The 72089-nt window shown below is 44.8% G+C and overlaps 2 protein-coding genes across 2 annotated transcripts; both read right to left on the minus strand.

The window, feature by feature from the left end:
* Positions 1-1829: 1829 nt before the first annotated feature.
* LOC142659979 (uncharacterized) lies at positions 1830-5074 on the minus strand. Its single transcript, XM_075836626.1, has 2 exons — positions 4992-5074; positions 1830-2595 (listed from the first exon to the last, which is right to left on the minus strand). The coding sequence occupies exons 1-2, from the start codon at positions 5072-5074 to the stop codon at positions 1830-1832; spliced, it is 849 nt and encodes a 282-aa protein (XP_075692741.1).
* Positions 5075-10134: 5060 nt separating this feature from the next.
* LOC142659980 (uncharacterized) lies at positions 10135-41142 on the minus strand. Its single transcript, XM_075836627.1, has 2 exons — positions 41132-41142; positions 10135-10900 (listed from the first exon to the last, which is right to left on the minus strand). The coding sequence occupies exons 1-2, from the start codon at positions 41140-41142 to the stop codon at positions 10135-10137; spliced, it is 777 nt and encodes a 258-aa protein (XP_075692742.1).
* Between the last annotated feature and the right edge of the window lie 30947 nt (positions 41143-72089).

A 72089-nucleotide genomic window follows, 5' to 3' on the forward strand; every position in this document is an offset into this window, starting at 1 on the left:
AAAATAAAGGGATGTTTAAAAAACAATGCCAATCTAGAGTAGACATATGATGTTAATTAGCAACAATTTTGGGTGGTATTACTATCTGCCTTACAAGCAGATACATAAAAATGTAGAAAAATGCAACATTGCAATTTTTCGCAAAATTTTAGTGTTTTTCACAATTAAATACTTTATGTTACTGGCAAAATTTGCTCGATACATTAAGTCCAATGTGTCACGAGAAAACAATCTCAGAATCGTTTGGATAGGTAAAAGCATTCCGACGTTATTACCACATAAAGTGAAACATGTCAGATTTGAAAAAAATGGCTGTGTCCTGAAGGCCAAAACAGGCTGTGTCCTTAAGGGGTTAAGGTCTAAAATATGCTGGTCATTAAAGGGTTAATTATACTTATGAAGAGGTGAGGTACTCTACAGGTATGGAAGTTGGAGTTTAAACTCCAGTTGTTTGTAATTTTAAAGCTGTTTTTCTGTATTATTTCATAGAACATAATAAGATCTGTATAGCTTCAATGAAACATAACATTTATCACCTATCCTCAGGATAGGTAATAAATGTCTGATCGCTGCGTTCTTACCGCTGGTGCCCCCATCAATCACATGACTTGCCTAAGTAGAGTCGTGTGTTATTGAACCTTCACTTATCCCTTCTTTTTCCCCACCCCTACCTTTGAGAAAAAGACACGTGACAACCGAGGTTGGATGTGAAATGGCCACAGCAGCCGTTTATTAATTTTCACAGTTTTTTAAAATGCAATTTTGATCCGAAACATTCGGATAACTAATTAGGAATCCAACCAGAGAATTCCTCCTAATAATTCACATGACCCAACATGGGTCAGAATCATAAATAACAATTAACGTTAACATTAATCCGAGCAGGGGAAGTCCTTGAAGCGATTTTTTAGATATGCTTTTTACCTCGAGTTAGCCATCTGCAACACCACCAACACATTACCTCCAGCCGTAAACCAGCTCGGAAGCACCGCTCACCTCTGCAGATGGCTCCAACCACCAGAAGACCACTTCAAAGGGATAACACCCTATGAAGTCTTCAAACCATGTACCTTTTTTGGGGGACGCATATCCCCGATGCGACCCCCCCACCATTTCGTACTGACCGACCTCAAGGACTCCCCCCGCCACAACGAAACAGGCCTTGACCACCTTAAGCCTGTGAGTTCCGCCACACCACCACCGCCCTTTCAATTCCTTCTGCTATTGCCAGGCTCCACAGATCAATCCCAACCTCGGTCAGATGAACCCCATCACTCCTCCAGTAGTTCCCCACTCCTGACTCCAAATCCCTGTGCCGCACACAAATGCCCCCATTCTTGGCCACAAAACGGGACACCGCCCAATTTACTTTGATGCGAGCCTTATTGACCCTCTCCACTGACCTAGCCAGCCGCCAATGCTTCCTTGGAACAATGTCAGACCACACTATCACTAATGCGGGATAAGAAACCCACAAACACAACATATCATGTTTGATATCCCGCACCAACTCACGAAAGGGGCGAACCCCCAAATAATTTCCCCCGACGTGCAACACCAAGACTTCTGGAACCCTATCCAGCCGAGAGTATGTCTGAAATTCCGCTAACACCCTGCTCCACAACATACCTCTAAATCCCAGCCAATGCAAAACCGCGTCCTGCCGCGGAATGCGCAGCTGGCGACCGTCAGGGCAGACGTCTGCCCTCAAAGCCCCCCAATGCACGTAAGAGTGGCCCAACAACCACACAAGACACGGAAGCTGATCTGAAACGGAAAAGAAAGTTAAATACAAGCACACAAACTTTTTCACCCAATAACAACATGACTCATAACAAATGGGGGCGCACGTAGGACCTAAACCTGTTGGACTCCCAACGGCCAATGCGCCGCACCCCCTCGTCATCCAGCCCCCAGCGCCCCGCCTCGGTTGCTGCGCCAATCCTGAAGGAATGAGATGAGTAAGGGCCCGCCGCGACGGCGACCGCCGCCAAGCATTTTTTAAATACTGCGCCAAATTGATATCTGGACAAGAATGACCCATCCTCGTGACATAGCAACGGCAACTCGGGCGACCCCACCTGTGGTTTAAAAGCACGCATGCAAGCGACCGGACACATCGCCGATCCCGGGAGGGCAAACAAAACTATCCGCTTTCCTTTACCCAGTTGGTCAGTTTTTGACCGCCGCAACCATACCTCGAGTCTATCTTCATATAGACTCACCTCCTCCAGTCTCAACCCCCCTGCCCGCTTGGTACTAGGTGAAACCAACTCGCCAATTCTAAGTGCCCCAAAAAACGCTAAGGAAAATGCTAACTGAAATAACACAACCTCGGATGAAGAACGACAGACAGACACTAGCGATACGCCCAAAGAGATGAGGAGAGAAAACGATACGGGCCTTCTACAATCCGCTTCGACCCTACCTCGACGCAGACCCTTTAAAGCCTGTCCCACTAGAAATTCCTTAGACACATCCCGAAAGCCCCGCAACTTAAAACCAAAAGCCAACGCAGAAATGAAACGATTGACCTTTGCCAACGAAAACCCCGCCTCCCAGGCGTCCGCCAACCAGTACAAAAGTGCCACCAACCTGTCTTGATCCGTGCTGACGTTACCCAACTCTCTTACCCACTCATCCCACTGCTTCCAACAAGCAGAATAAGCACTCCATGTCGTACATGCCAATGACCTTTCCACCAATCGCTCTACGGGACCGAAACCAGATCCCAGAGATGTTCCGGAAAAACCAAACCGAGACGCTCCGCTCCCGGTGCCAATTGACGAAATCGATCCCACTGCGAGCGAGACAGAGCATCAGCGATACAATTCCGTACCCCCGGCACATGTACCGCCACCACCCACGCGTTCAAAGACAAACACACCAAAACTAAATGTCGCAACAACTGAACTACCGGAGGAGAGGATGCAGTGATGTTATTAATGGCCAGCACCACCCCCATGTTGTCGCAGTAAAAACGGACCTTCTTATCCCTGAGCCTGTCCCCCCAAATGGTTGCCGCCACCACGATAGGGAACAGCTCGAGCAGGGCCAGATTCCGTGTGAGTCCACTGGACACCCAGCTAGCCGGCCAGTTACCCGCACACCAAGGACCACCCCCGTACGCTCCAAAGCCACCTGCTCCAGCCGCATCTGTAAAAAAATTTAAGTCACTCGTATCCTGCGCTGGAGCCATCCATAGCGAGGGACCATTATACTGACCCAGAAAATCGTCCCAAACCTGCAGATCAGCCCGGTGCTCTTCTTTGAGCCGCACAAAGTGATGTGGCACACGAACCCCCGCCGTCGCAGCCGCCAAACGTCTACTAAAAACCCTCCCCATCGGCATAATCCGGCAAGCGAAATTCAACTTCCCCAGCAGCGACTGGAGATCGCGCAACGTAATTTTTCTCAACCTACAAGCCCGACGTACCTCCTGACTCAATGACCTTAGCTTATCCGCAGGAAGACGACACTCCATTGCCACCGAATCAATTTCAATTCCTAAAAATCAAATGGTAGATACCGGGCCCTCAGTCTTTTCTGGCGCCAAAGGGATCCCAAAATCCCTCGCAACCGTCTGCAATGAATGAAGCAAATTACCGCAAATAGGCAAACCCCCCGGGCCGACGCACAAAAAATCATCGAGGTAATGTATCAAAGAGTCGACCCCGGCTACTCCCTTCGTTACCCATTCCACGAAGCTACTAAATGCCTCGAAATACGCGCAAGAAAGGGAACACCCCATCGGCAGACACCTATCCACATAAAAAGCCCCTTTCCAAAAACAACCCAACAATCGTTGGCTCTCTGGATGAACTGGCAACAACCGGAAAGCCGCCTCTATGTCGGTTTTTGCTAACAGCGCGCCGGGCCCCGCCGCGCGAACTAGCCCCACCGCCTTGTCGAATGATGTATACACAACGGAGCACAACTCGTGATCAATCCCATCATTCACCGACGAACCCTTGGGAAACTATAAATGTTGAATTAAACGAAATTTTTTAGGCTCTCGCTTTGGCACAATACCCAATGGGGACACCACTAAATCCTTTATTGGCGGATCAACAAATGGCCCCGCCATGCGACCCAACGAAACTTCTTTAAACAGTTTTTCCGACACGACCTCGGCATGCAAGTAAGCCGACTTAAGATTGCGCCGCGTCACCGGAACCTCATACGGAGGTGGAGGAATAATGAAACCAACACAAAAACCTTCATAAATTAACTTGGCCGCAACCCTATCCGGATACTCATTTAAATACGGGACCATCCTTTCCACCCTCACCGGCGACAACCCCTTGACCAGCCGAGGAGGACTGGTTCCCTGACCGCTTCTTCCGCATACATTTTACAGCCCCGTGGGATGAACCATTACATTCTGAACACACGTGCTTGAACTTACACGTGGCCCCGAACTTACACTGGCAATCGTTAAATTGCCAGCAGAATCCCAGTTTTGCCCCTGAACCTTGCCCGGCCTGACTGGACTGACCTCCTTAGCCAACACTCCCGGGAAAGGACTCCTTCACCGGAGCCGTCACCCTCAACCAAAGCGCAATATCCTTCTGGTCCCACCGAATCGCCCGACGAACCGCCTTTCGCTGACGCAATTGCTCATCGTACCTAAACCATGCCTGCCCCCCGTATGCCCTATGAGCTTCCCCGATAGCATCAAAATAGCAAAATAACTCCGAGCAATTTTCTGGCGTCTTCTCTCCGATCACGCTGGCTAAAATGGCAAACGCCTGCGACCAATTGACGAACGTCTGCGGGATAAGCCTATACCGCCGACGTTCCTCCTCCTCCTTCTTACTCTCGTCCCGCTTGCCTTTATCCAAATTGAATTTAGCAAGTGGCAGAAGAGAAAAAATCTCCACATACTCGTCCCTCCAGATTCGCTCGCGGACCTCCTGTTTTAAGTGCGCCCCCAACGGACCTTCAAAGCAAACATACACCTCGCCACGAGCACGATCATCAAGACGCACCCTATCGCCGTCTTTTTGCTTCTCGGTCTGCACTGATACCGCGACCGCCTCTTTAGACGCCGCCAGCCCTTCCACAATCCCATGACGCGACTGTAACGATCCAACCTCACGGGGACCTTCCCAAACTACCGCCGGGGACACCGCCGTAACTACTGGCGCCAGCGCCCTATCTAGCCGCCCGTCCAGCTCCCGCAAGCAACTAAATCCGCTAAGCCAACGCCGTCCCGCCCGACCGCGCCGCTACCGGCAGCCGATGCCACGCTTGCTGCCCCCCCACCGACACCCGACATAAAAATCGCTGTATACGGCAAATAAGGAGTTACACACTCACCAGGCTGCACAGGCGCTGTGTACCCGTCAGCCGGACAATCCTGACCTCGCCGAAAATCTTCCAATTCGCCTTCTTCCAAATCCTCTCTCGCAGACGACTGGCCATCCCACCGACATCTCCTACACGGGGACAACGACGCGCTGACAGATGGGCCGGCCACCTGCCGCCCGACCGCGGGGACCCAGAATTCCGATCGGACCTGTTGCCTCATCGCCGCTGCAGATCTAAGCATCCTCCTCGACGGTCTCGAGGAAGCCTGCCCCCTGGCCGGAACATCACCATGCGGGGCAGCCGTAGACTGTTCTCCGGTTCTTGCATCCGATGGAGGAGGGTTGACAGGGAGCCCGGCCTGCGACCCCCTGTTTACTGCCGGACCTCGTCGCGGCAGGGGATTCCTGCCAGGACGCAGGGCCTGGGAAGAGGCGGCCCTCCCAGCTGCCTGGCCTGCAGCGTCTTTTGAAGGGCTCCCCTTGCGACGCCGTGTCCGCGGGACCACCTCCGGGCTGAGGCGTTCTGGAGGGCGGAACCGCCGGGAGTGACGGGGAGCCCTGGCCCGAGCCACCGTCGCCCCTGCCGACGCTCTCTGCCTCATGCGAGCAGGAGCGCGGGATGCTAAAATTATGTGTTTCTCCTCCCGCTGCTTCCGGCTCAATGCCGAAAACAGCGGGAAGACTGGTAACGTCCCCTAACTCCTCCCTACCTCTCTACTACCTCACCCTGCATCTCCCTCCTGTTTAACCCTTTCCCTACTAGGTCCTGTCATGGAGGCTTCCCTCTGAAGCCCTGGGTGCTCTCTTCTAGAACGTGGGTTTCCAAGTCCCCTGTGTGATTGGAGCAATACAGTAATGCACATGTGTGGCCACCTTTCTATTCACTGTCCATGAGACCGAGGGCGTTGGCAAAGTACAGCGCTTAGTTATCTGCACCGCTCTATTTACACAGGGGTCTCAGGGAGCCCTACTCTCGTGATCACTGGGAGGTGATATATGTTGTTTATGGGAAAATCCCTTAAATTAACTAGTATATAATTCTCCCTACTTGTTTAAATCTCTAGTGGCAATATGTGAATTTCAAGTGACTATAAACTTCTACTGATGAATTAGACTTACGAGAGGAGATGACAAAAAGGCCAGTTGTTATACTGTTAATAACTTTATATTTATCAAGATGTTTTATGAAAAAAATCTGCCATATGAAGTACAACTTAAGAACAGATAAAAAATAATTTTCTTCCATTAGATACGTGATACAACTATGCCTCATGCACACTGCAGAAATTTGTACATGGAGTCCCTGCAGCTCCTTACTACATAGCCATAGGCCAGTGTAAGAAATACAGACCTTAGAACAATGGAGCCTTATGGTGTGTGTTATATTTGATATACAGTGCCTTGCAAAAGTCTTTACCCCCTTGGTGTTTATCGTCTGTTTTTTTTGCATTACAACCTTGAATTAAAAGGGATTTTCTGGGGGTCTGTACATTTTGACACAAATAACAATTAAGACAACAAAACTTGACAAGAGAAATTTAAAGTGTAACTAAACCTTCAAGGAACTTCTGACATGTCATAGTCTGAGCACTGAGACCCCCACCGATCGCTAAAAGGAAGTGGCAGATGTGCTCGTGTGAGATTAATTCCTCAAGGGGTGTAGTTTTGTGAATCAAGTCACTTTTGGGGAGTTTCCAGTATACTGGTACCTTTAGGAGCTTTGCAAAAGTGACATGGTGTCAAGAAACCAATCCAGAAAAATCTGTGCTCCAAAAGCCAAATGGCGCTCCTTCTCTTCTGATCCTTGCCGTGTGCCCAAACAGCAGTTTATGACCACAAATGGAGTGTTGCCGTACTCCAGAGAAGTTAATGTTGGGGTTCTTTTATTCCTTTAATTGTTGAGAAAATGAAAAATTTTGAGATAAATCTACGTCTTATTAGAAAAAAAGGATTTTTTTTATCATCACTGCCCAATTCTAATAAAATCTATGAAACCCCTGTGGGTTCAAAGTGCTCACTACACCCCTAGATGGATTCTTCAAGGGGTGTAGTTTCCTAAATGGAGTAACTTTTTTTGGTGTTTTCACTGTTTTGGTCCCTTAGGGGCTTTGCAAATGTGACATGGCCTCCGCAAACCATTCCTGCTAAATTTGAGCTCCAAAAGCCAAATGGCGCTCTTTCCCTTCTAAGCCCCGTCGTGTGTCCAAACAGCAGTTTATGACCAAATGTGGGTTATTGGTTTACTAGGGAGAAATTGCTTTACAAATGTAGTGGTGCATTTTCTCCTTTAGTCCTTGTGGAAATTAGAAAAAATTAGCTAAACCTACATTTTCTTTCAAAGAATGTAGATTTTCATTTTCACGGCCTACTTCCATTAATTTCTGCAAAAAATCTGCGGGGTCAAAATGCTCACTATAGCCCTAGATAATTTCCTCAAGGGGTATAACTTCCAAAATGGGTAACTTTTGGGGGATTTCCACTGTTTTGGCACTGCAAGAGCCTTTCAAACCTGACATGGTGCCTAAAATATTTTCTAATAAAAAGGAGGCCCCAAAATCCTCTAGGTGCTCCTTTGCTTCTGAGGCCTGTGCTTCTGTCAAGAAGTGCACTAGGGCCACATGTGGGGTATTTCTAAATACTGCAGAATCTGGGCAATAGATATTGAGTTGTGTTTCTCTGATAAAACTTTCTGTGTTACAAAAAAAATAGATGAAAAATGAATTTCTGCAAAAAAAAAAGAAATTTGAACATTTCACATCTACTTTGCCTTAATTCCTGTGAAAAGTCTAAAGGGTTAAGAAACATTCTAAATGCTGTTTTGAATACTTTGAGGGGTAAAGTTTTTAAAATGGGGTGATTTATGGGGTTTCTAATATATAAGGTCCTAAAATCCGCTTCACAACTGAACTGGTCCCTGTAAAAATAGCCTTTTGAAATTTTCTTGAAAATGTGAGAAATTGCTGCTAAATTTCTAAGCCTTGTAACGTCCTAGAAAAATAAAGGGATGTTTAAAAAACAATGCCAATCTAGAGTAGACATATGATGTTAATTAGCAACAATTTTGGGTGGTATTACTATCTGCCTTACAAGCAGATACATAAAAATGTAGAAAAATGCAACATTGCAATTTTTCGCAAAATTTTAGTGTTTTTCACAATTAAATACTTTATGTTACTGGCAAAATTTGCTCGATACATTAAGTCCAATGTGTCACGAGAAAACAATCTCAGAATCGTTTGGATAGGTAAAAGCATTCCGACGTTATTACCACATAAAGTGAAACATGTCAGATTTGAAAAAAATGGCTGTGTCCTGAAGGCCAAAACAGGCTGTGTCCTTAAGGGGTTAAGGTCTAAAATATGCTGGTCATTAAAGGGTTAATTATACTTATGAAGAGGTGAGGTACTCTACAGGTATGGAAGTTGGAGTTTAAACTCCAGTTGTTTGTAATTTTAAAGCTGTTTTTCTGTATTATTTCATAGAACATAATAAGATCTGTATAGCTTCAATGAAACATAACATTTATCACCTATCCTCAGGATAGGTAATAAATGTCTGATCGCTGCGTTCTTACCGCTGGTGCCCCCATCAATCACATGACTTGCCTAAGTAGAGTCGTGTGTTATTGAACCTTCACTTATCCCTTCTTTTTCCCCACCCCTACCTTTGAGAAAAAGACACGTGACAACCGAGGTTGGATGTGAAATGGCCACAGCAGCCGTTTATTAATTTTCACAGTTTTTTAAAATGCAATTTTGATCCGAAACATTCGGATAACTAATTAGGAATCCAACCAGAGAATTCCTCCTAATAATTCACATGACCCAACATGGGTCAGAATCATAAATAACAATTAACGTTAACATTAATCCGAGCAGGGGAAGTCCTTGAAGCGATTTTTTAGATATGCTTTTTACCTCGAGTTAGCCATCTGCAACACCACCAACACATTACCTCCAGCCGTAAACCAGCTCGGAAGCACCGCTCACCTCTGCAGATGGCTCCAACCACCAGAAGACCACTTCAAAGGGATAACACCCTATGAAGTCTTCAAACCATGTACCTTTTTTGGGGGACGCATATCCCCGATGCGACCCCCCCACCATTTCGTACTGACCGACCTCAAGGACTCCCCCCGCCACAACGAAACAGGCCTTGACCACCTTAAGCCTGTGAGTTCCGCCACACCACCACCGCCCTTTCAATTCCTTCTGCTATTGCCAGGCTCCACAGATCAATCCCAACCTCGGTCAGATGAACCCCATCACTCCTCCAGTAGTTCCCCACTCCTGACTCCAAATCCCTGTGCCGCACACAAATGCCCCCATTCTTGGCCACAAAACGGGACACCGCCCAATTTACTTTGATGCGAGCCTTATTGACCCTCTCCACTGACCTAGCCAGCCGCCAATGCTTCCTTGGAACAATGTCAGACCACACTATCACTAATGCGGGATAAGAAACCCACAAACACAACATATCATGTTTGATATCCCGCACCAACTCACGAAAGGGGCGAACCCCCAAATAATTTCCCCCGACGTGCAACACCAAGACTTCTGGAACCCTATCCAGCCGAGAGTATGTCTGAAATTCCGCTAACACCCTGCTCCACAACATACCTCTAAATCCCAGCCAATGCAAAACCGCGTCCTGCCGCGGAATGCGCAGCTGGCGACCGTCAGGGCAGACGTCTGCCCTCAAAGCCCCCCAATGCACGTAAGAGTGGCCCAACAACCACACAAGACACGGAAGCTGATCTGAAACGGAAAAGAAAGTTAAATACAAGCACACAAACTTTTTCACCCAATAACAACATGACTCATAACAAATGGGGGCGCACGTAGGACCTAAACCTGTTGGACTCCCAACGGCCAATGCGCCGCACCCCCTCGTCATCCAGCCCCCAGCGCCCCGCCTCGGTTGCTGCGCCAATCCTGAAGGAATGAGATGAGTAAGGGCCCGCCGCGACGGCGACCGCCGCCAAGCATTTTTTAAATACTGCGCCAAATTGATATCTGGACAAGAATGACCCATCCTCGTGACATAGCAACGGCAACTCGGGCGACCCCACCTGTGGTTTAAAAGCACGCATGCAAGCGACCGGACACATCGCCGATCCCGGGAGGGCAAACAAAACTATCCGCTTTCCTTTACCCAGTTGGTCAGTTTTTGACCGCCGCAACCATACCTCGAGTCTATCTTCATATAGACTCACCTCCTCCAGTCTCAACCCCCCTGCCCGCTTGGTACTAGGTGAAACCAACTCGCCAATTCTAAGTGCCCCAAAAAACGCTAAGGAAAATGCTAACTGAAATAACACAACCTCGGATGAAGAACGACAGACAGACACTAGCGATACGCCCAAAGAGATGAGGAGAGAAAACGATACGGGCCTTCTACAATCCGCTTCGACCCTACCTCGACGCAGACCCTTTAAAGCCTGTCCCACTAGAAATTCCTTAGACACATCCCGAAAGCCCCGCAACTTAAAACCAAAAGCCAACGCAGAAATGAAACGATTGACCTTTGCCAACGAAAACCCCGCCTCCCAGGCGTCCGCCAACCAGTACAAAAGTGCCACCAACCTGTCTTGATCCGTGCTGACGTTACCCAACTCTCTTACCCACTCATCCCACTGCTTCCAACAAGCAGAATAAGCACTCCATGTCGTACATGCCAATGACCTTTCCACCAATCGCTCTACGGGACCGAAACCAGATCCCAGAGATGTTCCGGAAAAACCAAACCGAGACGCTCCGCTCCCGGTGCCAATTGACGAAATCGATCCCACTGCGAGCGAGACAGAGCATCAGCGATACAATTCCGTACCCCCGGCACATGTACCGCCACCACCCACGCGTTCAAAGACAAACACACCAAAACTAAATGTCGCAACAACTGAACTACCGGAGGAGAGGATGCAGTGATGTTATTAATGGCCAGCACCACCCCCATGTTGTCGCAGTAAAAACGGACCTTCTTATCCCTGAGCCTGTCCCCCCAAATGGTTGCCGCCACCACGATAGGGAACAGCTCGAGCAGGGCCAGATTCCGTGTGAGTCCACTGGACACCCAGCTAGCCGGCCAGTTACCCGCACACCAAGGACCACCCCCGTACGCTCCAAAGCCACCTGCTCCAGCCGCATCTGTAAAAAAATTTAAGTCACTCGTATCCTGCGCTGGAGCCATCCATAGCGAGGGACCATTATACTGACCCAGAAAATCGTCCCAAACCTGCAGATCAGCCCGGTGCTCTTCTTTGAGCCGCACAAAGTGATGTGGCACACGAACCCCCGCCGTCGCAGCCGCCAAACGTCTACTAAAAACCCTCCCCATCGGCATAATCCGGCAAGCGAAATTCAACTTCCCCAGCAGCGACTGGAGATCGCGCAACGTAATTTTTCTCAACCTACAAGCCCGACGTACCTCCTGACTCAATGACCTTAGCTTATCCGCAGGAAGACGACACTCCATTGCCACCGAATCAATTTCAATTCCTAAAAATCAAATGGTAGATACCGGGCCCTCAGTCTTTTCTGGCGCCAAAGGGATCCCAAAATCCCTCGCAACCGTCTGCAATGAATGAAGCAAATTACCGCAAATAGGCAAACCCCCCGGGCCGACGCACAAAAAATCATCGAGGTAATGTATCAAAGAGTCGACCCCGGCTACTCCCTTCGTTACCCATTCCACGAAGCTACTAAATGCCTCGAAATATGCGCAAGAAAGGGAACACCCCATCGGCAGACACCTATCCACATAAAAAGCCCCTTTCCAAAAACAACCCAACAATCGTTGGCTCTCTGGATGAACTGGCAACAACCGGAAAGCCGCCTCTATGTCGGTTTTTGCTAACAGCGCGCCGGGCCCCGCCGCGCGAACTAGCCCCACCGCCTTGTCGAATGATGTATACACAACGGAGCACAACTCGTGATCAATCCCATCATTCACCGACGAACCCTTGGGAAACTATAAATGTTGAATTAAACGAAATTTTTTAGGCTCTCGCTTTGGCACAATACCCAATGGGGACACCACTAAATCCTTTATTGGCGGATCAACAAATGGCCCCGCCATGCGACCCAACGAAACTTCTTTAAACAGTTTTTCCGACACGACCTCGGCATGCAAGTAAGCCGACTTAAGATTGCGCCGCGTCACCGGAACCTCATACGGAGGTGGAGGAATAATGAAACCAACACAAAAACCTTCATAAATTAACTTGGCCGCAACCCTATCCGGATACTCATTTAAATACGGGACCATCCTTTCCACCCTCACCGGCGACAACCCCTTGACCAGCCGAGGAGGACTGGTTCCCTGACCGCTTCTTCCGCATACATTTTACAGCCCCGTGGGATGAACCATTACATTCTGAACACACGTGCTTGAACTTACACGTGGCCCCGAACTTACACTGGCAATCGTTAAATTGCCAGCAGAATCCCAGTTTTGCCCCTGAACCTTGCCCGGCCTGACTGGACTGACCTCCTTAGCCAACACTCCCGGGAAAGGACTCCTTCACCGGAGCCGTCACCCTCAACCAAAGCGCAATATCCTTCTGGTCCCACCGAATCGCCCGACGAACCGCCTTTCGCTGACGCAATTGCTCATCGTACCTAAACCATGCCTGCCCCCCGTATGCCCTATGAGCTTCCCCGATAGCATCAAAATAGCAAAATAACTCCGAGCAATTTTCTGGCGTCTTCTCTCCGATCACGCTGGCTAAAATGGCAAACGCCTGCGACCAATTGACGAACGTCTGCGGGATAAGCCTATACCGCCGACGTTCCTCCTCCTCCTTCTTACTCTCGTCCCGCTTGCCTTTATCCAAATTGAATTTAGCAAGTGGCAGAAGAGAAAAAATCTCCACATACTCGTCCCTCCAGATTCGCTCGCGGACCTCCTGTTTTAAGTGCGCCCCCAACGGACCTTCAAAGCAAACATACACCTCGCCACGAGCACGATCATCAAGACGCACCCTATCGCCGTCTTTTTGCTTCTCGGTCTGCACTGATACCGCGACCGCCTCTTTAGACGCCGCCAGCCCTTCCACAATCCCATGACGCGACTGTAACGATCCAACCTCACGGGGACCTTCCCAAACTACCGCCGGGGACACCGCCGTAACTACTGGCGCCAGCGCCCTATCTAGCCGCCCGTCCAGCTCCCGCAAGCAACTAAATCCGCTAAGCCAACGCCGTCCCGCCCGACCGCGCCGCTACCGGCAGCCGATGCCACGCTTGCTGCCCCCCCACCGACACCCGACATAAAAATCGCTGTATACGGCAAATAAGGAGTTACACACTCACCAGGCTGCACAGGCGCTGTGTACCCGTCAGCCGGACAATCCTGACCTCGCCGAAAATCTTCCAATTCGCCTTCTTCCAAATCCTCTCTCGCAGACGACTGGCCATCCCACCGACATCTCCTACACGGGGACAACGACGCGCTGACAGATGGGCCGGCCACCTGCCGCCCGACCGCGGGGACCCAGAATTCCGATCGGACCTGTTGCCTCATCGCCGCTGCAGATCTAAGCATCCTCCTCGACGGTCTCGAGGAAGCCTGCCCCCTGGCCGGAACATCACCATGCGGGGCAGCCGTAGACTGTTCTCCGGTTCTTGCATCCGATGGAGGAGGGTTGACAGGGAGCCCGGCCTGCGACCCCCTGTTTACTGCCGGACCTCGTCGCGGCAGGGGATTCCTGCCAGGACGCAGGGCCTGGGAAGAGGCGGCCCTCCCAGCTGCCTGGCCTGCAGCGTCTTTTGAAGGGCTCCCCTTGCGACGCCGTGTCCGCGGGACCACCTCCGGGCTGAGGCGTTCTGGAGGGCGGAACCGCCGGGAGTGACGGGGAGCCCTGGCCCGAGCCACCGTCGCCCCTGCCGACGCTCTCTGCCTCATGCGAGCAGGAGCGCGGGATGCTAAAATTATGTGTTTCTCCTCCCGCTGCTTCCGGCTCAATGCCGAAAACAGCGGGAAGACTGGTAACGTCCCCTAACTCCTCCCTACCTCTCTACTACCTCACCCTGCATCTCCCTCCTGTTTAACCCTTTCCCTACTAGGTCCTGTCATGGAGGCTTCCCTCTGAAGCCCTGGGTGCTCTCTTCTAGAACGTGGGTTTCCAAGTCCCCTGTGTGATTGGAGCAATACAGTAATGCACATGTGTGGCCACCTTTCTATTCACTGTCCATGAGACCGAGGGCGTTGGCAAAGTACAGCGCTTAGTTATCTGCACCGCTCTATTTACACAGGGGTCTCAGGGAGCCCTACTCTCGTGATCACTGGGAGGTGATATATGTTGTTTATGGGAAAATCCCTTAAATTAACTAGTATATAATTCTCCCTACTTGTTTAAATCTCTAGTGGCAATATGTGAATTTCAAGTGACTATAAACTTCTACTGATGAATTAGACTTACGAGAGGAGATGACAAAAAGGCCAGTTGTTATACTGTTAATAACTTTATATTTATCAAGATGTTTTATGAAAAAAATCTGCCATATGAAGTACAACTTAAGAACAGATAAAAAATAATTTTCTTCCATTAGATACGTGATACAACTATGCCTCATGCACACTGCAGAAATTTGTACATGGAGTCCCTGCAGCTCCTTACTACATAGCCATAGGCCAGTGTAAGAAATACAGACCTTAGAACAATGGAGCCTTATGGTGTGTGTTATATTTGATATACAGTGCCTTGCAAAAGTCTTTACCCCCTTGGTGTTTATCGTCTGTTTTTTTTGCATTACAACCTTGAATTAAAAGGGATTTTCTGGGGGTCTGTACATTTTGACACAAATAACAATTAAGACAACAAAACTTGACAAGAGAAATTTAAAGTGTAACTAAACCTTCAAGGAACTTCTGACATGTCATAGTGACGTTTTTATCGGTGGGGGTCTGAGCACTGAGACCCCCACTGATCGCTAAAAGGTAGTGGCAGATGTGCTCGTGTGAGCGCTGAGCCACTTCGTTTCTGATCTGCTTTTCTTCGGAAAGCCGATGTAGCTGTGTACGGGCACATAGACTTTCTATTGAGTCCGTACATCGCTACATCGGCTTTCCGAGAAAAGCCGATCAGAAACTAAGTGGCTCAGTGCTCACCTGAGCGCTTCTGCATCTTCGTTCTAGCGATCGGTGGGGGTCTTAGTGCTTGGACCCCCACCAATAAAAACTTCTGATATGTCACTATGACATGACAGAAGTTTGTTGAAGGTTTAGTTACCCGTTAATGTGCATAAATATTCACCCCCGGGAAGTCAGTACTTTGTAAAGCTACCTTTTGCTGCAATTACAGATGCAAGTCTCTTGGGCTATGACTCTATTATCTCAGCACATCTACACGCTGGGATTTTTGTCTATTCTACAAGGAACAACTGCTTCCCATTCCCCCTATCCATCCTGCTTCCCATTCCCCCTATCCATCTTGCTTCCCATTCCCCCTGACCCCATTTGTAGAATGTATAATGTATGTTAAAATGTTTTTGGGTATTTTTTCGTTTTCACAGCTTTTTTGTTGCCGCGATTTTCGTAATCGCTGCAAAAATGGTGCAGTTTTGCCACGATTATATAAAAATCACGGCAAAATCGCCTGATTTGTGCCGCAATTACGAAAATTGCATAAAAAAAGGATACTAAACATGAAAGTGCTGTTAGGCTATATTCTCACAGTGCGGTCAAATTACGTTTTTTCCGCATTTTGCAAAAATTGTGGCAAAAAAATGGGATTTGACCGCACTGTGTAACTAGACTAAGGCCTTATTCAGACGGCCGCGTTCGCACCGTGACATACGGAGCGTGTATCAGCCGTATTTCCCAGTCTGACTATAATTTATGGAGCCGGACTCCTAGCATCAAAGTTATCAATGTTGCTGGGAGTGCTTGCCTCTCCGCGGGAATAGTGTCCCATACTGTAATGATGTTTTCAGTATGGGACCAGGGACAGTTTTCCCACGGGAAGGGAGGGACTCCTATGATTATAGATAACTGTGATGCTAGTGTGAAGGATGATTTATTTGCTTATATTCTCTGTATGAAATTACATTGTGAATTATCAAGCAGGATGCCGAATTACTAAGATATGTATTATGTGAAAGTGATGATAATGTTTAAATGATTTAGTTTCGTGCAGCAGCCATCTTGTCTGGAGTTCCCATCTTGGTTCTTTTGTAGTGAATAGGAAAGTCATTGTTCCTTTAATACAAGTAATGTTGATTTCGTATGTTCTATCTTTGACCTTGGTTCCCATGCGAAGATGGACAAGGAGTGAGATGGGAGGATGGCAAGTATGCGTGAGGGAAGGTCTCCCCCATCTCCACGAGAATATTCTGTCCAAGAGAGAGATAAGACACTTGTAAACCTGATGTGTGAAGAATTATAATGATGTATTTTATTGTATGCTTTTTACTGAATAACAAATATTGTTACATTGTCTCTGATTGGTTTACCTCAAGCCGACACCCCTTCTGAATTTCAGTTTAACAGTTTGAGTTTGGTAATAAATCCTTCAGAGGAGCATTTTGAACATTTCAGTGTGTCTGTGTGTTTTCTTCTCCTCTCTCGATATATATATCTGTGAAATATCCTAATTAGGATACTGACTAATGGAGTCTGTTGGGACTCGTATAAATTTCAGTCTAATATATTTTGAGCGATGGATTTCCACGACAGTAATGATGCCGAAACCCGGGAAGATTGCACGTCTGATAAGCTGTCACTGGAGAGGTCTGGCTTTTCATCTGTGAATTACAAAAAACCGCGGTAGGTAAGGAGCTTATACTTACACCATTCACACATGTATTGCGTAAGCCTTGGAATCTAGCTTACAGACGTCACTTCTTTATGGACGAGGCTCCTTAGTCAGTGGGTTGAAAGATGGATCCAAAAAGGTATGTTGAAGCTTTTTGTGTGATGAAGGATTGCAGGTGTGTACGTGATCTTAAACTGTTGATATGAAAGACATGAGAGAATTTTTGCCAGCAATTATATTGTTAACCAGGAAAATTATAAGACCTCCGCCTTTGGAATGCAGTAACGTAGCGCATGGCAGAGAGAAGTCGTAACTCACATGTGAAGTATTTGAAATGAAAAGATTGTAGTCTTGACTGTGAGGAAAAAAACAAAACTTCTGCTTGCTGCTTTGTTGTAGTGTAATTTGTTATTTAGTTGTCTAAAATTGTTGAGGATTAATAGTTGTTCTGTTACCCGTTTGTCTGGGATTATAGTTGGGAGATACTGACTGTTTGTAGGTTAGAGGACAGTTGGATAGTTGTGAGTAATATCATGTAGTACCACAGGGGCTTCAATGCTTAAGTCCTGATAATGTAGAATCCAGTGCAAGGAGAAGCAATTGTGTCTATATTGAATTTGCACTCAATACCATTACCCAGTGCAATAGGGAAAACTTTGAATACTGTATTAGAAAATCATTTATATTTTCCTGGCTCATTGCCAGACAGTGATATTGTGTGTAAGGGTCCATAAACCAGTTGTATGCATTGCCAGACTGGCATAAGGTGGGAATCAGTACAGACTGATTTCTAGCACATGATAATCCGGCATATACACTTTGATGTAAAATAACATCCAAGTAATTAAGTCTGTAGTAGTATAACATCAGACCGCTGGATTGAATACCGTTGTAATATAACATCCTGTATTCAATGAATGACCCTGACACTTATCCCAGGTGCCACCTGTGTCGTAGTAGTATTTACAGTGAAGAACATTGGTATTGGATCAGACCCATAGCCCGTAAAGAAATTATCACCAACATAGATAACAGCCCCCTAAACTACAACCCACAGAGTGAACGACTGAGCGGGGAGGATAATATATATATATATATGTTAGCAAATATAATTTGCATGTGAAACCATTGCAAAGTGCTAGAGGAAAGAGTTTGGGATATATGCTACATCATGGGCTGTATGAACTGAAAGACACACCCCGGCAGCAAGTGTTCTGCATAAGTGAAGTGTTACCAACTCCTGCTTGAATCAATGGAGGCTCATGAATGTCGATTGTGTTGAAGAATTTGCTCTTGTAATTGTTGATTGGAAGCATTTTGTCTGTTCTTGATGTTCAATCCAGTGAGGGATCAGAGGATCCTACTGCTAGAATGTCTGAAGGAACGACTTTTGATATCGTATTGGTAAGACAGTCTAGGAGATAGACTGGTCTGAGATATCTGTCGGCAAACGTGGCATAGCCTGTTTGCCTGGAGGTGGGGGATTTACCGGAAATCACCCTACTGCTCTCCGACCATGGGGTCAGGAGGAAGTTGGACAAAGATGCTTTGGGGCACTAGTCTCGGCCAACATTAGAATGAGCAAAAGGAGCTGGGGCTTTAATTATAAAGTATGTGAAGGCAAAATAACACACTGTAAAAAAAATTGTTGAAGAGGCTGGCAGCCGTAAGAAGGATGTTTGCATGTGATCAGGTGATTACAGGTAGTTACAAGTAAGATGATGTGAGGAAGAACAATTTAAATACAGGTGTAAAGTTTCATTGGAAGAGTGAAGAAAACGGAGCAGCCAGGTACATTGCAGTGACTAACGTGGGTCAAAACGGGGGGAGTGTAATGTGTAATGTGATGTGACATCTGTGTGATGTGTGATGTGTGCAATGTAACATGTGTGATGTGATGAGACATCTGTGTGATGTGTGTAATGTAACATGTCTGAAGTTTGAAACTAATGGCCACAATAAAAGCAGAACTATATTGTATGTTTCCTATTTTTAACAGCAGTAATGTCTAAAAATGTTAGTGTTTTGTGTATGGGGTTAAAATCAGTTCCACTTTTTTTAATTTTTTTTTATGCAACGTGTCTTATCTTCGCTCACGCGCACGCGCAGTCGTCTGTAACTACACCAAGCGAAAAAAATATTACAGCCGGCTGGATCTGTTTGTAAAAAGATAAAAGCTATACTGCAGATTAATGTGTTATAATGTGATAAGATTTAATGTTGGAATGTTTTGATGTTGATTCAAATGAATTAAAATACAGATATTGTGAGACACGGGATCTTGATGATGTATGTGCCCCCTCTGTTCCCTATTCTTATGTACAGCTTATTGGTTTGCAGTAATTAATATTACCAGATATTATTTTCTGTGTTATTGAATAACTAATTACATTTGTCTTGTTTTTGTTTTCACACATGAGGCGCGTGTTATGGTGCTGCCTAAATGTTATTTTTGAAAATGTGAGATGTTTTACAGGTAAATGGTTGCAGGTCATTTTAAAGATAACATTTATTTTTGTCAGGAGAAAGTAATCTTTTTTTTTTTTTTGTTCCAGGCTGTTGTGTATTACAGGGGGTTAAATTAGTGCCACCCCGATAGAGTGCCTAATCTCATTATGTTAATATGTCGTTTTGAACCCTGCTACATTACTCTCGCAGAGTCCAAATAGGAGGGAATGGTGAAGGTACTGGTCAGGTAGTTTTGTTTTGTGTTTTATTTTGTTTTGAATTAATGAATTTGGTTCTAGAAGATCTACAAAATGTGTATGAGCTTCAATGAGTAATCCAGATTAAATGTGTATGACAGTAACCTACATTTTGAGGTTTTTCTGTGTAGATGGTTCCAGATCCTTCCAGAACGGTGAATATGGCACTGGGTAAGCTGTGCTGTAGTCTCCACCCAATATGAGGTATTGTGTAAAAGACCATCCCCCTCCAGCAAATTTACACAGGAGGCAGAGGTGACGTCACTCACAGATGAGTCTTTACAGATTTAGATGGGGAGAAGGTAAAACAAAAAAATTGTTTGAATATTGTTTATATTTTGTTTGTTTTTGTATTAATCAGGTATTTACAGGACCTGGTGGGTGGGATTTACAAGTGTTCTGGATCATCAGATAAATGTGGAACAATAAAACTCCACCCTTTTGAAATGTTCTATCTATATGTGACATGGGTTTCCAATGTAAATTTGTAATGTAGACATACTTTATCATATACAGCATGTGTAGAACAGGATACGAGGCACAAGGTAAATTACCCAGAAACCACTCTCACCTTCTTGTTCATCTCAATTAGCGGAGCTGGAGGTGCTCGCTGAGGCTTGTAACCTAGCAGAAGGTAAGACGGCCGACATTTACACTGACTCTAGGTACGCTTTTGGCATCGCCCACAATTATGGGCCCATTGGTAGTAGGAACTTTATTGGATCATCGGGTAAGCCAATTGAGAGAGCAAGAGAAAACAGAACTGACAACAAGGGTATATGCAGCCAGGTATCAGTAAATTGGCTTGTCCCTGGATACAATAATGCCACCACTAGGTTTGTAGCAGCCGGCATGATGTGTGCACGGCATGACATAGGTAAAACAGCAAAGGTACCTGTGAAAAGTGCAGCCCGGCCAGATTAACAGTCCCAGCGACTGCAGAACATACAACTACCCGAGGTAGAAGTGTATGACAATGTGTTTGTGTGTGTAGACCTGTTCTCAGGGGGGCCTGAAGCCCGGCCTGTATTTTCCCCACTGCAGACGTTGTGTGTAAGTGACAGGGGAACAATGTTATCCCAAGTATTGACCTGATGTTTGTACAATAAGATATCAGCAGTTCTCCAGATGTTATCCCAAAGTTAGTTTGTTTAATAATTGTATTTAAGAAGTGTTGTGGGAATCTTAAATACTGAAGTTAAGTTTTATGTAAAGTTCTGGACTAGCCTTAGCATTGGACTATTAGAGTCATGCGTCAGATAAAAGGTACAGAAGTGGAATATTCCCATTTGAAAACATTTTTAGTTATTTGTTTTTTGTCGTTGTTATTGTGAAAGGAAAATTCTGTGCAGTGTGTGTGTGTGTGTGTGTGTGTGTGTGTGTGTGTGTGTGTATGTGTGTGTGTATATATATATAAAGAAGAAAAATGAGTTTGCATGTATCATTTCTAGTTATTGCTCAATGTGAACGTTTGATGTAAAGATGTTATTTGTTAATGTTTTTCTTCAAATTAATTATTTGATTAAGATCAATTAATGTTTATACAATGAAAAAGCTTGTTCTCCACAGGAAGAGTCCAATTGGGAGCGGAAGGCGTGAGAACCAGATTCTAACAGAATGTGGACGGATAAGGGAACGTTAACCGGTAACACCCAAGGCACTCTTGATGGCTTTTGCATTGATGGTGTATGACCTCACATATGCCCCAAGACTGCAAGGATCGATTTGGTAAGATCTAATTGGTATGTCCCAGGCTTTACAGCTGTTGCTGCTAAATTCTGTTAGAGCTGTTTGATTTGCCTACAGAACAGTCCTGGCAGACCGGTGCCAACCTTATCATACCCACCTCCCACAAAGAGAACAGACCTTGAGAGGCCTTCCCATGCAATACAAATTAGAGTAAGAAAAATTGTTTTGCGACATTTGTCAGATAAACATGTGGAATCTGTGTATATTTCGGTGACCTGGAGATGTTCCATGCAATCAGCTCAGATCAAGTTACAAATCCTGCTGGAAAGCATGACACCAAGTGCAAATGAAATGTACCCAATAATTACACATCTTCTAGGTGCCCTGTCCATTGGAACAGAGAAGTTTTTCTTATATAAAAGGTGTTTGTTTGATTTAGTTTAAGGGCCTGACATTGTTATTGTATGTACTTAGAACAACTTTTATAGTACGTAGATGTTATCACCAGATTAGTAACAATTGACAAGGGTTGGGGTTCCCCAGCAAGTGAACTAAAAGATTTTTAATACAATGAACTCCATTACTGAGGTGCGGCAGGCGCAGCCGGAGCCAGTACAACGCGTTTGTCATGAACTGACGGCAGTGTCACAATTCCAAGCAGCCGCCCAGACAAGTAACTTACCGGAGGAAGAAGACAGATTAGCGGAGGGTTTGGGGGTCATAATAACACTCCACTAATCCGCCTACGTGGGATCTCACACCAGGCTCACAGCATGAGGTGTAGTGTACAGCCCGGTGACATAAACTAAAAGAGACGGGGTCTGAAAGATGAGAAGGACCAAACCAAGTCCTGATGACATCAGCAAAGTTCCAAGTAAAGACCAAAGACCTGAGTGAATCCGTCAGCAGTATCAAGTGTTCTAATCAGAAGACAGGAGAAGAAGAGGACGATGATGTACATGACTTGTCAATACACTGGTGGGACCCCATACCCTAACCGGACATTGGTGATGGCATCATATTAGTTGTGGCCCTATTGATATATATTGTTTGAGTTTCATATTCATAATATATAATTTCTGTAATTTAATATGAGAAAAAGGGAGGTTTGTGAAGGATGATTTATTTGCTTATATTCTCTGTATGAAATTACATTGTGAATTATCAAGCAGGATGCCGAATTACTAAGATATGTATTATGTGAAAGTGATGATAATGTTTAAATGATTTAGTTTCGTGCAGCAGCCATCTTGTCTGGAGTTCCCATCTTGGTACTTTTGTAGTGAATAGGAAAGTCATTGTTCCTTTAATACAAGTAATGTTGATTTCGTATGTTTTATCTTTGACCTTGGTTCCCATGCGAAGATGGACAGGGAGTGAGATGGGAGGATGGCAAGTATGCGTGAGGGAAGGTCTCCCCCATCTCAACGAGAATATTCTGTCAAAGAGAGAGATAAGACACTTGTAAACCTGATGTGTGAAGAATTATAATGATGTATTTTATTGTATGCTTTTTACTGAATAACAAATATTGTTACATTGTCTCTGATTGGTTTACCTCAAGCCGACACCCCTTCTGAATTTCAGTTTAACAGTTTGAGTTTGGTAATAAATCCTTCAGAGGAGCATTTTGAACATTTCAGCGTGTCTGTGTTTTCTTCTCCTCTCTCGATATATATCGGTGAAATATCCTAATTAGGATACTGACTAATGGAGTCTGGCCTTGAGAGTCTGTTGGGACTCGTATAAGTTTCAGTCTAATATATTTTGAGCGATGGATTTCCACGACACTAGAAACCCGGCTCCCTGAACTGTGATGCTAGAAACCCGGCTCCCTGATGCACGGTCCGTATATCACAGACCGAACATGGATGTCTGAATAAGGCCACTTACTTGCCTCCTATTTTTGGTGCGGATTGCGCACTGAAAATTCACTACAAATTACAATATAAGCCCTTATTCACATGAACGTGTACTACGTCCGTGATACGCGTGTGAAAATCACGCACGTCGCACGGACCTATGTTAGGCTGTGAGGACGTTTAGACTGTCAGTGATTTACACGCAGCGTGTGTCCGCTGCGTAAAACTCACGACATGTCCTATACTTGCCCGTGTTTCACGCAGCACGCACCCATTGAAGTCAATGGGTACGTGAAAATCGCGCACAGCACACGGAAGCATTTCTGGGTGACGGGCGTGATTCGCGCTACAGTTGTTAAAGAAGTGAAGGGAAACATAAAAGCCCCTCCTCTACTGTGTCGTTACATCAAATCAGCGTATCATAATGATGTTGGCTGTGCGAAGATCACGCAGCCACGCACCATATACAGATGCCACACTGAACTTTTGCGTGCGCAAAACGCAGCATTTTTTGCTCACGAAAAATGGACACGTTCGTGTGAATAAGGCCTAAGGCGATATTCAGACCAACGTGTGTGAAATCTGAGGTGAAGAACGGCCGTTTTTCGTGGCCGATTTGCAGCCATGCGGGACCCGTTTTCACACATCCCTCATAGACTTGAGTCTATTGAGGGATCCATGAAAATGCACAAGAATAGGACATGTCCTATTTTTTTACAGGCCTTTCACACGGTCCGTTAGAACAACGACCATGTGAATAACCCCATCGAAATACATGCAGCCGTGTGACGGCCATTAAAAAAAACGTCCTTCACTCAGACAATTAACACGTTAGTCTGAATAAGCCCTAAAAACCTCATGCACGTGCAGCATTTCACCCCACAAATAATTTTTTTTCATACATGGTGCCATGAAAAACTACAACTTGTACCGCAAAAAACAAGCCCTCAAATAAAAAAAATTATAGCTTTTGGAAGGTGGAGAGGAAAAAACAAAAGTTAAAATCCGAAAAATGGCTGAGGAGGGAAGGGGTTAAATCAGCTGCATGCCTATTCGGATATGTCCACATGCTTAGCAAAAACAGTCTGAAAATACGGAGCTGTTTTCAAGGGAAAATAGCTCCTGATTTTCAGAAGTTTTTTAAGCAAACTCGTGTTTTTCGCGTTGTTTTTTACGGCTGTTTTTGGAGCTGTTTTTCTATAGAGTCACTGCACTTCTTTTTCGCGGCAGTTTTTTTTACACAGCCGTTTTTCAAAATGAAATCAATGGGCAGATGTTTGGAGGCGTTCTGCTTCTGATGTTTCGACGTTTACGGCCAGAAAAACGGCCGAAAATAGGCCGTGTGAACATACCCTAATGTTGCAGAATTGTAACGTATTTCATCCTTTCCAATGTAAAGGGTTAATTTGCTGTAAATCCTTAGCAAATTCTGTACCGCACACATTGAGGAATTTGGTGCACAAAATCTGCATCAAAACCGCAGGTAATTCCGCAGGTAAAATCTGCACCTAATAGTGCGTTTTTTGATAAGTTTTTAGGTGCGGTTTTTACATTTTGATGAGGAAATAGGTGCAGGTTTTATGCTGCAGATTTTTTTATTTTTTTTAAACTAGTCAGAAACAATTCGCAAGCGGAAACGCAAGATAAAGTGACATGTAGCATATTTTCAAATAGGCACCACAGGTCAATTTTTCTGCAGAAAATGTGACATGTAGATGAGATTTCTTGATCTCAATTACTTTGCTGCCACTGTATTACACTGCGGATTTGTTGCACGAAAATACCCGAGACAAATTTGCACGTAATATGTATCGTGTGCATTTGGCCTAACTCACCCTAAGGCCTTGTTCACACATGTTGGATTTGATACGGATTCCGATGACATGTCGATGATTCTGCATCACATGCATATGAGGTTTCTGCAACCCAGTTCACATGCTGTGAAAAATTTTCCACGTATATTTTTGTCCGAACCATGAAAAGAAATCCACCACAGCAATAAGTAGCATGCGACTTATATTACATGGAAAACCCGAGGATCAGCAGCTTTGAATGATAATGGGACTTAGGCCTTGTTCACACAGTATTTTGCAGGCAGAAAAATCTGCCTTGAAATTCCTTCAGGCTTTCTCTGCCTCCCATTGATGTCAATGGGAGGTCAGAGACGGAAATGCCTGAAGAAAGGACATGTCGCTTTTTTTAACACAAGCGTTTTTTACGCTCGCGGTAAAAAACGCCTTCGCCTCCCGTTGAAATCAATAGGAGGCGATTTCGGACGTTTTTTGCCGCAGTTTCCAACGCGGCTTCCGCTGAATAAAATGTGGCAAAAAACTCTGTGTGAACAGAGCCTTATTCTTGTGCGGATCCACTACACGATTGTGGCACATCTGCGCCAGGAATCAAAGGGAAAGACTCAGATTTTTGCTGTGGAAAAACACATTGAACTTTAATGGCAACATAACAATGGAGCATTAGTGCTCCTTACATCCTCACAAGTGCTTCCCCCTCCCTTAACCCCTTAATGACCGGGCCATTTTGCACGTTAATGACCAAGGATTATTTTTTGTTTTTCCACGGTCGCATTCCAAGAGTCGTAACTCTTTTTTTATTCCGTCGACATAGCTGTATAAGGGCTTGTTTTTTCCGGGACGAGTTGTATTTTGTAATTGTACAATTTTTAGATGCTTATAACATATTGATTAACTTTTATTAACTTTATTTTAGGAGAGAATTGAAAATAAGCAGCTATTCCAGCATTAATTTTCACGTTATAAATGTACGCCGTTTACTATGCAGCGTAAATAACATGTTAACTTTATTCTATGGGTCGGCACGATTACAGGGATACCAAATGTGTAAAGGTTTTATATGTTTTTTCTACGTTTGCACAATAAAAACCCTTTTAGAAAAAAATTACTTGTTTTTGCATCGCCGCATTCCAAGAGGCGTAATTTTTTTATTTTTCCGTCGATGTGGCCGTACGTGGGATTGATTTTTGCGGGACAATGTGTAGTTTTCATTAGTACTATTTTGGGGTACATAGGACTTATAGATGAACTTTTATTTTATTTTTTATGGGGGGAATGGGAGAAAAGAGAGAATTTTGCCGTTGTTTTTTGCGTTTTCTTTGGACGCCGTTCATCCGGCGGTTTAATTAATGTGTTCATTTTATTGGTCAAGTTGTTACGATCGCGGGGATACCATATATGTGTATGTGTGATTTGTTTTGACCGTTTTATTAAATAAAACCACTTTTTGGGGCAAAAAAGTAGTTTTATTTGACTTTGACTGTAATTTTTATTTATTTTTTTTTCACAAACTTTATTTAACGGTTTTACTTTTTTTTTTTTAGTCCCACCAGGGGACTTCACTATGCGATGTGCCGATCGCATATATAATGCTTTGGTATACTTCGTATACCAAAGCATTATTGCCTGTCAGTGTAAAACTGACAGGCAACCTGTTAGGTCATGCCTCTGGCATCGCCTAACAGGCAGATGCTGAAGACAGACCTGGGGGTCTTTGTTAGACCCCCGGCTGTCATGGAAACCCGACGGCGACCCGCGATTTGTTTGCGGGGGCGCCGATCGGGAGACAGAGGGAGTTCCCCCCTCTGTCAAACACATTAAATGCCGCTGTCACTATTGACAGCGGCATTTAATGGGTTAAACTGCCGGAATCGGCGCGCGCTTCGATTCCGGCAGTTGCAGCAGGAGCCAGGCTGTGTATAACAGCCGTGCTCCTGCCGCTGATCGCGTGGGTAAACTGTCAGTACCCGCACGATCACAGGACGGATATATCCGTCCTCCTGCGCGAACTAGCAGCTGCTGAGGACGGATATATCCGTCCTTCGGCGTTAAGGGGTTAAGGCCCCTTCACATCATGCTGTTGCCCTAAGTTTATCGTGTACGTCAGGAAATCTCCTACCTTACAATATAAACAACGTAGACGATAATTTACAAGGCTCCATTATCTCCTTTTTAGCCTCCGTCGGGCTGGTAGACGTCGGTTTACCTTATTTTTGAAGGATGAAATCGCGTAGTAGACTTTGCTATTCCGGAGTCCCCAGGCAGCATCAGGAGTGCTCTACCTGTGGACTTTGCCCCTGGGAAAGCTCCTGACATCACTGTCCATATATGTAATGTGACATCAGGGGATTCTCCAGAGCCAGAATCCCTGGCCAGAGTATTGCCGATGCTCCGGCCGTGTACTCAGGCTTTGCAAAGCTTCGGACGTCACTTTACGTATATGGACATCAGGAAAAGCGCCAGAGTCCCTGGGCAGAGCGCTAGTAGAAGGCTCCAGCCCTGTTCATGGACAGTGACTTCAGTAGTTTCCCCTGGGCCATTGCCACTATTTGCCATACTGTCGGATACGGTTTAGCTAAATAGATCAAAATCCCGAGCATTAACCGGTCACTGCCTCCTGCATGGTTTCCTCCAGTGTAATTGACATCAGCAACAAAATCAGTTAATGCATATAACGTACAAACGTGAGTGCCACAATTTCCGTTGCCCACCCCCGGTAATGGAGGGGGGGGGGACATGACATCTTGGCTGTATGGGGCCCAGAAATTCCTGATGGCGGCCCTGGCAATGCCTATAATGGAGAATAACTCCGGAATACAGTGCTCCATAGCGAATTCTATTATTTTTTTTATGAGGCCTCAGTCTGATATGTGCTTTTTACAAGTCAATGCATGTTACAAGTAAATTATATTCATTTTGTTAATACTTTTTCTGTGAAGTTTTTTATTTACCAAAGGAAAATTAATTCACTTGACAAGAACATATGCTTTGAATCCAGGAATTTCAGGGCCCCCCTACTGTGGCACCGCCTGTTAACGGTACTCCGTCCAGCACTATATCATGGTACCCAGGGCCGCCATCAGAGGGGGTATTAGGGGTACTGATGTGAGAGGCCCGGCCAAACCTAATTGAAAGGAGGGCCTGGCAAACTGCCGCGACTTGCCTTTGGTAGAAAAAAAACAGGCCCCTGCAATGGGGCCCGTTTTTTTCACAAAAAGAATGTCATGAGCTGCGGGCCCCCCTTTCAATTAGGTTTGGCCGGGCCTCTCACATCAGTACCCCTAATACCCCCCCTGATGGCGGCCCTGGGTAGCATGGGGTCGTCATGGGGGCCGTCAAACACCGCCGCCCGTGCGACCAATCACGCGCACCCGCAAACTCCCACGCATGCGCACCGGCGACCGCCTGGAACCGTGCACCGAATTTTTTGGCAGATTTTGACCTGCCCACACTATCTTGCCGCGTTTTTTGCCCGCGGCGATTGATGACAGCAGACAAAAAACGCAGGGAAAAATGCATTTTCTGCCTCCCATTGATTTTGATGGGAGGTCAGAGGCGGAACCGCGGCAAGAAAGGACGTGCTGCTTTTTCTTTTTTCCGCGACTGGCTCCCATTGATTTCAGATTAAATCAATGGGAGGCGGTTTTGGAAGTTTTTTGGTGCTGATTCTGATGCAGTGTCCGAGTCAATATCAAGGCCCAAAAACTCTGTGAACTGGGCCTTATTGTTAGGGCTTATTCAGACGAACGTGTAATACATCCGTGCAACGCCCGTGATTTTCACGCGCCTCGCACGGACCTATGTTACTCTATGGGGCCGTGCGGACTGTCAGTGATTTTCACGCAGCGTGTGTCCGCTGCGTAAAACTCACGACGTGTCCTATATTTGTGCATTGTTCGCGCATCACGCACCCATTGAAGTCAATGGGTGCGTGAAAATCACGCCCAGCACTTCCGCAGCCGTATAAACTATGAATGAAAACAGAAAAGCACCATGTGCTACAAACATACAAACAGAGTGTCATAATGATCACACCACAGCTTCTATTTCAGTCACCATTAGCGCAGTCGACTACGCTATTGATTCCGTCCGAAAACCAGCCGGAATGGTGACGAATGGAAACCATTAGCGATGTTTCCGTCACCATTGAGATCAATGGTGACTGAAACGGAAGCTGTTCTGTCACTTTCACTTTCCGTTGCGGGGTTCACCCGACGGAAACCTCAGACGGAACCCCGGAACGGAAGCGAACAGTGATGTGAACAGGCCCTAACACAAAAGTTTTGTATTTTTTTAAGCTGGTTCACAAAAAAAAAATAATTCCAAATTCTACTGGACCAATTGCCTATTTAGAGACCGGCAGCAGCTCCAGGAGCGACATCATAAGGGACACACTAGGCGGATATGCTGAGTAAAACTACACAGCTTATCTGCCTCGGAGTCGAAGGCGGGCCAGCAGGTAAGTAGACTGCGCCGCTGTCCAGTGTGGCTGTCCTTCCCCCTAGATCTTGTATTGCGGGCGCACCGCCTCCCTCTCGGCGGCGCGCGCTTGCGGTCGTTCGCGGCGGTGATGAGAGGGGGGCCCGCAGCTCACGGCGGTGTTTCACGAGAGGGGGGCCCCGCAGCTCACGACATTGTTTTGGTGAAAAAAACAGGCCCCATTGCAGGGGCCTGTTTTTTTCTACCAAAGGCAAGTCGCGGCAGTTCCCGGGCCCCCCTTTCAATTAAGTTTGGCCGGGCCCCCTACAGGAGTACCCCTAATACCCCCCTGATGGTGGCCCTGTTTGAATCTATGGATGTGGCACACAAGAGTTAAAGGACTGGACGATTATCGGGCAGACAAGCGTTCTAGGAACGCTTGTTGCCGATAATGGCTCAGTGTAAACAGTGGAACAATCAGCAGATGAACAAGCAAATGCTCAATCATCTGCTGGTCGTTTCGTATGAAAAAAGTGAAATATCACTGTTGTCTGCAGCACATCGCCTGGTGTAAACAGGGAGATGCGCTGCTGAGATGATAATAATGTATGGGGACGAGCGATCTGAGTAACGATCACTTGTCCCCATAAATAGCTCCTTGTGACAGGAGCAAACGTTGATCGGCGCTCGCTGCACCGTCCGCTTATCGGTCGGTGTAAAAGGGCCTTTATTCACAATCTTCAAGGATAAGTACACTGGCGTAGCTATAGGGGTCGCAGCGGTCGCATTTGCGACCGGGCCCCGAAGCCAGGGGGGCCCACGGCCCCCCGCACCACATCAATAAAAAGTTACTATAGTAACTCGGGGCGCGGGCCCCTGTTACTATAGTAACAAACTGTACTTACCTTCCTGGTTCCGGATCGCAGCGGAGGTCCTGACGTCAAGCGCTGTGCGCAGCGCATGACGTCACAGCGCTATGCGCCGCGCACAGCATCGAGAGGGCAGAACTACCGCCGCGTCTGAAGAGGAAGGTAAGATTAGCCCTGAGTGGCGGTGTCCGACTCCCGGGACCCGCCAATCAGCTGTTTTGAAGGGGCCGCAGCACTAGTACGAGAGCTGCTCCCCTTCTTTCCGGTCACACTGTGAATCGGTGTCAGCGATTCGCAGTGTGAGCGAGTAATGAAATGAAGGGGGAAGCAGCTCTCATACAGCTGATTTGCGGGTCCCGGGAGATACATCAGCTATTGATGGCCTATCCTGAGGACAGGCCATCAATGTTTAGGGACTGCACAACCCCTAAACCTACGATGTAGCAGGCTTAGGGGGCCCATGAGACAGGATCACAGATTATGTGATCCTGTCTGCTGGGCCCTGTATCTAAGCCAATCACATGGTAGGCTTAGATACATGACCCATGCGTGATCCTGTCTGCTGGGCCCTGTATCTAAGCCAATCACATGGTAGGCTTAGATACATGGCCCATGCGTGATCCTGTCTGCTGGGCCCTGTATCTAAGCCAATCACATGGTAGGCATAGATACATGGCCCATGCGTGATCCTGTCTGCTGGGCCCTGTATCTAAGCCAATCACATGGTAGGCTTAGATACATGGCCCATGCGTGATCCTGTCTGCTGGGCCCTGTATCTAAGCCAATGACATGGTAGGCTTAGATACATGGCCCATGCGTGATCCTGTCTGCTGGGCCCTGTATATAAGCCTACCACACTGTAGGTTTAGACACAGGACCCCAGCAAACAGTAATCTTATACTGTATAAGATTACTGTCTGTTGGACCCTGTATCTAAGCCTACCTTGTGGTAGGCTTAGATACAGGGTCCCACAGACAGTATCACACATAGGCCCTGTATCTAAGCGTAACACATGTGTTACTAATTGTTTTTTTTTGTGTGTTTTCTTACAGGTTCGGTCGTTGGACTACGGCGAATTCCAGGACTACTTCGATGACGGCTTTTTTTTTATTATCAATAAAATTCTTAATGAGGGTTGTGTGTGGGTTTTTTTTTTTATTTCAATAAAATATTTTTTCTATGTCTATTTTTTTTTAAACTATATTACTACCGCCTTAGTAATGGCCGCCGGCTGATTGACAGCATCCATTGCTAAGGAGGGGCTTAGTGTTAGCCGATGCAGAGGTGAACCCACCGCCACCAGGGGTGCAGGGAAGAGCCGGGTACCATCCAGTACTTGACCATCTGTAGTGATGGTCGGCCACTGGGGCGGCCGCAGGCTGGTAGTATCAGGAGGGGAAAGGCCAGATACAGTGGCCCTTCCCCCCTGGTAATGCTAGCCTGCTGCTGCTTTATTGTATCTGGCTGGTTATGAAAAATGGGGGGGACCCCACGTCATTGGAAAGAAGGATGTCGGGTCCCCCCCGGGGGGGCAATTTTCATAACCAGCCAGATACAACACAGCAGCAGGCAGCATTACCAGGGTGGTAGGTGCCACTGGTTTTGGCCTTCCCCAGCCTAATACTACCAGCCTGCGGCCACCCCGATGCCTGACCGTCACTGCAGATGGTCGTGTACTGGTTCGTACCCGGCTCTTCCCAGCACCCCTGGTGGCGGTGGGTACTGGGGTAATAATGGGGGTTAGTGTTGGCCTCTGCACCTGCTAACATTAAGCCCCGCCTTAGTAATGGAGGTTGTCAATCAGCCAGCAGCCATTGCTAAGGCGGTGATAATAAAGTTTAAAAAGATACAAGCACATAGAAAAAATATTTTATTGAAATAAAAAAACACAACCCTCATTAACCATTTTATTGAGAATAAAAAAAACGCTGTCATTGAAGTTCTCGTATACGAAGTCCAACAGCCGAACCTGTAAAAAAACACAAACACACAAAAATAATCAGTAATACATAAAGAAGCAAAATTATTATTCTTACCTATCCTGGGTCCAACGCTGGAGCCGCAATGTCAGCGAGCTGAGCCCTGTATCTAATCCTATCATGTGTGATACTGTCTGCTAAGCCCTGTATCTAATCCTATCATGTGTGATACTGTCTGCTCACCCACTATCATGTGTGATACTGTCTGCTGAGCCAATGTATCTAATCCTATCCATAGTTCATAGGGTCGTAGTGCTATAGATATGCTATGCTGTCTCCTATACACACATTTTTTTGGGGGCGGACACATATGTATTGGGGCTATTTCCCCTGACATTTTAAGCCCTGAGGGTATGTTCACACGGCAGCGTCCGTTACGGCTGAAATTACAGGGCTGTTTTCAGGAGAACACAGCACCGTAATTTCAGCCGTAAAGGTATGTGCAGGCGTCTTTTGCTGCGTCCATTACGGACGTAATTGGAGCTGTTTTTCCACGGATTCAATGGAAAACGGCTCAATTTACGTCTGAAGAAGTGACAGGCACTTCTGTGACGCAGGCGTCTTTTTTACGCCCCGCCTTTTGACAGCGGCGCGTAAAAAAAATGACCGTCGGCACAGAACATCGTAAGACCCATTCTAATGAATGGGCAGATGTTTGCCGATGCTTTTGAGCCGCATTTTCGGACGTAATTCAATGCTAAAACGCGCGAATTACGTCCATAAATAGGGTGTGTAAACCCAGCCTTAGTGACGCCCCGGCTGCTAGTGCTGCATTGTTGGGTCACTTAGGAGCTGAAAGCTGCGGACCGTCGGCCATGAGGAGTTTGCGGGGGGGGGGGGCCCAATAAGAACTTTTGCATCGGGGCCCATGAGCCTTTAGCTACGCCCCTGGATAAGTAGGAGGAGCAACTTCATAGTAACAAGTCTTAAGCTGCTTATCTTGTTTGTATGAATGCTGAAGAACAATATAGACTTCCATGAAATTGCTTTTCTCCAAGCTTTATAAGTTAAACCTAAATATTTCTGGCAGCGTCTTAACAGCTCTCATCTCTCTTTGCTGTTTGGAAAACTCAGCCAAAACAATGGGACAATCAAGGTTTTTTCGAAAAGTGAACAGTTTTCATTACAAAGACTTTGAAACTAAAACAAAAATAAATGTCAAAAACAAAACTTAGGCTCTAGCGTGTGCCAATGTAGTGCTACATGATCTGTAGAGGTGTGGCTATCACAACACAAACTGCTACTATCAGCAGGAATTTGATAAGTGAATCTCAAGTCATGTTCATGGCAAATACATAATGCGTGATATTGATAGGTTGATGTCTGTCCTGGGGAAAATATGAGAACAGCACAAAATCCCGCTGGGGCTATAAATATTGCCTCATCAAGTTTCCTACTAGGATTCCCCAAGTGCCACACTAAACATCATGTTCCTTTCCAAGACAATAAATCTGTCTACATGACAAAGTTTAGGTTCTTCTCCAAAATCAGTACTATAACATTAGTTGACTGCCACATAAACAAATCATAAATTGTTGCAGTAAGCAGACAGGGGGCTAAATACACGCATTGTAAATGGAGTACTGTGGATTGATAATACCTATGCTAGAGGTTGTCTTTATTTCACATACCTCACAAAAGAGGATTGTGAGAAAAGTAAAATGTAATAAATGGTGAGGGGCTATGTTTTCAAATTTGACCACAAAAAAATTACTTTTTTTCTCTTTTGTCAATAAGGCCTCATGCAGCCTTTATGGCGACCAGGGCCAGCGTTAGGGGGGACAATTGACTGGACAATTGCCCCTGGCCCCCATCCCTAAAGGGGCCCCTCCTTTAGCAGTGCGGTTCAGCTGCCCACCCGTGAAAGCAAGCGGGCGGGTAGCTGAAAAGCACAGTCAGGTTAAGAGTCTCTGCCAAAATATCAGCAGGAAGACCGGAGGCCACAGAACATGACATAAAGCAGCTGCTCCCGCCCAGCAGAGAAGATCCCGCCCAGCAGTCAGGATGTCTCCTGAGAATTAAACATTACCGGGTGCCTGGAGTCCGATCATCAGCAGGCGTCAGTTATTCCCTGGCTCCTTAGAGACTGCAGAGGGCTGTGACCATTACTACAGGGCTCTTACAGTAAGTGCCCCCCACACTCATGTTTATATGACTTTACATTTTTTTCCCGATTTTGTTGCTTTTTGTGCAATACCGCGCCATTTTTGCCACAATTTTTTTAATCGTAGTATAAATGGAGCCGCACAATTTTTACAGCGGTTACAAAAGTTGTGGCAATAATTGCGTTTTATTGCCACTATTTTTAAAATTTCTACACAAAACGCAATCCAATGCCAAAGCCACTGACAGGCTTAACATTTGGGGGACAATTAGGATATGTTCACACAGGGCGGATACTTACCCTCTAACGTCCTGCAGCGCGGCCTCCTGGAATAACGTTTTATCCCATTGCTGCAGCCTGTGATTGGCTGCAGCGGTCACATGGACTGAAACATCATCCCAGGAGGCCGGCCTGGACGAAGAAGCACAGAATTCATCTTCTGTTTGTTTGCGGGATTTCCCTATTGAATTCAATGGGGAAAACCTGCAACAAACAAGCAGCGATTACACAAATACAATTGACATGCTGCAGATTAAAAACCGCACCGCAGGTCCTTTTCTGAGCTTTTTTTCCCACTTATTATTTATTCAGCGTGTGGATGAGATTTATTTATATCTCATCCTCTCTGCTGCTACTGTATTATGCTGCAGAATTTCTGCAACTAAATCTATTGCGCAAAATCCGCAGTATTTACGCTACGTGTGAACTTACCCTAAGGCCGGTTTCACACGAGCGCGTGCGTTTTACGAGAAAGGTCCATAAATGCTGCGTGTGTCAGCAGCATATGATGCGTGGCTGCGTGATTTTCGCGCAGCTGTCATCAGTATGACACTCTGTATGTTTGTAAACAGAAAAGCACGTGGTGCTTTTCTGTTTTCATTCATAGTTTTGACTACTGTAGCGCATCACGCGCGGCACACGGAAGTGCGTCCGTGTGCCGTGCGCGGTTTTCACGCACCGATTGACTTCAATGGGTGTGTGATGCGCAAAAAACGGGCAAATATAGGACATGTCGTGAGTTTTACGCAGCAGACATATGCTGCGTGAAAATCACTGACAGTCTGAACGGCCCCATTGACTTACATAGGCCTGTGCGACGCGCGTGAAAATCACGCTCGTAGCACGGACGTATTATACATTCGTCTGAATAAGCCCTAACTGTAGGTTGAAAATTCAGTACCTTTGCTCATTTATTTCCTTACATGACTTGCAACAAATCGTGAAACAAAATGACTGGAAACATATCGTAGGGCCATTTTCACATGCTGGCGATTCTTTGAGGATTTGGGTGTCGATTTCGTGCCTAATTCCAAACAGAATCCACCAACATTCCACCAGCAATGCAGTATTTTTTTTTACCTTATTCACAGCCTCAGGACAAAAGCCAAAAAAACGCAGTTTAAGGCCTGTTCACATTATGTTTAAGTGTATGTGCACACGAGAAGTGGCTTTTACGTCTGAAAAGACAGACTATTTTCAGGAGAAAACAGCTACGTCGTTTCAGACGTAAAAGCTCCTCCTCGCATTTTGCGAGGCGTCTTTGACGCCTGTAATCTTGAGCTGCTCTTCATGAACTTCAATGAAGAACGGCTCAAATTACGTTGCAAAGAAGTGTCCTGCACTTCTTTGCCGAGGCAGTCATTTTACGCGTCATCGTTTGACAGCTGTCAAACGACGACGCGTAAATGACAGGTCGTCTGCACAGTACGTCGGCAAACCCATTCAAATGAATGGGCAGATGTTTGCTGACGTATTGTAGCCCTATTTTCAGGCGTAAAACGAGGCATAATACGCCTCGTTTACGTCTGAAAATAGGTCGTGTGAACCCAGCCTTACTTCCATTTGGTCTTACCAATGGTATTTTTTTGTTTCCGTTTGCCTCTATTCCACTAGGTTTCTGTTTTTTTGACAGACACACTAGCGTAGTGTGCTGTGCTATTTTTTCCATTGAATTTATTAGGGAAAACCGGTAACAAATAAGAAGCATTTACGTTGATACAATTGACATCCTGCGGAATAGAATTCTGCAGTGCAGGTCAATTTCTAAACGCTTTTTTCCCACTTATCATTTACGCAGCGTGTAGATGAGATTTGTTTTATCTCATCCACTTTGCTGCAGCATTTACGCAAGATGTGAACTGACCCTCTACATTGCACTTGCAACAAATCTGTGGCAAAGTTTGCATGGTGTGACACAGACATATTTTGGCAGGGATTTTTTAGTGGATTTACAACATACTCACAGCATAATCCACTGCCCATGACCCCTGCACCATGTCTGTCAGCAGTTACTGTAGTAACTGGGACCTATGTAGTTTCCAATAGGTGAAACTACACGAGCCACTGTTACTACAGTAAGGGTATGTTCACACGATGAGAGGCATTTACGTGTGAAAAGACAGACTGTTAACAGCTGCCTCGTTTCACACGTAAATGCTCCTCCTCGCATTTTGCGAGCCGTCTGAGATGCTCGTAAATCTTGAGCTGTGCTTCATTGAGTCCATTTACGCGTCGTCGTTTGACAGCTGTCAAACGACGACGCGTAAATTACAGGTCGTCTGCACAATACGTCGGCAAACCCATTCAAATGATTGGGCAGATGTTTGCCAACGTATTGTAGCCCTATTTTCAGGCGTAAAACGAGGCATTATACGCCTCGTTTACGCCTGAAAATAGGTCGTGTGAACCCAGCCTAACTCCTCCATATAATTACCGTCCTCGCTCCTAAATCGGGACCTCTTCGGCTCAAGGCACAGTGCTGGGTCCTGACACCGTTCAGTGTCATTAAATTGTATACTTGGCGCACATAACGTCCTATAGCTGTACGGTGTCAGAAGCCATCACTGCGCCGGAGCTAAAGAGGATCCTACAGGAGCGAGGAGGGTAAGTATATGGATACCATCTGATGAGGCACTGTAGCTAAGCCTCTTGTGTCATACTGTCTGCTGAGCCACTGTATCTAAGCCTCTTATGTGATACTATATACTGAGCCACTATATCTAAGCCTCTCAAGTAACACTGTCTGCTGAGTCGCTGTATGTAATCCTATCATGTGTAATACTGCCTGCTAAACCGCTGTATCCAATCCTATCATATTTATAGTGCTGCCTGAACCGCTGTACCTGATTCTATTCTGTGGCGTTGCTGGGTTTTTTTTGGGGGGGAGGGGGGCACAAAGCATATGTCTTGGGGCTTGTGCCCCTGATCTCTTAAGACCCTAGCATTGTCTCTAGCTGCTAGTGCTGTACTGATTAGTCACAGTAGAGACCCTGAGACGTAGCTTAAAGAGGCTCTGTCACCAGATTTTTCCAACCCCTATCTCCTATTGCAGCAGATCGGCGCTGCAATGTAGATAAGAGTAACGTTTTGTTTTTTTGTTTTTTTAAAAACGAGCATTTTTGGCCAAGTTATGACCATTTTTATATTTATGCAAATGAGGCTTTCTTAAGTACAACTGGGCGTGTTTGAAGTTATGTACAAGTGGGCGTGTATTGTGTATGTACATCTGGGCGTTTTTACTTCTTTTACTAGCTGGGCGTTGTGAATAGAAATGTATGATGCTGACGAATCAGCATCATCCACTTCTCTTCGTTAACACCCAGCTTCTGGCAGTGCACAGACACACAGCGTGCTCTCGAGAGATCACACTGTGATGTCACTTCCTGCCCCAGGTCCTGCATCGTGTCGGACGAGCGAGGACACATCGGCACCAGACGACAGAGGCTACATTGACTTACCTGCAAACGCCGATGCTGCTGCAGAATCAACTGTAGCCTCTGTCGGCTGGTGCCGATGTGTGCTCGCTCGTCCGACACGATGCAGGACCTGGGGCAGGAAGTGACGTCACAGCGTGATCTCTCGAGAACACGCTGTGTGTCTGTGCACTGCCAGAAGCTGGGTGTTAACGAAGAGAAGTGGATGATGCTGATTCGTCAGCATCATAGACTTCTATTCACAACGCCCAGCTAGTAAAAGAAGTAAAAACGCCCAGATGTACATACACAATACACGCCCACTTGTACTTAACTTTAAACACGCCCAGTTGTACTTAAGAAAGCCTCATTTGCATAAATATAAAAATGGTCATAACTTGGCCAAAAATGCTCGTTTTTGAAAAAAACAAAAACGTTACTCTTATCTACATTACATAGTTACATAGTTACATAGTTACATAGTTAGTACGGCTGAAAAAAGACACATGTCCATCAAGTTCAACCAAGGGACGGGAAAAGGGAAGGAAAAATTTCTACACATAGGAGCTAATATTTTTTTGTTCTAGGAAATTATCTAACCCTTTTTTAAAGCTATCTACTGTCCCTGCTGTGACCAGCTCCTGCGGTAGGCTATTCCATAGATTCACAGTTCTCACGGTAAAGAAGCCTTGTCGCCTCTGCAGGTTGAACCTTTTTTTCTCCAGACGGAGGGAGTGCCCCCTTGTTTTTTTAGGGGGTTTTACAAGGAACAGGATTTCACCATATTTTTTGTATGTGCCATTAATATATTTATATAAGTTAATCATGTCCCCCCTAGTCGTCTTTTTTCAAGGCTAAATAGGTTTAATTCTTTCAATCTTTCCTCATAACTTAAATTCTCCATGCCCCTAATTAGCTTCGTTGCTCTTCTTTGTATATTTTCCAACTCCAGGGCATCCTTTCTATGAACTGGAGCCCAGAACTGAACTGCATATTCTAGATGAGGCCTCACTAATGCTTGTAAAGTGGCAATATTACATCCCTGTCCCGTGAGTCCATGCCTCTTTTAATACACGACAATATCCTGCTGCAATAGGAGATAGGGGTTGGAAAATCTGGTGACAGAGCCTCTTTAAGATAACCAGCTGGCCTATGCCATGAAAAGAAGTAGTTCATCAGTATATGTGGGGGTTTGACATCCGGACCCTGCACTGATCAGCTGCTCTGACTGACTCCGGTCACAGGATAATGGTCAAGCTGCAGTATTCACGTGAATAGGAGCAGATTTGCAGTTCTGCAGCACGTCCGCTATGCAATGTACGTAGCCATCTGCTCCATACACAGCATAACATTCGGTGCCCGGGGGCAGCCGGAACAGCTGATCAGTGTGGGGTCCGGGTGTCGGACCCCCACAGTCATATATTGATGACCTATCCTGCGGATAGGTCATCAGCTAACTGTGCCCAGACAACCCCTTTAAATACTTATGGCCTGGCTGCAGCGGTTGTCTGGTCTGTGTTTTTTTTGTTTTTTTTTTAATTCTCTGTTCTGACATATATTATCTGTGGTCTGAATGTATATTGCTGCAATAATACTATGCAGCCAGAGTAAAGTAATGGAAGAGAAGAGGTTGGTGTTCTGTAGACCAGTGAGTGTGAATAGGGAAACCTGATTTAACCCTTCCCACCACAGCCATTTTTTGGATTTTCATTTTGTTTTTTCCTCCCCACCTTCCAAAAGCTATAATTTTTTAAATTTTTCCATCAATATAGCCGTATGAGGTCTTGTTTTTTGTGGGCCGAGTTGTACATTTTCATGGCACCATTTATTGTACCATATAATGTACTTGGAACCTAGAAAAAAAATATTTTGTGTGGTGAAATGTGAAAAAAACAGTGAATCCTCCATTTTTTGGGGGGGATTTGTTTTACGGCATTCAGTGAGCGGTAAAAATTACATGTTAACTTTATTCTGTGGGTCAATATGGTTACAGCGATATCAAATTTATATTTGTTTTAATTTACCGAATTGACTGAATGTTACTGTTGTTGGTATATTATTTTAAAATTTGTGGCGCCTCTTGTGATTTTGCCCAGGGCTACACTTTGCCTAAAACAGGCCCTGATGGCGACACACCGTGTATTATGAAGCCATAGGTACTCGGGGTGCCACTGTATGGTGTCTACATACAGCAACATATTTTCCACTAGAAACAATGCATTTAGGGGAAAATATCTCTTTAATAACTAAAAATCTCCTTATGACATTGGAGTCACACAAAGGTACAGTATGGGACTATAGATTTCTATGATTGCCGTATTTCAGTTCTGTGCAGGGCTTTGTGCAAGGGCCCTAATTAACAATTAATGGTTAAGTGTTTGCAGCTGGGAAAAATCTTTTGTTTTATATAGAAAAATAAAACGAGAATATTGTCCTGGTTCTTATCATCAAAATTGCCTGCATCCTTAAAAAGAATGTCTCCTATATTTGATTTCCGTTTAATTAGATATAAATCTGTAGCAGAGAAATAGTTTTTAGAATTTTTTATATTGTAGCTATTTATTTTTTATTTTTAAAAAAACTCCCCTGGGGGCGCACATTTCCTTCCTATTTAGCCTGTATAAACAGTGAAGAAAGAGCTATACAGTGTAGTAGCAGCGCCGATCCAGAAGAAGTGGGTCCCAAAGTCCTTAGGAGGGAAACCGGTGCGGGTTAAGGCTACTTTGAAAACCGATGAAAATTGGAATCTAGTAAGGGGTTAACCATCTATATGTGACAAGAACTGGGATCCTGAGGAATAGACACATAGGTAGTCGGATACTGATTCTACTGGGCAGGCAGGCCCGGGTACAGGCTGCAACGAAACCCAACAACCCTTGCCAAATATATCTGTTTTAGATCTGCGGATGCGGAACTGAACGCCCTGAACTTACCAGCGCGACATCGTCGAATAATAAACTCCCAGGGCGAGAAATGCGCTCATAGGGATTAAATCGGAAATGCGCAAAGCTCCGAAAAAGGCAAAAACAAACAGGGAGACTTCAAACGGGGAAGAACACACATCCGGGAGAACCTGCAATAGTTTAAGGAGGACAGGATAGGAAACTTGTCATCTAGCTTTGCGCCTGACCGCGGATTTCTTCCACCACTTTAACGCCTGCACTATGAAAAAGGATTTTGTGACATCGGGCCACCTGCGCAACTTAAAGAAAAAGGCCAAACCCGCGAGACGATGCTGAGCACACAAACCAGACACACCCCGGGACTGCAAAAGGGATAGGTATTCCAAAACATAAGAGAGGAAGGGGTGTTCATCAGGTACTATCCCCCACCACTTCCAGCCACTCGTTCCACACTTTAACGTATGCCGCCCAGGTGGACGAGGCAAGGGAGGACCTCACGAGAGGACCAGCTGAGATCCTGCATCCTCCACAAAGCATCCAGGCAGCTGGCCCCTCCCATATTCGCTTGTGGGCAAAGCGACCAAAATACCTGCCAATTAAAGCGTGAAAGCATCAGCTACTTTATTTTGAACACCGAGAATGTGGCAAGCTCTCAAATGAATGTTATGCTGGAGGCATCTCAACACCAGGCGTCTGATCAGGATGACTACTGGCACTGAAGAAGAAGTTAAATAGTTAACTGCATGCACGACACTGGAATTATCAGACCAAAACACTACTGATGAATTAGATATTACCTCCCCCCACAGTTCGATGGCAACTATGATGGGGAACAATTCAAGGAGTGTCAAGTTGCTGCACCAACCCTGCAGGTGCCACAAGTCTGACCAAGGGGCCGCGCACCATGAGGAGCCCAGTACGGCTCCAAAGCCTGCACTGCCGGATGCGTCCCTAAACAACCGAATCTCGTGGTTGCAGACCGGGATGCCCTCCAACATGTACGCCCATTGTAATCAGCAATGAACGTCAACCAAACCTGAAGGTCGATCTATTGCTATTTTTTGGAGGTTATGGCCGATGACAAACTCGAACACAGTTTTAGCACTTTATCAGCCTGTAAGCGAAAAACCATTTCTGTCTAATCTGTTTTGATGCCCAGGAAGGGCAATACTGTCGTGGGGCCCTGGCTTTTGTCCGCAGAAAGGGCGTCGCCAAAACTGGCGGCTAACAACCTAAACAAATCGAGTAAAAATTGTCAACGTTCAGAAGACGTAGGGCCGACGAAAAGAAAATCGTCCAAATAGTGCCATGTAGAGGAATAATCAGATTTTTTTCCCTTAAAACTCACTCAAGAAATTAAAGACCTCGAAGTAAAAACACAAAATGGAATACCCCATAGGAAGACACATGTCGTAATAAAATTGCCCACTGAACTGGGAACCAATTAGGTGGAAGCAGTCGGAGTGAACAGGCAAGTGGAAGGCGGATTCAACATCTGATTTTGCAATAGTGGCACCGCGACCCGCCCGGCAACCAAATTGAGCGCTTTATTGAATAAAACATACAAAACAACCGGCAGGTCTTTGCCTATGCCGTTGTTGACGGAACAGCCTCTAGGGAATGACAGGTGGTGGATCAAACAAAACTTGCCCGCTCTTTTTTGGGGACTACTCCGAGAGGGGAAACGTAGAGATTGGGGAACGGTAAATGCAAAAAGGGGCCAGCCATGCGGACAAGCTCCAATTCTTTGTTTAACATCTCCGCGACTATAGACGGGAATTCCTTGGCTGATTTTAAATTGCCCGAAAAGGATGGGTTATAAACGAAGGGGATAAAGAACCCAAATGAAAAGGGGAGGTCTCATGCCAGATCCCGGTGGATGCAGCATGGGGGCGGAAGTGCGGTGTCCCAATCGCTGCTATGTTCCCAGCAGCATGCGCTCTAAAAGCTTGTGAAAGGGGAGCTCCCTGTGGAAGGTCCACAGTGGTGGCAGCGGTGAGCGCCACATGTATAGTGGCTTGGACGGCAGTGCTCCTTGTGGCCGCTGGGCGAGGTCTCGCGAGACCCAGGCCGGTTGGAGACCATATGCCTGGTGAAGAAGGAATAAAATCTTCATTAGGTAGCTGCGACGGGGCCGAAGGCTGGGATGCGGTCTGTGCATGCACCCCACGTCTGGCCAATGCGGAGCGAGCTCTCATCGCTACCGAGGGTGACAGACATGCTGGCGGCCTGGAGCGACGGGACGACCGCCGAGTACGGAGGGTGGTGGTCAATGAGGATGCCGGCGCTACAGTCTCATTGAGAAGAGACTGCAGCCAGACGGAGCCCTCGTCTTGGAGGTGGAGATGAATAATCTTCTCAAGCTCTTGCCGCTTCATTGTCATAAACAGGTAAGTATAACTCACGTAAATGTCTCTTGTACAAGTAACGGCTAAAAGAGGAAGGTGTCTTCCCAGGCATTCCTTATAAACCCATAAAGGGAGGAGAAGAAAAACCACCCATGCTCACCTAAACACACCCTGATAGAGGAAGGCCTGAGGCTGCCATAGGCATGTATGGTGAAATTGTACAGGGAATTCCAACTGGCCAACTAGCTAGAATAACCCCTTACATGCCTCCCAATCTCTGGCTAATTCGCCTGAGGGCCACCAAAGATGAGATTCTAATCTTTCATATGAAACCAAGATCGCAGTTCTAGCTGTGAAAGTACCGGAGATATCACCAGTTGAAAACAGTCGGGAATGGAAGCTGTGTATTGTATGATCACACTTTGTTGCTGGTGTCACGAAGGGTCTGTGGACACACTGGGCCGTATCGCCTTGGCGGTAAGGCAGCTGGCCAACAGGGAGCAGGTCAATGTCTATAGTTCGTATAGGTACCTGTGGCAGCTCGGACAGCAGCAGGGCAGGCTCGGCTGGGACTAGGCAGCAGGTAGACGTCAGTCGAGATGCAGCAGGTCAGACATGGCATACAGCACGACACGACTTTGGCACAGCACAGTGTTAGACCAGGATAGTATGGAATGCAGCGTACAGGAACAGGAAAACACTAGGAGGACATCACATAGACATACTTAGGAAACATCAACAACGCTCAGGCATGGAAACAGGGGACTGGAGCCCTCTTATAGTCTAGGGTACTCACGGGTTCAAATTCATCAGAAGTCCGGTGCGCGCGCTCCCCCTTTAACAGCGGGCAAGAGCGCGCACCCTACGGGATCTGGCTGAGGTGAGTGGATGCGAGCGCTGGCGTCTCCTGAGTAGGAGGCTGGGGCCAGCGCTCGCCGACTCATGGCTGTGGCTGTCAGGAGGAGATTGGAGCTGACGGCTCGCAGCCACGGACATTACAGAATCCCCCCTCTTGCGCTCCCTCATCTTGGGACCAGAGCGAGAGAGAAACTTTTTCAGAGGAGTAGGGGCATTGAGGTTTTCCTCTAACTCCCAGCACCTCTCTTCAGGGCCAAACCCCCTCCAATCCACCAAATAAAAAGTTTTTCCTCTCACTTTCTTGGTGTCCAAGATTTCCTTAACCTCAAAGGTGTCCGAAGGGCCGCTGGAGGCAACCGCAGGGCTAGGAGTCTTGGTATAGCGGTTCAAAACCACCGGTTTCAGGAGGGAGACATGGAAGGAATTGGGGATCCTGAGGGTATGACGCAGCTGAAGCTTGTAGGCAACAGGGTTGATCTGCTGCAGGATCCCGAATGGTCCGAGGAACGTGGGAGAAAACGTGGGAGAAAACGACGGCACCCTTAGTCGGATATTCCTAGAAGACAGCCAGACCTTTGTGCCAGGACAAAACTGAGGATGTTCTCTTCTCCTTGTGTCAGCCTTCCGTTTCATGCGGTTGACTGCCATTAGGTTGGAGGATCGAGTCTGCTGCCAGATCTGCAGGAAGTCTCTAAAAGCGAAGTCAGCTGCTGGTACCTCAGAAGTATCGAGCACCGGGAGAGGAATTTGTGGGTACTGGCCATAGATAATGAAGAACGGTATATTCCTTGTAAAATCGCTGGTGTGATTATTGTAGGAGAATTCAGTCCATGGCAGCAACTGCACCCAGTCATCATGCTGCTTGGTGATGAAGTGGCGTAAATAGTTCTCCAAGATCTGATTGATCCTCTCGACCTGACCATTGGACTGAGGATGGTAGGCTGAGGAAAATCCAACTTCACACTGAGGAGTCTTCAGAGGGCGCTCCAGAACTTTGAGGTGAACTGAACCCCCCGATCAAACACCATATGCTGCGGCAAGCCGTGCAGGCGGAAGATGTGTTGGATGAACAGCTTGGCCAGCTGAGGAGCAGAAGGAAGACCGGTCAGAGGAACGAAGTGGGCCACAACCCAGACAGCACTGCATCCAGCAGAGAGAGGCAGGTCCATATTAAAGTCCATAGCTACAGTATATGCTGCCAGGGAGCATTGGGCACAGGCAATGGCTGGAGCAGACCAGCAGGTCTGGAGTGAGTGGCCTTGTTGGTTGCACATACAGAACAGGAAGACACGTAGTCCATAATGTCCTTGGGCATCGTGGGCCACCAGAAATGACGAGCAATCAGATCCCGGGTCTTACGGACCCCCGCGTGACCTGTCAGTCTAGAGGAGTATCCCCAGCGAAGGATTCTTCCACAATCGGCCAGGCGCACAAAAGTCCTCCCCGGAGGGATGTCTTTAACTTGCAAGGGGTTGACAGAGACAATGCAAGAAGGATCAATAATGTTCTGTGGAATCTCCATGGTGTCTTCCGTCTCGAAAGACCTGGACAAGGCATCGGCCCTCACATTCTTGTCGGCCGGGCGATAATGGAGCTCAAACTGGAACCTGGTAAAGAGCAGTGACCATCTGGCCTGACAAGGGTTCAGCCGTTGGGCTGTCTGGAGGTAGGTCAGATTCTTGTGGTCTGTAAAAATTAGTATCGGATGAGCTGTGCCCTGTAGTAGATGTCTCCACTCTTCCAGAGCCAATTTGATGGCCAGTAACTCCCGATCCCCAATCGAGTAGTTGCGTTCTGCGGAAGAGAAGAGATTAGAGAAAAATCCACATACCCTTGACTTTCCCTTGAAACCTCTGGAACAGGAGTGCACCAGCACCAACAGAGGATGTTTCCACCTCCAACAAGAACTGCAGAGAGACATCCGGATGATGGAGGATAGATGCTGATGGGAAGGCACTCTTCAGGATATTGAATGTGGACTCTGCCTCGGGAGTCCACACCTTAGCGTTCATACCCTTCTTAGTGAGGTTAGAGATGGTAGAAATCAGTGAGGAGAAGTTTGGAATAAATTGCCTGTACAAATTGGCGAATCCCAAAAAGCGCTGTATGGCCCTCAAGCCTTGAGGGCGTGGCCATTCCAGGACAGACTTTACCTTCTCAGGATCCATCTCGAGACCTTGATTCGAGACGATGTAGACCAGGAAGGGTAGAGCATCTCTGTCAAACACGCACTTCTCCAACTTGGCGTACAGACAATTCTCCCTTAACCGTAGCAGAACTTGACATGTCTCTGATGCGTCATAGGATCTGGAGAAAAAAATCAAGATGTCATCAAGGTAGACTACTACACAAACATAGAGGAGGTCACAGAAAATGTCATTAACAAACTCCTGGAAGACCACAGGAGCATTACACAGGCCGAAGGGCATTACTAGATACTCATAGTGTCCATCACGGGTGTTAAATGCAGTCTTCCATTCATCACCCTGGCGAATCCGGACTAGGTTGTAAGCCCCACGCAGGTCTAGTTTAGAAAAATTCTTGGGACCACGTATACGCGCAAACAGTTCAGAGATCAGTGGCAATGGATATTTACTCTTCACCGTGATCTGGTTGAGAAGAGATGAAGACAAAGAAGAACCCGACTCCTGCCGGTGAAGAAGACTTTCGTATGAAGCCTCTCTCCAAGTTTTCTTTCCCATAGGCGGACATGGACAGAGTCTCTGGCAAGGAGAGAGGATATACCCTACCACGGGGAAGGGATGCACCAGGAATCGGTTCAACAGGACAGTCATACGCCCGATGGGGAGGCAATGTCTCCACCTACCTCTTGCTGAAGACGTCCGAAAATGCAGCATTATGACTTGGCAATCCTGCCAATGACCGAGGCAGAGAAGGCTGAACCGAACAAATCCGCACCAGGCAACGACTTTGACACTCAGGGCCCCACTTTAGAACCTCTCCAGAATTCCAGTACAGGACTGGAATATGCAGTCGGAGCCAAGGCAGGCCCAGCAACACAGAGTTAACAGTTTTGGATAGAACATAGAACGATAGAAGTTCAGAGTGAAGAGCCCCTACTTGGAGCCTCAGCGGCTTGGTCACAGCTATAACTGGGTCTGGCAGAGGTAGTCCATTTACTGAAGCAACTGTAAACGGGCTCTCCAGAGGGGTGGTGGGTATTTGCAGAAGGTCCACCAGGTCTCTACGGATGAAATTAGCAGCGGATCCAGAGTCCAGATACGCAGAGACCTGATGATTTCTCTCACCGGACACTATGGTCACAGGTATGGACAATTTAGACGGAAGTCCATTCTTATCCAAGGCTGTCACTCCTAGCAACCCTAGGCTCTGGGATCTTTGGGGACACAGGCGCACAAGATGGCCACCGAGGCCGCAATAAAGACAGAGTCCTGAAGTGCGTCTGCGTTGTCTCTCCTGGGTGGATAACTTACACTGGTCCTTCATCACAGACTCCTTAGGAGGATCGACATCTGAGGACAGCACAAGGTTGCTGCAAAGTAGGAGCAAGGCTGGGAAGGACTCCCTCCCTTCGAACCTCTTGGTGGTGTTCTCGGATCCGTATATCAATCCGGGCGGACAGAAGGATGAGGTCATCCAGGGCAGGTGGCAGATCCCGAGCGGCAAGTTCGTCCTTAATTTTAGAAGCCAGTCCATGCCAGAATGCAGCCACCAGGGCCTCATTGTTCCATAACAGCTCTCCCGCCAGGGTGCGGAAGTGGATAACGTACTCACTCACTGAGGTGTCTCCTTGGCGTAGGTTATTCAAAGAAGCCGCTGCAGATGAGACCCAACCAGGCTCCTCAAACACCATACGAAAAGACCGGAGGTAGGCTTGGAAGTCACGGCTCTCTGGTCCCTGTCTCTCCCAGATAAGGTTCGCCCTTGCAAGAGCTTTGCCAGTGAGGAGAGAGATGATGAAAGCGACCCTTGCGCCATCAGACGAAAATGTCCTATTATACAGGCTAAAGTCGATCTGGCACTGATTCATAAATCCACGACAAGTATTTACTTCTCCATCATAGCGGTCAGGAAGTGGCAAAGAAACACGCGGATCAACACTGCCAAGAGGTGTAGTCTGAGGAGCAACACTGCCAGGAGGTGTAGTAGGAGGAACGGAAGCTTGTGACTCCTGCCGACGTGCAAGAATGTTCAACGCTTGGAGGAGAGGTCTAGCATATCCGCCCACATTTCTTGAGACGTCGTCATAGTCTTGAATCAACCAGCGGGGTCTATGGCCTGAGCGTACTGTCACGAAGGGTCTGTGGACCCACTAAGCCATACCACCTTGGTGGTAAGGAAGCTGGCCAACAGGGAGCAGGTCAATGTCTATAGTTCGTATAGGTACCTGTGGCAGCTCGGACAGCAGCAGGGCAGGCTTGGCAGGGACTAGGCACCATGTATACGTCATACGAGATGAAGCAGGTCAGATACAGCACGACACGACTTTGGCACAGCACAGTGCTAGCCCAGGATAGTATGGAATGCAGGGAACAGGAAAACACTAGGAGGACATCACATAGACAAACTTAGGAAACATCAACAACGCTCAGGCATAGAAGCAGGGAACTGGAGCCCTCTTGTAGTCCAGGGTACTCACGGGTTCAAGTTCATCAGAAGTCCGATGCGCGCGCTGCCCCTTGAAGAGCGGGCACGAGCGCGCACCCTACGATATCCGGCTGAGGTGAGTGGACACGAGCGCTGGCGTCTCCTGAGGAGAAGGCTGGGGCTCGCGCTCGCTGACTCGTGGCTGCGGCTGTCAGGAGGAGTTTGGAGCTGACGGCCCGCAGCCACGGACATTACAGCTGGGCAGGGAAGGGGGAGAAGCTGTATGATGAATGGACAGTCTCATACAGAAAATATTATACCGCCCAGAGTGAAAAGAAAAAGTCACCTCCTATTTGGCAAGTATAGCCAAATTAGCATATTTAGAACAATGCTCATAACTTTGCAAACGATAAAAGTTTTGGAAAACAAATTACAGTGCAGTTATATGCATCATTATGGCTATTAGATTAGTTAGACGTTAGGGAATTACCGTATTTTTCGGACTATAAGATGCACCTAGGTTTTAGACAACAGAAAATAGGAAAAAATTTCATATTTTACTACTTTTACAAAGAAAAACCTATTGGTTAAAAAAAAATATTTGTTCGGTTCCACCACATTCTGAGAGACATAACTTTTATATTTTTTCATCGTTTGAGCAGTGTGAGGACTTATTTTTTGCGGGACGAGCTGTAGTTTTTATTAGCACCATCTTTTGCTACATATGATTTTTTTATTATTACTTTTCATTTAATTTTTTTTTGCGCTATGGTGACCAAAAAACAAAGATTCTGGGGTTATAATTTATTTATTTTTTACGCCGTTCACCGTGCTAGTCAAATAATTCTATATTGTAAAAGTTTCGGACTTTTACGGATACAGAGATACCAATTTTTTTATTTTTTTTATTTAAACATTGTGCTTGGGGAAAAATGGGAAGAGGTTTTTTTTTTTAACTTTTAACCCCTTCCCTCTTTAGCCACTTTTGACCTTCCTAACAGAGCCTCATTTTTCAAATCTGACATGTTTCACTTTATGTGGCAATAACGTCGGAATGCTTTCACCTATACAAGCGATTATGAGTTTGTTTTCTCGTGACACATTGGACTTTATGTTACTGGCAAAATTTGCTCGATATGTTCAGTATTTAATTGTTAAAAACAGCAAATTTTATCGAAAAATTTCAAAAGTTAGTATTTTTCTCAATTTAAATGTATCTGCTTGTAAGACAGGAAGTTATACCACATAAAATTGTTGCTAATTATCATCCCCCATATGTCTACTTTAGTTTGGCATTGTTTTTTGAACATCCTTTTATTTTTCTAGGATGTTACAAGGCTTAGAACTTTAGCAGCAATTTCTCACATTTTCAAGAAAATTTCAAAAGGCTATTTTTACAGGGGCCAGTTCAGTTGTGAAGTGGCTTTGAGGGCATAAGGGTATGTGCACACGATAACGGCAAATACGTTGGAAATTACGGAGCTGTTTTCAGGAGAATTGCTCGTACTCGCGTTTTGCGGGGCGTCTTTTGCGGATGTAATTTGGAGCTGTTCTTCATTGTAGTCAATGAAAAACGGCTCCAAATACGTCCCAAGATGTGTCGTGCACTTCTTTTGGTGAGGCAGTATTTTTACGCGCCGTCTTTTGACAGCGACGCGTAAAATGACAGGTCGTCGGCACAGTACATATCGTAAAGCCCATTGAAAGATGTTTGCCGACGTATTGGGGCCAATTTTTCAGATGTAATTCAAGTCGTAAAACGCCACCATTACGTCTGAAAATAGATCGTGTGAACCCAGCCTTATATATTAGAAACCCCCAATAAGTCATCCCATTTTAAAAACTGCATCTCTCAAAGTATTGAAAACAGCATTTAGAAAGTTTCTTAACCCTTTAGATGTTTCACAGGAATTAAAGCAATGTAGAGGTGAAATGTAAAAATTTCGTGGTTTTTTTGCAGAAATTCATATTTAATCCATTGTTTTTGTAACACAGAAAGTTTTAACAGAAAAATGCAATACAATATTTATTGCCCAGGTTCTGCAGTTTTTAGAAATATCCCACATGTGGCCCTAGTGTGCTACTGGACTGAAGCACAGGCCTCAGAAGCAAAGGAGCACCTAGTGGATTTTGGGGCCTTATTTTTATTAGAATATATTTTAGGCACCATGTCAGGTTTGAAGGGCTCTTGCGGTGCCAAAACAGTGGAAATCCACCAAAAGTGACCCCAAACTACACACCTCAAGGAAATTATCTAGGGGTGTAGTGAGCATTTTGACCCCACAGGTTTTTTACAGAAATTATTGGAAGTAGGCAAAGAAAGAAAATGTAGGTTTAGCGATTTTTTTTTTCTCATTTCCACAAGGACTAAAGGAGAAAAAGCACTGCAAAATATGTAAAGCAATTTCTCCCGAGTAAAAAAATACCCCACATGTGGTCATAAACGACTGTTTGGACACACGGCAGGGCTTAGAAGTGAAAGAGCGCTATTTGGCTTTTGGAGCTCAAATTTAGCAGGAATGGTTTGCGGAGGCCATGTCACATTTGCAAAGCCCCTGAGGGGAAAAAACAGTGGAAACCCTCCACAAGTGACCCCATTTTGGAAAATACACCCATCGAGGAAATGATATAGGTGTATAGTGAGCATTTTGACCCCACAGGTTTTTTTTCTGAAATTATTGGAATTGGTCAGTGAAAATTAAAATCACATTTTTTTTTTAAAGAAAATGTAGATTTAGCTATTTTTTTCCTATTTCCACAAAGACTAAAGGAGAAAAAGCACGCAAAATTTGTAAAGGAGTTTCTCCCGTGTAAAACAATACCCCACATGTGGTCATAAATGGCTTTTTGGACACACGGCAGGGCTTAGAAGGGATGGAGCGCCATTTGGCTTTTGGAGTTCACATTTAGCAGGAATGGTTTGCGGAGGCCATGTCACATTCACAAAGCCCCTGAAGGGACAAAACAGTGGAAACCCCCACAAGTGACCCTATTTTGGAAACCACACCCATTGAGGAAATTATCTAAGAGTATAGTGAGCATTTTGACTCCCACAGGTTTTTTGCAGAAATTATTGGAAGTAGGCCCTGAAAGTAAAAATCTACATATTTTCAAAGAAATTTTTTCTAATTTCCACAAGGACTTAAGGAGAAAAAGCACCATCAAATTTGTAAAGCAATTTCTCCCGAGTAAAACAATACCCCACATGTGGTAATAACCAGCTGTTTGGACACACGGCAGGGCTTAGAAGGGAAAGAGTGCTATTTGGCTTTTGGAGATCACATTTAGCAGGAATGGTTTGCGGAGGCCATGTCACATTTACAGAGCCTCTGAGGGGACAAAAGAATGAAAACGCCCAAAAAGTGACTCCATTTAGGAAACTACACGTCTTGAGGAATTCATCTAGGGGTGTAGTAAGCATTTTGACCCCACAGATGTTTCATAGAATTTATTAGAATTGGGCAGTGAAAATAAAAACAATCCTTTTTCTTCAATAAGACGTAACTTTAGCTCCAAATTTTTCATTTTCTCAACAAATAAAGGAAAGAAAGAACCCAACATTTGTAATCATGTGTTGGGCAGGGGTTAAATAAGAAGCTGTAAGGGGGCCCGGCGCTGCCGTGTCCCTTGACTGACGACTATAATACGCAGGGACTTTTTAGCAATATTTATTCTTGCTAAAAAGAAGCGTCTTATAGTCCGAAAAATATGGTAATAAAGTAGTGACAGATCCTCTAACTAACAGTGTGTTGCTATATTGCTTTATCTAAGCCTTCAGCTGTACAATAGAGATGTAATAAAAGAGGCTCTGTCACCAGATTATCAAATCTCTATCTCCTATCGAATGTGACCGGCGCTGCAATGTAGATAACAGCAAAGTTTTTTATTTTTAAAAAACGATAATTTTCGCCCAAGTTATGAGCAATTTTATATTTATGCAAATGAGCTTTTCAATGGACAACTGGGCGTGTTTTATCGTTTTACCAACTGGGCGTGTATTGTGTTTTTACCAACTGGGTGTTGTGAATAGAAGTGTATGACACTGACAAATCAGGATTAAACACTTCTCATCTTTCCCACCCAGCTTCTTTCACTGCAGACACACAGCGTGACATCACCCACAGGTCCTTCAACCTTGGCGTCGGACAGAGAAGATACATGGGCTCCAGCCGTCCGAGAGGGTAATATGCTCGACTCTAGGGAGTTTACTATGCTTACCTGCACACGGTGATGCTGCTGCAGATTCAACTGTACTCTCTCGGACGCCTGGAGCCGATGTGTCTTCTCTCTCCACAGGTCCTTCAACTGACTGATTCAATACCGTAGTTGACTACGGTATTGATTCTGTCAAAATGATGGAACCCTTGCACAACTGAGACAAACGGAAACCATTTGCACTGAATCCGTCACTATTAAAATCACTACGTTATTGATTCCGTCAAAACTATGGAACCCTTTACACAACTGAGACAAACTGTGTAAAGGGAAGTGTCCCCTTTCAATTGAGATGGAGGGGGGGTATGTGTAGTGTTTATGTATGTGTATATGTATTTGTATTTATGTGTATATATATATATATATATATTTATATATATATAAATATCTTGATGTCCCTTGAGCCCCTTGATGTCCCTTGAGCCAGGACAATTAGTCATTGTCCTGATTTGATTAGCAGAGAGTGAGATGGGGGATGCCGCCTTTGATCTCCTGTCTCCACACTCTGCAGGGGGCCAGAGAGGTAATTGGGGATGTATCTTGTGAAACACTCATGTACCACAGGACATCCCCACGATAGAGATAAGAAAATTTGCATGCTGGAATCGCAGGTGATAGTTTTGAGAATTAGTGGTGACGATATTGATGCACAGCTGACTGGGTCTTATGCTGTGATCAATGCGTTTAACCCCTTCCCGACATTTGTCGTAAGTATACGTCATGGAAAGCCAGTGCTTCCCGCAAAATGTTGTATACTTACGACAAATGTTTGGCACCGGCTCAGAAGCTGAGTCGGTGCCATAATTGCCGGATCTCAGCTGTATCTGACAGCTGACATCCGGCTGTAATGGCGGGGACCGAAATTAGCTTAGATCCCCGCGGTTACTAGCAGATCGCCAGCCCTGACAGGCAATCAGGACTGGCGACTGCTGCTATGGCAACAGGAGACACAATGGTCTCCTGCTCTGCCATTATGGAAGCCGATTTAGGCCCCGCCGGTAGGCGAAGCCTAATCGGCTTGCTGTCAGTGAATGACTGACAGATCTAATACATTGCACTACATAGGTAGTGCAATGTATTAGAAAAAAATAATCTGACAGTTGGACCTTCAAGTCCCCTAGTGGGACTTGAGAAAAAGTGTAAAAAAAAGTATAAAAAAGTGTAAAAAAAAAGTGAAAAAAATAAAAGTTTGAAAACAATAAAAGTTTGAAGTAATAAAATAAAACACAATCCCCCTTTTATTCTTATCAAGTACTTTATTATTGAAAAATAATAATAAACCATACGTATTTGGTATTGCCGTGACCGTAACGACCGGAGATATCAAAATATTATATTATTTATTGCACGCGGTGAACAGCGTAAAAATAAAACATAAAAAACTTTACCAGAGTTTCTGTTTTTTGGTCACTTTGGCCTACAAATATTGGAATAAAAAGTGATCAAAAAGTCACACGTATCCAAAAATGGTACCTATAAAAACTATAGCTTGTCTCGCAAAAAACAAGCCCTCATACAGCTGCGTCGACAAAAAAAAGTAAAAATTATGGTTCTCACAACTTGGCGACAGAAAAAATACATTATTTTTATAAAAGTAATTTTATTGTGCAAAAAGTTGTAAAACATAAAAAAGTGCTATAAATTAGGTATCGCCGGAATCGTACTGACCCGCAGAATAAAGTTAACATGTAATTTATAACGCATGGTGAACGCTGTATAAAAAAAAACTAAAAAAGCTGTGCCAGAATTGCGTTTTTTTGTTTACCTGGCATCCCAAAAAATAGGATAAAAAGGTGATCAAAAAGTTGCATGTACCCCAAAATGGTACCAATAACTACAGCTCATCCCACCACTACGTCTATGAAAAAATAAAATTAGTTAAGGCTCCAATAAGTCAGGAAATAAAAAAATATGCAGTTGTGCAGGTCCGAGGGGAACGTTTCTTCTGTTTCAAGAGGCGATTTATCGGGGCCCTAAAATTAGAGAACCAGGAAGGGTAGGGCCCAAACATATCTGCTGGAAGCGAGGGTGCCCGCATTATACCAGGACAACACTTCCCAGCAAAATTCCCCAAACTGCAGAGGTGCGAAGTGTGGACCAAACGGGGGATAAGAAAGAACGCCATATATCAGTGCGACACCGGCCTGTGCAGAAAGGATTGCTTCACAGCGTAACACACATCTATGGACCATTTTTTTTTTTTACCTCATTATTATACCACCTGACTATGCCCCTGATGTACTCTGCCCAGCTTACATGTACCCCCACATTATAAACGGAATCACCAGCAATTCTCAAACAAATCTACTACCAAGCAAAATCCGCTCTCCAAAAGTCAAATGGCGCTCCCTCCGCTCTGAACCATACAGCGTGCCCAAACAGCAGTTTCCTTCCACATATATGGCATCGTCATACCCGGAAGAACCCTTTTAACAATTTTTGGGGTGTGTGTCTCCAGCGCCATAAGCTGGGCATGACATATTTGCCACTGAAATGGTATCTAGGGAAAAATATAAATTTTAATTTGCACCATCCGCAGTGCAATCATTTATGGAAAAGACCTGTGGGGTGAAAATTCTCACTACACCCCTTAATAAATGTCTTGAGGGGTGCAGTTTCCATAATGGGGTCACTTCTCAGGGGTTTCTTTTTATTATTTCACATCTGAGCCTCTGCTGTTGTGAACCAACACTTTGTAAATCGCCAAATTAGGCCTCAATTTGACATGGTACTCTGTCATTCCTGAGCCTGGTCGACTTTCCAGGCAAAAGATTAGTGCCCCATGTAGGGTGATTCTAAAACCAGGAAACCCAGCATAATAGAGAGCTGGGTACCACATATTGGCAATATCTATGGAAAAAAATCCCGTTTTCACTCTGCAACATCGAGTGCACACTAATTTCTGCAAAACACCTGCAGGGTTAAAATGCTTACTACACCCCTAGGTAAATCCATTGAGGGGCGTAGTTTCCAAAATTGGGTCACTTCTGGGGGGTTTCCACTGTTTTAGGCCCACAGGCGCCCAGAAACCAATCCAGCAACATCTGCACTCCAAATGGCGCTCCTTCCCTTCTGAGCCCTGCCGTTTGCCCAAACAGCAGTTTATGACCACATATGGGGTATTGCCGTACTCAGGAGAAATTGCTTTACAAATGTTGGGTTCTTTTTTTCCTTTATTTGTTGAGAAAATGAAAAACTTTGTGCTAAAGCTACGTCTTATTGAAGAAAAAGGATTGTTTTTATTTTCACTGCCCAATTCTAATAAATTCTATGAAACATCTGTGGGGTCAAAATGCTTACTACACCCCTAGATGAATTCCTCAAGACGTGTAGTTTCCTAAATGGAGTCACTTTTTGGGCATTTTCATTGTTTTGTCCCCTCAGGGGCTCTGTAAATGTGACATGGCCTCCGCAAACCATTCCTGCTAAATGTGATCTCCAAAAGCCAAATAGCGCTCTTTCCCTTCTAAGCCCTGCCGTGTGTCCAAACAGCTGGTTATTACCACATGTGGGGTATTGTTTTACTCGGGAGAAATTGCTTTACAAATTTTGCATGCTTTTTCTCCTTCAGTCCTTGTGGAAATGAGAAAAAATTAGCTAAACCTACATTTTCTTTGAAAAAATTGAGATTTTCATTTTCACAGCCTACTTCCAATAATTTCTGCAAAAAACCTGAGGGGTCAAATTGCTCACTGTACCCCTAGATAATTTCCTTGAGGTGTGTAGTTTCCCAGATGGGGTCACTTTTGGGGGATTTTTACTGTTTTGGCACCGCAAGAGCCCTTCAAACCTGACATGGTGCCTAAAATATATTCTAACAAAAATAAGGCCACAAAATCCTCTAGGTGCTCCTTTGCTTCTGAGGCCGGTGCGTCAGTCTAGTAGCAAGCTACGGCCACATGTGGGATATTTCCTAAAACTGTAGAAACTGGGCAACAAATATTGAGTTGCATTTCTCTGGTAAAACCTTCTGTGTTATAAAAAAAATTGTATGAAAATGTATTTCTGCAAAAAAATATGAAATTTGTAAATTTCACCTCTACTTTGCTTTAATTCCTGTGAAATGTGTAAAGGGTTAAGACATTATTTAAATGCTGTTTTAAATACTTTGAGGGGTGAAGTTTTTAAAATGGGGTGACTTTTTGGGGGTTTCTAATATATAAGGCCCTCAAAGCCACTTCACAACTGAACTGGCCCCTGTAAAAATAGCCTTTTGAAATTTTCTTGAAAATTTGAGAAATTGCTGCTAAAGTTCTAAGCCTTGTGATGTCATAGAAAAATAAAAGGATGTTCAAAAAACTATGCCAATCTAAAGTAGACATATGGGGGATGTTAATTAGCAACAATTTTGTGTGGTATAACTGCCTGTCTTACAAGCAGATACATTTAAATTTAGAAAAATGCAAATTTTTTGTGTTTTTCACAATTAAATACTGAACATGTCGAGCAAATTTTGCCAGTAACTTAAAGTGCAATGTGTCACGAGAAAACAATCTCAGAATCGCTTGGATAGGTGAAAGTATTCCGACGTTATTACCACATAAAGTGACACATGTCAGATTTGAAAAATGAGGCTCTGTCAGGAAGGTCAAAAGTGGCTAAAGAGGGAAGGGGTTAAGGATAAGGCGGCATCTACGGATGCGATCATTGCCAGTATGCAAAACATCATAAAAGATTACTCAAGAATGTTACCAGCCTTGTTTTTGTACCTCCCTTCCCCCTCAAGATTCTGGGGAGGAAGCAGAAAGTTCCAACTGCCCTTCCATCCCCCTTACCATGTGTACTAAGACAAAGTAAAAAAGACACGGCGCCACATAGTGCAGATCAATGGGTAATGTGGAGGAGCAAGAAGGAAAAAACGTGCTCACCTTGTAGTTGTGAATACTGGCAGGTATTACAATGTAGTATGCAGGTACTCCGTGTCATGTGGAAGGAAGCTGCTGCCCAGTCCCACACACAACGACCATAAGGAGTTGCCGATAATAGCAAATGGATAAGAGCAAAAAACGCGTAGCATCTGTCCTAATTTTGCTTTCCATTAAAACATGAACTTGGGTTCATTTAATCAGTAAGAAGCGCCTGTATGGTCCCTTCTTTTTTTGCTCTTATCCATTTGCATCCCCCTTACCAGGTAATGAGATTCCATGAGGGAGACATAAGCCCATACCCACCCCCGCTTGCACGTGAATGAGCATGTGATGTCACACATATGTGCACAGGAGGGTTTAAAAGGACAAACTGTCCCACATTTCGCTCTCTTGCCTCATTGCTCTTCCCTCCTGAGAGACCACACCAACCTTGGACCAGATGAACTGCTAAGTATCCACGTTTAGCAGCAGCTACTCACAACCCCCCCCCCCCAACACAACACTTCCATGTTCTACCCTTTCCCACCTGCCTGACCTGCATATCCCCTGGTGCATTTTTAATCCCTGGTACCTGTTTAACCCTTTCCCACTATGCACCTGCTATCCCCTGGCATACAACAACCCATTCCCCTTGTTAACCCTTTTTACTCCAAAGTTCCTTAGTTAACCCTTGCTGTCCCTGTTATCTGATTAACCCTTAGTGTACAGGGATAGTTATTGCTAGGTGGGAGTGTGACAGAAAGAGTGAGCATGTGCATGTGTATTGTAACGTAACTTCTATGTATGTTTAGGTAAGTGGGTGGTGGTATACTGAGTATACTCAGTATATATTAACTTGTTATAGGTATAGGGGTATACTGATACTATGCTGTGATCAGTTACTGTGTTCTGTGTTTGGTGTATTTGATATGTAAGTGTGATTATTGTTAGTAATAAATATTACCCTTTATTTACTGTATAATTGTATTTACTCAGTCATATACACTTACGTAGCAGCAAAGCAAGTAGACAAACGTTAGTATAAGGAAAAGTTAGGGGAACTAGGCATAACCCTAGTGACACAGGATATAAAGGAGGTAGCAATGGTGGGTAACACAATTAGGTGAAATCTACAATTATACCAGCCTTTTAACATATGGCGAGCCAAGGCCCAAACTGTTTTAACCCCTTCCCTCTTTAGCCACTTTTGACCTTCCTGACCGAGCCTCATTTTTCAAATCTGACATGTGTCACTTTATGTGGTAATAACTCCGGAATGCTTTCACCTATCCAAGCGATTCTGAGATTGTTTTCTCGTGACACATTGGACTTTATGTTACTGGCAAAATTTGCTCGATATGTTCAGTATTTAATTGTGAAAAACACCAAAATGTAGCGAAAAATTGCAAAAATTAGCATTTTTCTCAATTTAAATGTATCTGCTTGTAAGACAGGCAGTTATACCACCCAAAATTGTTTCTAATTAACATCACACATATGTCTACTTTAGATTGGCATCGTTTTTTGAACATCCTTTTATTTTTCTATGACCTCACAAGGCTTAGAACTTTAGCAGCAATTTCTCACATTTTCAAGAAAATTTCAAAAGGCCATTTTTACAGGGGCCAGTTCAGTTGTGAAGTGGCTTTGAGGGCCTTATATATTAGAAACCCCCAAAAAGTCACCCCATTTTAAAAACTTCACCCCTCAAAGTATTCAAAACAGCATTTAGAAAATGTCTTAACCCTTTACACATGTCACAGGAATTAAAGCAATGTAGAGGTGAATTTTACAAATTTCATATTTTTTTGCAGAAATAAATTTTTAGTACAATTTTTTTTATAACACAGAAGGTTTTACCAGAGAAATGCAACTCAATATTTGTTGCCCAGTTTCTGCAGTTTTAGGAAATATCCCACATGTGGCCGTAGCGTGCTACTGGAATGAAGCACCGGCCTCAGAAACAAAGGAGCACCTGGTGGATTTTGGGGCCTTATTTTTGTTAGAATAAATTTTAGGCACCATGTCAGGTTTGAAGGGCTCTTGCGGTGCCAAAACAGTCAAAATCCCCCAAAAGTGACCCCATCTGGGAAACTACACACCTCAAGGAAATTATCTAGGGGTACAGTGAGCATTTTGACCGCACAGCTTTTTTACAGAAATTATTAGAAGTAGGCCGTGAAAATTAAAATCAACATTTCTTCAAAGAAAATGTAGGTTTAGCGATTTTTTTTCTCATTTTCACAAAGACTAAAGGAGAAAAAGCACCGTAAAATTTGTAAAGCAATTTCTCCCAAGTAAAACAATACCCCACATGTGGTAATAACCGGTTGTTTGGAGACACGGCGAGGCTGAGAAGGGAAAGAGCGCTATTTGGCTTTTGGAGCTCAAGTTTAGCAGGAATGGTTTGTGGAGGCCATGTCACATTTACAAAGCCCCTGAGGGGACAAAACAGTGGAAACCCCCCACAAGTGACCCCATTTCGGAAACTACGCCCATTGAGGAAATTATCTAGGGGTATAGTGAGCGTTTTGACCCAACAGGTTTTTTGCATAAATTATTGGAAATAGTCCCTGAAAATGACAATCTAAATTTTTTCAAAGAAAATGTAGGTTTAGCTAATTTTTTCTCATTTCCACAAGGACTGAAGGAGAAAAAGCACCGTAAAAGTTGTAAACCAATCTCTCCCGAGTAAAACAATGCCCCACATGTGGTAATAAACGGTTGTTTGGAGACACGGCAGGGCTGAGAAGGGAAAGAGCGATATTTGGCTTTTGGAGCTCAAGTTTAGCAGGAATGGTTTGCGGAGGCCAGGTCACATTTACGAAGTCCCTGAGGAGACAAAACAGTGGAAACCCCCCACAAGTGACCCCATTTTGGAGAATACACCCATTGAGGAAATTATCTAGGGGTATAGTGAGCTCTTTGACCCCACAGGTTTTTTGCAGAAATTATTGGAAGTAGGCCCTGAAAATAAAAATCAACATTTTTTCAAAGAAAATGTAGGTTTAGCTTATTTTTACTCATTTCCACAAGGACTGAAGGAGAAAAAGCACCACAAAATTTGTAAAGCAATTTCTCCCGAGTAAAACAATGCCCCACATGTGGTAATAAACGGCTGTTTGGAGACACGGCTTGGCTTAGAAGGGAAAGAGCGCTATTTGGCTTTTGGAGATCACATTGAGCAGGAATGGTTTGCGGCGGCCATGTCACATTTGCAAAGCCCCTGAGGGGAAAAAACAATGAAAACGCCCAAAAAGGGACTCCATTTAGGAAACTACACCTCTTGAGGAATTCATCTAGGGGCGTAGTGAGCATTTTGACCCCACAGATGTTTCATAGAATTTATTAGAATTGGGCAGTGAAAATAAAAACAATCCTTTTTCTTCAATAAGACGTAGCTTTAGCGCAAATTTTTTCATTTTCGCAACAAATAAAGGAAAAAAAGAACCCAACATTTGTAAAGCAATTTCTACCGAGTACGGCAATACCCCATATGTGGTCATAAACTGCTGTTTGGGCACACGGCAGGGCTCAGAAGGGAAGGACCGCCATTTGGAGTGCAGATGTTTCTGGATTAGTTTCTGGGCGCCTGTGGGCCCAAAACAGTGGAAACCCCCCAGAAGTGACCCCATTTTGGAAACTACACCCCTCAATGCTTTTACCTACGGGTGTAGTGAGCATGTTAACCCTGCAGGTGTTTTGTAGAAATTAGTGTGAACTCGATGTTGCAGAGTGAAAATGGGATTTTTTCCACAGATATGTGGACAATATGTGGTGCCCAGCTTGTGCCACCATAACGAGACAGCTCTCTAATTATTATGCTGGGTTTCCTGGTTTTAGAAACACCCTACTTGTGGCCCTAATCTCTTGCCTGGACAGTCGACCAGGCTCAGGAGTGAAAGCGTACCATGTAAAATTGAGGCCTAATTTGGCGATTTACAAAGTATTGGTTCACAACTGCAGAGGCTCAGATGTGAAATAATAAAAATAAACCCCTGGAAAGTGACCCCACTATGGAAACTGCACCCCTCAAGGCATTTATTAAGGGGTGTAGTGAGCATTTTCACCCCACAGATCTTTTCCATAAATGAATGCGCTGTGGATGGTGCAAATTAAACATTTATATTTTTCCCTAGATATGCCATTCAGTGGCAAATATGTCGTGCCCAGCTTATGCCACTGGAGACACACACCCCAAAAATTGCTAAAAGGGTTCTCCCGGGTATGACGATGCCATATATGTGGAAGGAAACTGCTGTTTGGGCACGCTGTAGGGTTCAGATGGGAGGAAACGCCATTTGGCTTTTGGAGCGTGGATTTTGCTTGGTAGTAGTTTTGTTTGGAGTCTTACTGGTGTTTCCGTTTATAATGTAGGGCATATGTAAGCCGGGCGGAGTATATAAGGGGCATAGTCAGGTGGTATAATAACGGGGTAAAAAAAAACAATAAAATAATCCATAGATGTGTGTTACGCTGTGAAGCAATCCTTTCCGCACAGGCCGGTGTCGCACTGATAAATGGTGTCATTTCTTATCCCCCTTTTGGTCCACATTCCGCGCCTTTGTAGTTTGGGAAATTTTGCTGTGAAGTGTTGTCCTGGTATAATACGGGCACCGTCGCTTCCAGCGGATATGTTTGGGCCCTCCCTTTCCTGGTTCCCTAATTTTAGGTCCTTGAAAAATCGCCTCTTCAAACAGAAGAAATGTTCCCCTCGGGCACAACTGCATATTTTTTTATTTCCTGACTTATTGGAGCCATAACTAATTTTATTTTTCATAGACGTAGCGGTATGAGGGCTGGTTTGTTGCGGGACGAGCTGTAGTCATTATTGGTACCATTTTGGGGTACATGCGACTTTTTGATCACCTTTTATCCTATTTTTTGGGATGCCAGGTAAACAAAAAAATGCAATTCTGGCACAGCTTTTTTTCGTTTTTTTTATACAGCGTTCACCATGCGTTATAAATTACATGTTAACTTTATTCTGCGGGTCCGTACGATTCCGGCGATACCTAATTTATAGAACTTTTTATGTTTTACAACTTTTTGCACAATAAAATTACTTTTGTAAAAAGAATGTATTTTTTCTGTCGCCAAGTTGTGAGAACCATAACTTTTTAATTTTTTTGTCGACGGAGGTGTATGAGGGCTTGTTTTTTTGCGGGACGAGCTATAGTTTTTATAGGTACCATTTTTGGATACGTGCGACTTTTTGATCACTTTTTATTCTAATATTTGTAGGGCAAAGTGACCAAAAAACAGAAACTCTGGTAACGTTTTTTACGGTTTTTTTTACGCTGTTCACCGCGTGCAATAAATAATATAATATTTTGATACCTCCGGTCGTTACGGTCGTGGCGATACCAAATACATATGGTTTATTATTATTTTTCAATAATAAAGGACTTGATAAGAGTAAAAGGGGGATTGTGTTTTATTTGATACTTGAAACTTTTACTGTTTTCAAACTTTTATTTTGTGCACTTTTTTTTACACTTTTTTATACTTTTTTTACACTTTTTCTCAAGTCCCACTAGGGGACTTGAAGTTCCAACGGTCAGATTTTTTTTTTTCTAATACATTGCACTACCTATGTAGTGCAATGTATTAGATCTGTCAGTCATTCACTGACAGCAAGCCGATTAGGCTTCGCCTCCCGGCGGGGCCTAAATCGGCTTCCGTAATGGCAGAGCAGGAGACCATTGTGTCTCCTGTTGCCATAACAGCAGTCGCCAGTCCCGATTGCCTGTCAGGGCTGGCGATCTGCTAGTAACCGCTACGATGCAGCAATCGCTTTCGATTGCTGCATCGAAGGGGTTAATGGCAGGGATCGGAGCTAGCTCCGGTTCCTGCCGTTACAGGTGGATGTCAGCTGTACAGTACAGCTGACTTCCACCGCTGATGACGCCGGATCAGCTCCTGACCCGGCGCCATCTTGCCGACAGCTACGGAAGCCGATCAGGCTCCGCCGCCGGGCGGATCTTGACCGGCTTCGGTGCTAGGCAGACCGGGAGGCCAGTATTAGGCCTCCCGTTGCCATTGCAGCCACCGGAACCCCGGCAATTTCATTACTGGGGTTCCGATGAGCTGCAAACACCTTAAGTGCAGCGATCGCGTTTGAGCGCTGCACTTAAGGGGTTAATGGCGGGGATCGAAGCTAATTTCGGTCCCCGCCGTTACAGCCGGATGTCAGCTGTAAGATACAGCTGAGATCCGGTGATGATGGGACCGGCTCAGCTTCTGAGCCGGTCCCAAACATTTGGCGTACATGTACGGCAAGATGCGGGAAGTCACTACTTTCCATGACGTACATGTACGGCAAATGTCGGGAAGGGGTTAAATTAATTTCTGTATTTTGTACAATAATATTGTGTTAAAATATGAACTAAGATAGGCGGAGAGGTGTGGACAGATAACATACAGTGAAGGAAATAAGTATTTGATCCCTTGCTGATTTTGTAAGTTTGCCCACTGTCAAAGTCATGAACAGTCTAGAATTTTTAGGCTAGGTTAATTTTACCAGTAAGAGATAGATTATATATAAAAAAAAAAAAAAAAAATCACATAGTCAAAATTATATATATTTATTTGCATTGTGCACAGAGAAATAAGTTTTTGATCCCTTACCAACCATTAAGAGTTCAGCCTCCTCCTGACCAGTTACACGCTCCAAATCAACTTGGTGCCTGCCTTAAAGACAGCTGTCTTAAATTGTCACCTGTATAAAAGACTCCTGCCACAGACTCAATTAATCAGTCTGACTCTAACCTTTACAACATGGGCAAGACCAAAGAGCTTTCTAAGGATGTCAGGGACAAGATCATAGACCTGCTCAAGGCTGGAATGGGCTACAAAACCATAAGTAAGACGCTGGGTGAGAAGGAGACAACTGTTGGTGCAATAGTAAGAAAATGGAAGACATACAAAATGACTGTCAATCGACATCGATCTGGGGCTCCATGCAAAATCTCACCTCGTGGGGTATACTTGATCCTGAGGAAGGTGAGAGCTCAGCCGAAAGCTACACGGGGGGAACTTGTTAATGATCTTAAGGCAGCTGGGACCACAGTCACCAAGAAAACCATTGGTAACACATCACGCCGTAATGGATTAAAATCCTGCAGTGCCCGCAAGGTCCCCCTGCTCAAGAAGGCACATGTACAGGCCCGTCTGAAGTTTGCAAATGAACATCTGGATGATTCTGAGAGTGATTGGGAGAAGGTGCTGTGCTCAGATGAGACTAAAATTTAGCTCTTTGGCATTAACTCAACTCGCCGTCTTTGGTGGAAGAGAAATGCTGCCTATGACCCAAAGAACACCGTCTCCACTGTCAAGCATGGAGGTGGAAACATTATGTTTTGGGGGTGTTTCTCTGCTAAGGGCACAGGACTACTTCACCGCATCAATGGGAGAATGGATGGAGCCATGTACCGTCAAATACTGAGTGACAACCTCCTTCTCTCCACCAGGACATTAAAAATGGCTCGTGGCTGGGTCTTCCAGCATGACAATGACCCGAAACATACAGCCAAGGCAACAAAGGAGTGGCTCAAAAAGAAGCACATTAAGGTCATGGAGTGGCCTAGCCAGTCTCCGACCTTAATCCCATCGAAAACTTATGGAGGAAGCTGAAGATCCGAGTTGCCAAGCGACAGCCTCGAAATCTTAATGATTTACAGATGATCTGCAAAGAGGAGTGGGCCAAAATTCCATCTAACATGTGTGCAAACCTCATCATCAACTACAAAAAATGTCTGACTGCTGTGCTTGCCAACAAGGGTTTTGCCACCAAGTATTAAGTATTGTTTGCCAAAGGGATCAAATACTTATTTCTCTGTGCACAATGCAAATAAATATATATAATTTTGACAATGTGATTTTCAGCTTTTTTTTTAAATATAATCTATCTCTCACTGGTAAAATTAACCTAGCCTAAAAATTCTAGACTGTTCATGTCTTTGACAGTGGGCAAACTTACAAAATCAGCAAGGGATCAAATACTTATTTCCTTCACTGTACGTACACGGTGAAGTGTTGTGTTATACTTTGCGCCTAGACCTTCAAGTTTAGACGAGTAACAGTTTTATTTAAGGCTTAATACAGGATACAATTGAGAACAGCGCACCTAGTTATTATTATTTATTTTTTCTAAGGTATTAACGTTTTTTTTTTGCTTTGCAATGTACTGCTCTATGGCAACAAATCGTGGGACAATCGAGTAACACATTAGAGTCTTCAGCAGTATCGACGTCGGTGTACTTCGTGTGAAATCTAGCTGATCGGGAAAAAGCGTTCCGGCGTAAAATGACCTTTTTCATGCAGCAAGTAACAAGGAGGACAACACTAACCAAGATGACTTCTGATAGAGTGAGTTTAGACTTTTCCACATTCAAACGTCTTGCTAAACACAGTTCATTCAACCCAGTACCACCCACTACATATGAGTCAGCAGGAATGCTGTGGTCCACTCTTTTGGATGAGGCTTATGCGCATGATAAGATATATATCAGCAAGAGGAGTGTTTTTAACAAAACCTCCAAAAGGCTCCACATGCTCGCTAAACTGATATGCGTGTATGAGGAGATGTGGAAGCCTGATAAAACAGAAATGAAGAGTGATTCCCCAAATATTCACTGCCAGTGTTGTGTCAACAATGTGAAGCAGGTTTGTGCTTTGCAAACACAACTAGCAGAGAATGCCCAAAGTAAAATTGATAGAGATATGAAAATTTGCATGCTGGAATCGCAGGTGATAGTTTTGAGAAATAGTGGTGGTGATATTGATGCACAGCTGACTGGGTCTTTTGCTGTGATCAATGCGTTTAAGGATAAGGCGGCATCTACAGATACGATCATTGCCAAGTTGAATGATGAACTTGCTACTAGGTTACAATTGGTTGCCAGTATGCAAAACATCATAAAAGATTTCTCAAGAATGTTACCAGCCTTGTCTTTTTCCATTCCTGATTCTGCTGTAAGTCTCCCCTCTACAGGGCAAAAAGGGGGGAGTAGAAAGAGTGATGGACCAGATGTCCCAAATTGTGATCCCATCCAGAAACCTGAAGCGATCATTGTTACGAAAATGTTACGAAAATGTAAGCGTACGATAATCAGAAGTGCGTCCCTAGCCATGTAGAACTTTAAAAGATCATGCACTGTTGACTGTCCTAAGTCCAGCAGAGCAGGTACTATTAAATGTTTTGCATGTGCCGGCTCAGGCGATATTGCGAAGTACTGCAAGTCTTTGGGTACAAAGCAATGTGGTCCTATTAAATGTTTTAAAAGTTAAACGTGGTCAGATGGGACATATTGCTAGGAACTCCCATGGTATAAGCAAATGTGGAAAGCCTAGTAAAGTAGCAAAAGAAAAACGGCCACATTACATCAAATGGTGGATTTAGGAAAGGACAAAATGGCTACATGACAATCTCCTCCACACATGTGCTTCGCCATGTGTTCAAAGACCAGCCACAGCTGGGGAGGAGTTCAGCTGTGAATTTTAAGTAGGCCATAATTTACATGTTCACAGGTGTTTTCTCTTTGATGTCTGTACTGTGTGTTTATGGTCTGTTGTGCTTGTTCCAAGTTCTTTTGTTGTCATTTGTGTTTTCTTTTGTGGTTCCTTCACAGATTCTATTGTGGTGTTCCCTGGTTATCAGTATCTATGTAGTTATACTATATGGGTGTTGCCTGTATTTATAATACATAAGACAGCCACTCCAGGAAAACAACTGGAAAATCAGCCAATGAATAGTGAACTATATTTCCTTGTTCTGTGAACTAATATTAGGTATAGAGGTGCGGACAGGTAACATAAGTTCACCTGTAGTGTTATGTTATACTGCGCACCTAGACCTTGAAGTTCAGGATGGTAACACATTTACATCTATAATCGCAAAATGTTTTAATTGCTCTCTGTTTGGGATTATAACGTTGGAATTGTTATTTAACACAATTTTATCTGAGGCCTGATGCGAGTGCAATTAAATACAGCAAATAAAAGTATGGCTGATTCTTTTGTGTTTAAGTGGGTCCTTTAGGAAAGGTTGACAGGGGGAAGTAACCCTGGCATTCAACCCATATCTTGATTTTAAGATAATGGGTTTTGTAAGATGGGGATATAGTTCCACAAACGTGAGAATTGTGAAGATCCACAAAATGGTACTTCATCTACAGCTCCCCTCAGATATCCTAACCTATAAGGGCAGCCATCCATATCTGTCTGTACAGATGGATGTTGAGAGGAGGAGGATACGATCCTCTGCCAAGGTAGTTAGGACCGGATGCTTAGACACCAGTATTGAGATACTGAGGGGACCTGTGAGATAAAGGTCAACCCAATACCCTCTACAAGCTTAAGATACATGGGTCAAGGGTATTGGAGTTGGTACCGAGTGCAATATGTTTACTACACCATCTGTGCGACTAATTGCACCGGAAGAGGAATACTCCTCCAAGGAGCATTGTACCTTTTTGTATTATCACAGGTATCAATGTAGCAGAATGGAAAAACTTCAGTCACCCCTGAGTAGAGGCTCGATATCCACCCTGATGCTCCTGTAAAACTCCATATGATCCCTCTTGAGATCAGTGAGGAAGAGGATATCGTCGAGAAGCTTAAAAAGTCTGAGAATCGAGCCTCCATCCCATTCCCTGAAAAAGAAACTAAAAGGTGTCCTGGTGGGAGAGCCTGTTTGGGTACAACTACAATGCAATTGTGCTCTTCAACCTGCTCATCCACCCTGTGATAGTACTGATGGGTGAAAGGACTTGCCGACCAAGTAATCTAGGTCAGGCATAAAAGAATGAACTTGGACTAAGGATATAATACCAATACTGTCCTGCGACCCGTAATTGTCAAGTTTCTGTATATACCTATATTTGTGTAGTGTAATATGAATCAATGGGTCATATCAAAACTTTTGAGGTGTACATATAGACATTCTAGGTGTAGATATGTGTCTGCAACATAGGCATACTCAGTGAGGACATGCCTGCCCCACAGTGAGTGAGTGTGTACGTGTAGGCGGTCATATATTTGCAACCTGTAGTCACCCCATTTACATGTGTACCTTGCACGTGTTTATGGAGGAGGAGTAGTGAGACATGCTGTTTGAGCATGAATCTCTATATGTACCTATGGTTTGGGGGAATATTTTTGTATGTTTGATTATTTTACATTCTGTGTGTATGATTGGGTAGTGTATAGGAACACTTAGGGACAGGTAAGGTACACACACACACACCCTTGTAGGTAATTGCCACCTCAACCTTAGAACTGGTATGGTCTATACGATGATGGATTGAATGTTAGAGGGGAAATGGAAGGCGATGTTCCGCCCCACAATTAGATTTCTAGGTACCAAGACATCACCTCCTCCTCAGGGATGTTAACGTGCCGTGATAGAGACATGGATATCGGCCCACAAAGATTATTTTGTCTTCAATCAAGATACTGCAAAGATTTTGAAAGATAACGGATTGCGTATAAAGGTTATCGAAAGGTGGGCTAAGCCATTCCAAGGCTGACCGTGTGAGGGCACAAGTAGCTTTACACAGGTTGGCATTCTAGAATTGGATTGGCCGCTGGAAAGACCCGCTTATGCCTCTAAAATGGAAGGAATACCACGAAAGAAAGAACACGGACTTTTAGGCTCTCGTTTGCACTGGACTTTGAGGTTCTCGTTTGCACTGGACTTTGAGGTACTCATTTGCACTGAACTTTGAGGTTCTCGTTTGCACTGGACTTTTTAGGTTTTCATTTGCATTGGACTTTGGGATTCTCGTTTACACTGAATTTCTGCGTTTGAGGACTTGTCGGAAGGTGTCCTTGAGGAGATAAGTGATGTTGTGTACCTAAGTCCAAAGGTATACTTCATTCCATCTATGACCATTACCAGTAATGAGCAAGGTTGATGGGGTAATACAGAACAAACACTTCCACAAAATTTCATTGTCGTATTGTAGTGTTCCTGACAACAGGGGGAATGTAAAGGGAGGGGGGGTATGTGTAGTGTTTATGTATGTGTATATATGTTTGTGTTTAGCTCTGTATATATATATATATATATATATATATATATATATAAAACGTATATCTTGATGTCCCAGGAGCCAGATCTGTAGATTCACACACCTGGTCGTAGGTATCTACTCAAAAGAAGACAATGAAAATTAGTCATTGTCCTGATTGATTAGCAGAGAGTGAGTTGGTGGATGCTGCCTTTGAACTCCTGTCTCCTTACTCTGCAGGGGGCCAGAGAGGTAATTGGGGATGTATCTTCTGATACACTCATGTACCACAGGACATCCCCACTGATTAACTTACCTCCCTGGGGAGGAAGCAAGAAGTTCCAACTGCCCTTCCATCACCCTCACCAGGTAATGTGATTCCATGAGGGAGCCATAAGCCCATGCCTCCCCTTGCACGTGCATGAGCATGTGATGTCACACAGATGTGCATGGGAGGGTTTAAAAGGACAAACTGTTCCACACTTCGCTCTGTTGCCTCATAGCTCTTCCCTCCTGAGAGACCACACCAACCTTGGACCAGATGAACTGCTAAGTATCCACGCGTAGCAGCAGCTACACGTGACTCCCCCCCCCCCTAACACAACACTTCCCTGTTCAACCCTTTCCCACCTGCCTGACCTGCATATCCCCTGGTACCTCTTTAATCCCAGGTACCTGTTTAACCCTTTCCCATTATTTACCTGCTATCCCCTGGCATACAGCAACCCATTCCCTTTTGTTAAACCTTTTTCCTCCTGAGTTCCTAAGTTAACCCTTGCTGTCCCTGTTACCTAATTAACCCTTAGTGTACAGGGATAGTTATTGCTAGGTGGGAGTGGGACAGAAACAGTGAGCATGGGCATGTGTATTGTATAGTAACGTAACTTCTATGTATGTTTAGGTCAGTGGGTGGTGGTATAACATAGGAATGTCATACCGTGTTTATAGTGTACTACATATAGTGTGAGTATACTCTGTATATATTAACTTGTTATATGTATTGGGGTATTATGATACTATACTATGATCAGTTACTGTGTTCTGTGTTTGGTGTATTTGATATGTAAGTGTGATTATTGTTAGTAATAAATATTACCCTTTATTTACTGTATAATTGTATATATTTACTCAGTCGTATACACTTACCTAACAGCAAAGCAAGTAGACCAATGTTAGTATAAGGGAAAGGTAGGGGAACTAGGCATAAACCTAGTGACGCTGAATATAAAGGTGGTAGCAATGGTGGGTGACACAAGTAGGTGAAATCCACCATTATACCAGCCCTATAACAAACGGAAACCATTTGCACTGGCTCCCTCACCATTGAAATAAATGGTGAAGCAAACTGAAACCTATGGTTTCCATTTGTTTCTGTCAGGGTTCCCTTCTGACGGGAAGCTCTGACAGAATGCCAGAGTGGAGCCCTTACACAGATGTGAACGAAGACTAACCTATTACGTTTTTAGCTAACATGCACATAAATGCCTGTTTTCCTCCAAAGACGGCACACTGACCTCACTGTAACTCTTTTTCAACTTCTTTATCTCCTTGCTCGATAGAGTATTTGTCGTAGTATTGTTGCAGCAATGGATCTTTAGGAACTAGGTTAATGGTGGAGTTTATAAAATGGGTGGCTGAGGTGGTAACAAAATGCTATGAAAGGGTTGTGTGCACTGCTTAATTGGGCAGTTTAAGAGAAAGATACAATATTTTCAATATCACACTGTCATGTCCATGGCCGCGGGCCGTCAGGCTCACTCATCTCCTGACGGCCGCAGACATGGGTCTGCGATCGTTGGCCCCAGTCTCCTCCTCAGGAGACGTCAGCACTCACTTCCGCTTACCTCGGCCGGGTCCCGTACGGTGCACGCGCGCGCGCTTGTGCCCGCTCTTAAAGGGCCAGCGTGCGCACCTGAAGTTAATGTTAAAATTAGCCCATGAGTACTACCCTGGACTATAAGAAGGGCTCAACCCCTTCCTCCCTTGCCAGAGCGTTGTTTTTGTACCCTAAGTTTGTCTAACAAATTGTCTTCTAGTGTTTTCGAGTTCCCAGTGTTCCCCGTTCCTGTACCTGTATACTTTATCCCGTTCTAACTGGTCAAGTGCCGTGCTGAGATGTAGTCGTTATGTGCTGTAT

The sequence above is a fragment of the Rhinoderma darwinii genome, chromosome 8 (assembly GCF_050947455.1).
Source record: "Rhinoderma darwinii isolate aRhiDar2 chromosome 8, aRhiDar2.hap1, whole genome shotgun sequence".
NCBI classification, from domain to species: Eukaryota; Metazoa; Chordata; class Amphibia; order Anura; family Rhinodermatidae; genus Rhinoderma; species Rhinoderma darwinii.

What these genes read in the sequence shown, in the direction of transcription:
- LOC142659979 (XM_075836626.1), bottom strand. Translation starts at nt 5,074, where the DNA reads ATGGGATTGTGGAAGGGCTGGCGGCGTCTAAAGAGGCGGTCGCGGTAT. An exon ending in AGCAAAAAGACGGCGATAGG is followed by an intron (nt 2,596 to 4,991) that starts GTGCGTCTTGAT and finishes GGATCAAGACAG; the next exon opens with GTTGGTGGCACTTTTGTACT.